The sequence below is a fragment of the Odocoileus virginianus genome, chromosome 24 (assembly GCF_023699985.2).
Source record: "Odocoileus virginianus isolate 20LAN1187 ecotype Illinois chromosome 24, Ovbor_1.2, whole genome shotgun sequence".
In the NCBI taxonomy this organism is placed as follows: domain Eukaryota; kingdom Metazoa; phylum Chordata; class Mammalia; order Artiodactyla; family Cervidae; genus Odocoileus; species Odocoileus virginianus.
Genome location: NC_069697.1, coordinates 21,919 through 93,541, shown reverse-complemented (window position 1 = coordinate 93,541; position 71,623 = coordinate 21,919). Strand labels below are relative to the sequence as shown.

General features: G+C 42.9%; 2 protein-coding genes, 1 long non-coding RNA gene and 1 pseudogene across 3 annotated transcripts in view; 1 reads left to right on the top strand and 3 right to left on the bottom strand.

Moving 5' to 3' along the window:
* Positions 1-4,066: 4,066 nt before the first annotated feature.
* On the bottom strand, positions 4,067-5,075 carry LOC110124454 (olfactory receptor 5D18-like). The gene has a single exon (XM_020872990.2). It carries the CDS (start codon positions 5,006-5,008, stop codon positions 4,067-4,069), a length of 942 nt encoding a protein of 313 aa, XP_020728649.2. The 5' UTR covers positions 5,009-5,075.
* A 3,817-nt stretch (positions 5,076-8,892) lies between these two features.
* LOC110124453 (olfactory receptor 5L1-like) lies at positions 8,893-12,272 on the bottom strand (annotated as a pseudogene).
* A 36,325-nt stretch (positions 12,273-48,597) lies between these two features.
* On the top strand, positions 48,598-55,231 carry LOC139030789 (ankyrin repeat domain-containing protein 26-like). The gene is made up of 5 exons (XM_070454194.1): positions 48,598-48,909; positions 49,504-49,706; positions 50,945-51,101; positions 53,838-53,883; positions 55,017-55,231. Exons 1-5 carry the CDS (start codon positions 48,898-48,900, stop codon positions 55,151-55,153), a joined length of 555 nt encoding a protein of 184 aa, XP_070310295.1. The 5' UTR covers positions 48,598-48,897; the 3' UTR covers positions 55,154-55,231.
* A 687-nt stretch (positions 55,232-55,918) lies between these two features.
* LOC110128172 (uncharacterized) overlaps positions 55,919-71,623 on the bottom strand; it is a 15,771-nt gene continuing 66 nt past the window's right edge. The window contains exons 1-3 of the long non-coding RNA XR_011483166.1: positions 71,594-71,623; positions 70,929-71,019; positions 55,919-56,989 (exon numbers count right to left, since the gene is read on the bottom strand). The exon at positions 71,594-71,623 is cut by the window's right edge and continues 66 nt beyond it. This is a non-coding gene — a long non-coding RNA (uncharacterized lncRNA). The remainder of the gene's footprint in view (positions 56,990-70,928; positions 71,020-71,593) is intronic.

Genomic DNA, 71,623 nt, shown 5'->3' with positions numbered 1-71,623 from the left:
TGAATGTGCTGTGTACTCTTCTGAATGCAACTACCCACACCTTTCATCTTTATAAAAATAAGTGAGATGATTACAGCTATGCAGCACCTAAGATGACTTAGACTCTGACATCTGTAACTTGCACAAAGTCATAAGTGGAATCACTGATAGAATGAGCTCATATGCTGCTGCTTGCTTTTTGCCATCTGGCCCTGTGTTAGGAAGAGCAGAGCCATTGACAGTGCTGGAAACCATGCTCCCTCCTCAACACAGAGACCGTTTAATAGGTCTGTATTCAAACATGTATTCAGTTCAGTTCAGTCCCTCAGTCGTGTCCGACTCTTTGTGACCCCATGAATCGCAGAACGCCAGGCCTCCCTGTCCAAGACCAACTCCCGGTGTTTACTCAAACTCATGTCCATGGAGTCGGTGATGCCATCCAGCCATCTCATCCTCTGTCATCCCCTTCTCCTTACCTGGTGAATCATCCCAATTATAAAAGCAGGAACAAACTCCCAAAATGTAAAAATTAAGAATGTTATGGAGTACTGCTTTCCAGATATCCTGACATTATCTATAATCAAGATTTTGCCAACCCTTGACATGACTTCTTGTTTCTCTCTGGTTTATATATCTTTTTTTTTTCCCCTCAAAAAATAAGGACTTTAGACAGGCATTTTAGACTATACAGTGATGTTTTGAAATTAGATATTAGTGGATTGATGATTATAACATATCTATTTAGTATCTATTTTTGTTGTTGTTGTTCTTAGTATACCCTGAAAGTATCGCCAGTTTTAAAATGCATCTCCCTGAGGGAGAGTTCCATTACAGGAAGAATAAAAAGATATCTGTAAAGAGCAACATTGGAAGTGATGTTTTATATTATCTGGGCAAAACACTTAGAGGAACTCATTGCTTATCTATTTATTTAAGTCCTAAAGGCAGGGAAGGTATTTTTTTAAAGTAATTTAAATATAAACTTATAATTGAATTCTATTTAATGATCATTTTAACAAAATGTATAATAAAAATATGAAGTTGTAAGTTTTTGGTGAACTACATTTATACAAACAACATACTATAATTTTATTAAAGTATTGTATCAGAAGATTCAATGACATCAACAAGTTAAATTGTCTAAACTTTTTGATTGCACATTTTAATCAAGTTGCATTTAAGAAAAGCTTATATACTTAGTTGCTATATGATAAGATTTGAGAAGGTCTTTGTGGTAACGTCAGAAATTAAGAAGGTCAGCGATTTTAAAGACAGCATAGCAAGCTACTCCAAAACACTGGCTAAAACATCAACAACAACAACAACAAAAAACAACAAACAGCTGCTTATTGCATGGATCACTATTACATCAGTCAGCAAGGTCAGTGCCCTCATCTGATTTTGACATGGCTGATCTTGGCTGCTGTACTTACATGTATTTTATCAGCTTTGCAGTCTAGGTGATCTAAGAAGGCCTCACACTCCGGTCGGGAGATTGCTAAATGCTAATTCGTAGAATAGGTGTGTAAGGCATATTGCTCATTATCCAATAGGCTGAAGTGAAGTCGCTCAGTCGTGTCCGACTCTTTGCGACCCTATGGACTGTAGCCCACCAGGCTCCTCCGTCCATGGAATTCTCCAGGCAAGAATACTGGAGTGGGTTGCCATTTCCTTCTCCAGGGGATCTTCCCGACTCAGGGATCAAACCCCGGTCTCCCGCACTGCAGGCAGACGCTTTAACCTCTGAGGCACCAGGGAAGCCAATAGGCTAGCCTGTGCTTATTCACATGGCAGCTTTTCTAAGAGACTATGCAAATTCCAAGAGATTATGAGAAAGCCACAGGGCCATCAGAGGCTTGAAGATGGCACAATCTCTCTTCAGCTACCTTTTATATTAGTCAAAACTAGTCACAAAGTAGTCTACATTCAGAACATGGAGAAATTGATTCCACCATTAATCAGAAGAGTAGAAAGGGGCGTGGATACCTGGATAACTGAAGAACTGGGATCATGTTGAAAACTACCATATTGGACAGAAAATCATCCTAAAAGATATAACACCCCAAAATTTAGTCTTCAGCAAAATTAGAAGGCAATCTAATTTTAATGCATTACTTTACAAAATTTGAGGAAAGATCATTGTGAGAAATTGGCTGAAATATTTGTGTCATTCCTATTCCAGCACAAATTCTGACAGATTCTATTCCCATTTACTTTTAATGCTCTCAAATATTATGAGTGTTTAGATCTTTTGAAAAGTAGACATTGCAGAATTTATCTAGACATATTGAGTAAGAGAATAGTGTACAAATTATTCAAGCAAAAGTGAGATATTAATGTTGGGTGAATTGAAAGTCACTCAGTCATGTCCGACTCTTTGCGACCCCATGGACTATACAGTCCATGGAATTCTCCAGAGCAGAACGCTGGAAGACCTGGTATTTCTGTTTTTCAATATTTCTTCATTTGGTTACACCAGATCTTATTTGCAGCACATAGAATCTTTCAGTTGCAGCATGAGAAATCTAGTTCCCTGACCAGAGATCAAAGCCAGGATCCCTGAATTGGGAGTGCAGACTCTTAGCCACAACACCACCAGGAAATTCCCATGATCTGGTATTTCTAATTTGCCAGATTGAATAGGTCTGGATGCTAGTGACTACCTTCTTCTTGTATGCTGAATATGGTCATACAGGCAATTGGTTTTCAACTCTTAGGGAAACTCCAAGTACTGTTTCTTTAAAGCTAGGAGTTTAGTTGAGAAGATTTCCCTTGTGGCTCAACTGGTAAAGAATCCTCATGCAATGCAGGAGACCTGGGTTTGATCCCTGGGTTAGGAAGATACCCTGGAGAAGGGAAAGGCTACCCACTGCAGTATTCTGGCCTGGAGAACTCTGTGAACTAGTCCATGGGGTCACAAAGAATCAGACACAACTGAGCAACTTTTATTTTCACTTTCTTTAGTTGAGAAGGATACAGACATTTTATTCAGGGGAAAAAAAAAGAATTGATAATGCTTTTAATGTCTCCATAGGCAGAATAATAGCTTGAAATGCAAGTTAGGCAGGTAGTCACCATGCTTCCTGTTTTTATGTAACATGTTCTGAGATATGGTCTACCACTTTTAAATCTCTGGTGGACTCTACCACTGGAGAAGGAAATGGCAACCCACTCCAGTATTCTTGCCTGGAAAATCCCATGGATAGAGGATCCTGGTGGACTAGAGTCCATGGGGTTGCGAAAGAATTGGACACAACTGAGTGACTCAACAATAATCATAGCTAGTTATGTTGCCACACTGGAGCTCTTTTGAAAACACATTTGAAATATAGACCATGTCTTATCCACTTTTATTCATGCCAAGTAACCTGTATATACAATATGCAAAAATATCCAAATATGCAAACACAGTATTTATTCAATTAAAAAAAATCATTGTTGTATCATTGACTCAGTATTGCACTCTGTTCCTTGTTCCTCAATCTTTAGTTTCCTGGATAAAACTCCTATGTTGAAATATGTCACCTAAAACCATCTCTTCTGTTATCCAAACCAGGGTACATAATACTTATTTTATAAAACTATCTCTCTTAAGGACTTGAAATTTTTCCTCTGAAACCTTCTATTATATGTACTGTTTTCTATCTTATACAGTTTCCACTTTTTAAAGTGCCCTACTATCATCACTGACTTTTCATTCCTTCAAGGATGAACACTATGTCAACTGCTATTTGTACTTTTTGTAAGAGGAATCCATGTTATTAGAGCCTAGTCTACCATAGGTATTAAAAAATGAGGATGAAATTAGCAAATAATTAAGATTACACAAGTATGCCACATGATATTATGCCTTTTAACCTTTGTAATCAGATTATTTTGTCTAAAATTTTAGATGAAAAAGATTTGAAAGATTGCTTTTTTTCCCAGTAATTAAGAGAGAATGTCAAGTTTAGTGCAGTTAAGCAAAATACCATGTACTTTATATTTTATGTATTAACAGGTCATTAATAATAAATTTCCTTTTATCAACCAACTTTTGCAGACACAGTTTATTTACATATCAAGGGCAAAATCTTCCAAATAATGTTTAGTATGAAAACACTTTAGAGTCCATGATCTTGGAGACTGTGTCCTTGACATCCTTATTTCTCAGACTGTAGATCAGGGGATTCAACATGGGGATGACCACCGTGTAAAACACAGAGGCCACTTTGACTGTGTGCCTGGAGGTTGTGGAGGTGGGCGCACAGTAGAGGAAGAGGATGGTGCCGTGGAAGATGCTGATGGCGGTCAGGTGGGAGACGCAGGTGGAGAAGGCTTTGCGGCGACCACAGGCTGAATGCATCTTGAGGATGGTGACAACAATGCATACATAAGACAGGAGAATGATGAAGACTGTGCTGACCTCATTAAAGGTGGCAAAAATGAAAAGCAGCAACTGGTTGAAGTAAGTATCAGAGCAAGAGAGGGAAAGCAGGGAGGAGAACTCACAGAAGAAGTGATCAATTGTGTTGAAACCTCGAAATGATAATTTGATAACAGTATAGGTGAGTATCAAGGAGCAAGCTACTCCCCAAGCATAAGATCCAACCACTAATGTGGTGCAGAATCTCGGGGATATGGCCACCATGTAGAGCAGAGGGTTGCAGATGGCCACAAAGTGGTCATAGGCCATCACAGCTAATAAAAAGGACTCAGTCACTACAAAGGTACAAAAGAAAAAGAATTGTATTACACAACCTACAAATGAAATGGTTCTGTCTTCTACCATGAGGTTCACCATGGTCTTGGGAGCAACGATGGAGGAATAACAAAAGTCCACGAAGGAGAGGTGGCTGAGGAAAAAGTACATGGGGGTGTGCAGTTTGGGGTTAATTTTGATGATTACAATCATCCCAAGATTCGCTACCACAGTGACAGTATAGATGGTGAAGAATATCAAGAAGAGGGGGACTTGAAACTCTGGGTAATCAGAGAAGCCCAGGAGAGTGAACACAGCCCCACTTTTATTTCTCTCTGATAGAAACATTGTTTCTGTTTGTCAGAATTGGAATCAATCCTAGAAAGAAAAATATTAAGGGAAGTAAGGATGTAAGACACTTGGTTAACAAGCAAAGTTTCTCTTTCAGAATCTGTATTTTCTATGCAGCAAAGTTTCTCTTTCAGAATCTGTATTTTCTATGCAAGCTACACTAAATGTCTAAAATTTTTAAAAATGACAAACATTTAAACTTTTTAAGTAAAATTATAATTATGGAAGTTTCTTAGTTCTTAATTTTAATTTTTGATATTCCAAAGTAAAAAGATGAGTTCAAGTCACCTGCGATTATTTTAAATGAAATCCTTCCCTAATACTTTCAGATTTTCTTGAACATTATAAGTTCATAAAGATTAATTTACCCTAGTACCAGAGCTACTTGTTTCAGTTCTATAACTAATAGCAAAAATGATAAACTTCTAAATAAATTAAATTTTGCATTGTATGTTCAGAATGTGACATTAAAAATGACACCCATAACACTTTACATTTGTCCCTTTACTATTAATTCTATGTAGCACTTTAATACTTATTTTGCTTCTGACTCAGTAAACTTGTCTTCAAAATAAATTATAATTTTTCACAGAGTGTGTTTCTTAACCTAGCGAGTCCAGGTTGTCAATCCCCCATCATTGTTTGAGGAATAATAATATTGAAAAAATAATAAAGATAATCTAGTCTAGCTATTTATTCTAGAGATGGCAAAGCAGAAGATGGAAATTTTTGACTTTCCCTGTATCATGCAAATAAGGCCCAATCTACGTATCTATGACATGAACCCTGATCCAGGCTTCCAGCAATTATTCATTTGTCTACAGTAATCCTGATCCATGTTCAAGGTCCAGATGCTATTTTCTTTATTTATTATCATACTTCTAATTTATGACAAACTGGAGACTTTGGGAATGTGCCTGATGAAAGTATTCGTATCACAGAGCTATACTAGAAAGCATCGAAGAAAGAAATTTGAGAAAAATATTCTCTCAGAAAGAATAGATATCCTTATTAAAGATTCTAATTTAGAAATATACTGTTCTTGGCCTTTTGCTCTCTTTTTTCTCCTTTCAAGGTGCATAGGATATTTATTCTGTCCCTATATTACCTGTAAAGAAGAAATATTAAATAGTTGAGGTAGCACTGTACTATGGAAACATTTCATGAGAAAATAGTAATATAAAATAATTCTATTTCTCTAATTGGTGACCAATACCTCTAAGGTCCAACTGAACCAGAACCAGGAGTTCTTTCTCTATCATTTCTGGTAGTTCTCTCTAGTTCCACAACTCAAGAAACAGATTTCAGATGGCCATCAATGAAGAGATCAGATCATATGCAAAACAAAGAACTCAAGGTCCCTATCTCTTCCTAAACTCATACATTTAAGTATTGAAAACAGCCTATCACAAAGCTGGATGTTCTAAATATAATTAATTTATCTAAGGTGCTTAAACATTCATTTTATTTTATTCATTTATTTATTTTTGATGTGGACAGTTTTTAAAGTCTCTATTGAATTTGTGACAATATTGCTTCTGTTTTATGTTTTGGTTTTTTGGCCGTGAGTCATGCGGGTCTACAATTCTCTGAACAGGGATCAAATCTGCACCCCTGCATTGGCAAAATTATAACCACTGAGTCACCAGGGAATTTCCTAAACACTCATTTTAAACTAATGTTACCTTTGATATAACTTCCCTACATTTTCCCCCTATTTCATTGTAATATTTAGTCTCAGATCCACTTTATAATCTTTAGTAAAAATAGTCCTTTTTCTTTTTTTCATTATAGAGTTTGTTTGATCTCTCTCTCTTTTTAAAAACACTTGTCCTTTCTACCTTGACTACAACTTCAAACGTTTGTAGTAGCAAGACAATGCACATTCCCCAGATTCTCAAAACTCTCCTGACCCCACATTCCAGGCATCTCTTGTTTAAGGGGTTGTTATTCAGGGGCTTGGACTTCCTAGGTTGCTACATGGCAAGGAAGCCTCCTGTCTGCGGATGCAGGAGTCACAGAAAACCCAGGTTTGATCCCTGGGTCAGGAAGATCCCCTGGAGGAGCAAATGGCAACCTGGTTCAGTAGTCTTCCCAGGATAATCCCATGGACAGAGCAGCCTGGCACAGCATCATACAGAACTGAAGCACTGAGCATCCACACACACTCTTTCAGGAGCTCAGCCGAGCCAGCTTTAACACAGGGCTCTGGAGGCAGAGTGCAGTTCCTCTTCCTTGAAACCTCAGAAAGGCAATTTTCAATGACTAGGTAATTCTCAAGAATGTCTATATTTAAATGATAAATTTCCCCTCCACACTTTTCCCCCTAGGTTCCCAACATTGAAATTAATATTAATCTGTCTTTAGAATCTAATGCAAACCTGCTGATGTTGAAAGCAGGATCTGTCCTGTTTGAAAGTGATGGATATATTCTTATATCCAGAGTCACAGCCTTTGGGGCATAAACCCTAGAGACTATCTGTTGCCTCATTCTCTTAAAACCATGAAACAAACATTTATAATGAATCACCATTCTCTGATGTAATTTCTGTGTCCCAGAAAAACTGGAGCAGTGTTAGGGGCATTTCATATGAAAATTTATATGTTAAAATTACCCTTTTCAGACTCTTCATCACTCCAATACTTCTTTACAGTTACCAAAATTATGTGATTATAGAAGTCAGCATTATCAAATATTAATTGAATGACTACAATATGCCAAGCATAACCCTCTTCTAAACTTTCATTCTAATCAAATGGGAGTAGAATGAAGAGTTCTTCATGATGTATTGACTTAAAGCAGAAATATTTACAAGCTTAAATATTAAGCTGGGAAAATGATCTAGTCCCTTTTAAATATCTCTTTTATTACATCACCACACCCACTCCATTAATTACTTTTAGATATTGAATTATTGAAATAACACATATTTCTTGAAGAAAACATGAACTATATAACTTAAATAAGCAAAAATAGTCTAAAAACAATTGTTGTCTACTCAACTACATTGGAAATCTTGCATTCAACTTTAGAGAAACATGACTGATATTACCTGACTACCTGAAGTAAAAGAAAAAAGTGACCATCACCATAGTGGTGTAATGTGGCTCTCTATCTATCCCCTGGTATGATGTGATGAGAAAAGCTTTACTTCTGTGATATTCTTTCCCTCAAACCAATGTGAGAAAATCATCAGGAAAGCCCACATTTGAAGGTATTCTACAGGATACCTCACCAGTATCCCTTAGAGTTGTAAGAGTCAAAAAAAAGAAAGAAAGAAAAAGAAAATTGAAAAAGCTTCACAGATCAGAGGAGATTTGGGAGACATGATGACTTAATGCAATGTGGTACCTGGACTGTATTCAAGACAAGAAAGGTGGCATTAACGGTGGGGGTGGGGTGGGGTGGGGGTGAGCAAGAAACTGATGAAATACAATAAAATTTACTTTTTAAAATAATAATGTACCTATACTTATTTTTCAATTTTTAAAAAATTTTATTGTGATAAGAAAACAACATGACCCATCCTTTTAGATTTTAAGGGTATCCATACAGCATTGGGACTTGGAAGAGGGGACATTGGAGAGATGTTTGTCAAGGGGACAAAGTTTCAGTTATGAAAGATGAATAAATTTTGAAACTCTACAACAATGTGACTGCAATTAACAGTACTACATTTTATACTTGAAACATGGTAAGTGAGTAGAACTTAACTATTTTCAACATAAAAAAAAATAAAAGAAAATTATAAGACATGAGGTAATTGATATGCTAATTATTTTGATTGTGGTGATTATTTCACTATATATATATATATATATATATACATATACACATATATATAAACATCAACTATACTCCTTAGATCTGTACAATTTGTTTTCGTCAATTATACCTCAATAAATCTAAAAAAAATAAAATTAAGAAGCGTACTTACAAAAGAGAAATATTTATTAAATAACTAAGATAAATTTTGCTGTGACTTTTTATATCCAAAATGTTTGTAGTCTATGGGAATGATTATGCAGCATGGGGAGAAGACATTTAAACTTTTAACTTTCATATATAAATATTTCTAAAGCTGCTATTAATTTTTTTCACCTTTCCAAGAAAATAGAATGACATGAGGAAGCAATAATTAATTATAATTGCTTGGTTTGAGGCCTCTGAAGAATAAGGCAAGTGATTTTCTCCAGGGCTCTTGTGCCACAAGGAGTGGAGAGACATGAGCCTCTACCTCTTCCCCAAATTACTGAGACCTCCAGAGGCTGGAAGGTGGGGTGTTTTTCCACCAGCAGGTCTGTCTGTAGGTCTGAGAAAATATGGATATTCTTTACCATGTAATGTATCTAAAAGATACCTTACATTCACATGTTCTTTCATGAGAAAAAAACATTTGAAGGAAATTTAGAGTCACTGCCAACATTAAGTATCAGGAACAGGAAGGGCATATTTTCTAGCAAGCTTTATAGAGGGGACCTGGCTTAGCTAAGCTCCTTTGTAGTAGTGTTCTGAACAAGTGTTTCCTGGGAGAGGGGGAGCAGAGGGTCCCTGAGAGCTTTCAGGTACCTGTCTCTCTCCTTCTGTGAGTTTTCGGAAGAACTGTGCAAGGGAACAGATGTAGGTATTTAAACAAAAATGAACTGAGGAGGATAAAATGAACATTCTGGAGACAAAGAATCAGCAGGTTCAGCTCCAAATCAGATCTTAGAGCATGGGAGAAACAAATGCTTACTCACAAGAGCAAAAAGAAAAAAAAAAAAAAAAAAGGAAGAAATTACAAGAATAAAGATTTTAGATACCAATGCATTCCAGATCCAAAAAATAATACAGATTATTTAAACTATACAATAGCATCATTTGGGAGATAAGAAACTAGATGTTTAACTTGGACATAATTCAGACAGAAGAACCTGACAATCTACAAGCAAGTGAGGCAATAGTTCTCAACTACAGATGGTTATGAATCTCCCCTCCCTTCCCACATGGACATTTGACAATATCTGGAGGCATTTTTGATTGACATAATGAATGTACCAGAGTGCTTGGACAGAGGTCAGAGATTCTGCTATACATGGTAGAATGCACAGGGTAGCTCCCTATAAAAATAAAAATCCAACACTAAATATCAATAGTACCAAGCTTGAGAAACTCTGAAAATTATAATCAATAAATAATTCATAATAATGAAAATTGACTTGGGAAGATTTCCTTTTGATTGATCCTTAAATCCTTGGATATCTGAACACACAGAGCCATCAACATTTCTCACTGTTACGTGGAACCTCTTGCCTTTAATGCTGAAACATCTAGAACCAGTTGGTTCTAGGTTTAAGAAGTAGAGCTGACCTTACCAGAAATGTTATTCTGAGAAAAAAGTCTTGTTTATAATGAATGATAATTAAAGGACATTAATTATCTGATATGTATGCCTTACAGTTCTTTTTTTTTTTTAATGGGTTGCCTTGAGAATTCATTTTATTTATTTATTTTTTATTTTTCCATTTATTTTTCTTAGTTGGAGGCTAATTACTTTACAATATTGTAGTGGTTTATCACTTACAGTTCTAAAGAAAGGACCGTTCCAGATGAACTGAGATGTGCCACATTGTTAATACCTTACACCATTGCCAGCATGTATTTGTCAAAACCTTCTGCACAGAAAAGGAAATAATCAACAGAAAGAAGAGGCAATAGAATGGGAGGAAATATTTGCAATGCATGTAACTGATAAAGCAAGGGTCCCCAAATTCCAGGATTTAATGCCTGACGATCTGAGGTGGGTCTGATAATAAAAGTTTTACAGCAAACTAAATATGTGTGGCTTAACAGCCCATTACCCAGACACACTTAAAACATTTTAGGTTGGATCAAAGCAAAGAAGTAGGCTGCAAACTTTGAAATATGTTCAATTCTATTCTTATAAGTTGACAAGGTACGAAGACTGTTGTTCAGTTGCTAAGTCATGTCCGACTCTTGTGACCCCATGGGTTGCAGCACGTCAGGTTTCCCTGTCCTTCCCTATCTCCTGCAATTTGCTCAGACTCATGTCCATTAAGTCAGGGATAAGTGAATCAAAAGGACTCACTCCAAGGTACCCTCTTCTTGACTATTCTTTAACTTCCAACATTGAGTCCACCATTTCACCCTTTGCCAGCATCTGATTTGGGACTTAGAGTCCCACTAGGAAAATATTTTGGAGCTCACCACTTTTCTGAGCACTTCCTTCACATCCTTTTTCCTCAAACTATAGATCAGGGGGTTCAGCATGGAGATCATTACAGTGTAGAACACTGTGGCCACTGTGTTAGTGTCTGTATTGTTCTTGTCATATTGAGGCCTGCAATAAATGAAAAGGATCATTCCCTGTAAGACAGTGATGGCAGTGAGGTGGGAAGCACAGGTGGAAAGAGCTTTGCACCTTTTGTCTGCAGAGCGCATACTTAGGATGGTGATGAGAATAAACAAGCAGGACGTGAGGATGACCACAATGGTGATAACCTCATTGAAAGTGGCCACAATGTATAGCACCAATTGAGTCACAGTGACATCAGAGCAAGCATGAGACAAGAGAGGGGGGAGATCACAAAAGAAATGGTTGATCACATTTGATTTGTAGGATGGGATCTGAAGAGCTAAACACAAGTGAAACAGAGAACATACAGCACCATTGAGATAGCAACAAAACACCAACTCCATGCAGAGATTCCGGGACATGGTGACCATGTAGAACAGTGGGTCACAGATGGCCACAAGGCGGTCATAGGCCATCACTGCCAGCAGAATGACCTCAGTTACCACAAATGTGCAAAACAGGTAGAATTGCACAGCACATTCCAGGAAGGAAATGGCCTTGTCATCATTTAAGATGTTAGCTAGCATCTTCGGCATGATGGTCATGGAGTAACAGAAATCCACAAAGGACAAGTGGCTGAGGAAAAAGTACATGGGGGTGTGGAGTCAAGAGCTGACCTGAATCAGCACAATCATGCCCAGGTTTCCCAAAACTGTGGCTCCATAGATGGAAAGAAACAGCAGGAAGAGGAAGACTCTGAGCTCAGGGGCATCTGAGAACCCGAGGAGGGTGGAGTTTGTCACAGCAGCGCAGGTTTCCTTTTCCATGTTCCTAATTTACTGGGTATGGAGTAAAATATTAATAGTTATTCTGCATTATATCATCCTTGATTCAGTTTCACCTCTCTTAAAAAAGACATGATAATGCATATTTCTCTATAAAGCTAGTGTAGTGATTTTGTACATTACATTATACAATTCACTATGCAAAGGTATGTGAGAGGGACCCTGAGTTTGCTGCCTCAAGTGGAATGGACACCGAGATGCCCTGACTCGAAAGAAGGCCGGATTTCCTTGCAGTGGCTTGAATGCAGGCTCGTCTTTCATCTCACAAGATGAAGGGATGTCTGAATCCCCTGTGGAGACCCTAGAGAAAGCCCTAGTTCCCCGCCTCATCTCGACAGGAGGCCTCACATCCCTTTGACAACTCGAGAGGAACACGGAGTTCAATGCTTCAAAAGGAGACGATGCCTGACTCCTCTTGAAAATTGATAGGAATCCCAATATCCCTGTGGCAACTGGAAAGGGACCCTGGGTCTCCCGCCTCACCTCGAGAGGCATCCCTATTGCCCTGCCAAGCCTCAAGGAGAATAATCCTGAGCTGTCCCTCGCAACTAGATAGGAGTCCTGACGTTGCTGAACAAACATGAGTTTTGAAGGGACATCTCCATCGTAACTCGAGAATATACCCCAAGTTCCCGCTGCAACTCGAGAAAAACCATGAGACTTACACCTCAACTTCGACATGAGGCCCAATTCCCCTGCATTGGGTGCAGAGCAATTCCTTGTTCCACATCAAACACGAAAGGAGCCTTGACTTCTTGATGGAACTCCAGAAAGTCCCCAAGAACACTGTAACAAGTCTAGAGGGACCCTGAGGTCATGACTCGAAAGAAGGCCAGATTTCCCTGCAGTGACTTGAATGTGTCGAGATGAGGCTTTTCTTGAGTTGCTGTGCTGAATTTTGTGTTCCCCTAGATTTGGGACGGTGTTCTCGAGGCAGCTCTGTAGTTGCCTAAAGTAAGTCAAGCCACTTGTCATGTTTGATGGGGAATGCGGGATGGCTCTGGAGCCAATGCAGGGGAATCGGGCCTCATCTCGAGTTGATTTGGGATACATGGAGCTCTTTCGTGTTGCTGCGGTGACCTCAGGGTCCCTCTAGACTTGTGACAGTGTTCTTAGGGATTCTCTGGGGTTCCATCAAGGAAGTCAAGGCTCCTTTCGTGTTTGATGTGGAACACGGAATTGCTGTGCACGAAATTCAGGGGAATCAGGCCTCATCTCGCAGCGAGGGGTAGTCTCACTATTTTTCTCGATTTGTGGTCGGAAACCTGGGGTATATTCTCGAGTTACGATGGGGATGGCCCTTCAAAACTCATGTTTTTCAGCGACGTCAGGACTCCTGTCTAGTTGTGAGGGACACATCGGGATTCTCCTCGAGGCTTGGCAGGGCAATAGGGACGCCTCTTGAGGTGAGGCGGGAGACCCAGGGTCCCTTTCCAGTTGCCACAGGGATATTGGGATTCCTATCAATTTTCAAGAGGAGTCAGGCATCGTCTCCTTTTGAAGCATTGAACTCCGCGTTCCTCTCAGTTTGTCAAAAGGATGTGAGGCCTCCTGTCCAGATGAGGCGGGGAACCAGGGCTTTCTCTAGGGTCTCCACAGGGGATTCATACATCCCTTCATCTTGTGAGATGAAAGACCAGCCTGAATTCAAGTCACTGCAGGGAAATCCGGCCTTATATCAAGTGAGGGCATCTCGGTGTGCATTCCACTTGAGGCAGCAAACTCAGGGTCCCTCTCACATATATACAGCTGAGAGAAGCCTCCTCTTGAGGGGCTTGTGGAAAGTTGGCATTCCTCTTGAGTCGAAGCCAGGGAATCAGCTCTCATCTCGAGATGATTTGTGGTACACGGAGCTTTTCTCGAGTTGCTGTGCTGAACTTGGTGTTCCTCTAGACTTGGGACGGTGTTCTCGGGGAATCTCTGTAGTTGCCTAAGTCTCATGGTTTTTCTTGAGTTGCGGTGGAAACCTGGGGTATTTTCTCGAGTTACGACGGGGATGGCCCTTCAAATCTCACGTTTGTTCAGCGATGTCAGGACTCCTGACTAGTTGCGAGGTACACCTCAGGATTCTCCACGAGGCTCGGCAGGGCAATAGGGACGCCCCTCGAAGTGAGGCTTGAGACCCAGGCTCCATTTCCAGTTGCCACAGGGATTTTGGGATTCCTATCCGGTTTCAAGAGGAGTCAGGCATCGTCTCCTTTTGAAACCTTGAACTCCGCGTTCCTCGCGAGTTGTCAAAGGGATGTGCGGCCTCCTGTAGAGATGAGGCAGGGAACTAGGGCTTTCTCTATGGTCTCTACAGGGGATTCAGACATCCCTTTATCTTGGGAGATGAAAGACGAGCCTGCATTCAAATCACTGCAGGGAAATCTGGCCTTATTTCGAGTCAGGGCATCTCGGTGTTCATTCCACTTGAGGCAGCAAACTCAGGGTCCCTCTCACATACCTATAGCTGAGAGAGGCCTCCTGTTGAGGTGCTTGTGGAAAGTTGCATTCCTCTTGAGTCGAAGCCAGGGAATCAGCTCTCATCTTGAGATGATTTGTGGTACACGGAGCTTTTCTCGAGTTGCTGTGCTGAACTTGGTGTTCCTCTAGACTTGGGACAGTGTTCTCCGGGAATCTCTGGAGTTGCCTAAAGGAAGTCAAGCCACTTGTCGTGTTTGATGGGGAATGTGGGATGGCTCTGGAGCCAATGCAGGGGAATTGGGCCTCATCTCGAGTTGATTTGGGGTACATGGAGCATGTTCGCGTTTCTTCAGTGACTTCAGGGTCCCTCTAGACGTGTGACACTGTTCTTCATGACTCTCTGGGGTTCCATCAAAGATGTCAAGACTCCTTTCGAGTTTGATATGGGACACGGAATTGCTTTGCACGCAATGAAGTGGAATCGTGCCTCATCTCGGGGCGAGGGGGAAGTCTCATGGTTCTTCTCGAGTTGCGGAGGGAACCTGTGGTATATTCTCGAGTTACGAACGGGGATGGCCCTTCAAATTCGTGTTTGTTCAGCAAACTCAGGATTCCTGTCTAGATGCGAGGGACACCATGGAATTTTCCTTGAGGCTTGGCAGGGCAATAGCAACGACTCTCGAGGTGAGGCTGGAGACCCAGGGTCCCTTTCCAGGTGCCACAGGGATATTGGGATTCCTATCAATTTTCAAGAGGAGTCAGGCATCATCTCCTTTTGAAGCATTGAACTCCAAGTTCCTCTCGAATTGTCAAAGGGATGTGAGGCCTCCTGTCGAGATGAGGCGGGGAACTAGGGCTTTCTCTAGGGTCTCCACAGGGGATTCAGACATCCCTTCATCTTGTGAGATGAAAGTCGAGCCTGCATTCAAGTCACTGCAGGGAAATCCGGCCATATTTCGAGTCAGGGCATCTCGGTGTCCATTCCACTCGAGGCAGCAAACTCCGGGTCCCTCTTACATACATATAGCTGATAGAAGCCTCTTCTTGAGGTGCGAGTGGAAAGTCGGCAGTCCTCTCAAGGCGAAGCAACGGCATCGGCCCTCATCTCGAGATCACTTGTGGTACACAGAGTTCTTTCGAGTTCGGCAGTGACTTCGGGTTTCCTCTAGACTTGTGAAGGTGTTCCTGGGGACTCTCTGGAGTTCCATAGAGGATGTCAAGCCTCCCTTCGTGTTTGATGTGGAACACGGAATTGCTCTGGAGGCAATGCAGGGGAATCGGGCATCATCTTGCATTGAAGGTGGAATCTTGTTGGTTTCCTCAAGTTGCGGTAGGAAACTCGTGGTTCCACTCGAGTAACTACGGGGACGGCAGTGAACCTGTGATGGTCTCTCAGGATGTCAGGCCTCCTTTCTCGTTGCCAGAGACACTTCGGGATCCTTCCCGAGTTGTGGCAGGGGAATCGAGACGCATCTGGAATTGAGGCGGAAATTCCAGCTTCCGTTTCCTGTTGTGACAAGGATCATGTGGCTTGTATAGATTTTCCAGGGGTGTCAGGCATCCTCTCGTTCTGAGGCATGGAAGCCCTCTTTGGTCTCAAGTTCGAAATGTGGTGTCAGGCCTCATTTCGAGATGGGGCGGGGAACTCGGGCTTTTTCGAGAAGTTCAACAAGGCAGTCAGACCTCCCTTAGTGTTTCGACAGGAAACTCAGTGTTCCACTCAAGTCTTTGCCATGGAATCAGTCCTTATGTCGAGTTGAGGGGGAACACAATGTCCTTTCGACTTACAGCAGGGACCTCGGGGTTCTTCTCGAGTTTCAACAGGTGAGATAAGGCAGCGCTTCCGGTGTGAGAGGAACATTGGCTTCCTCTCCAATCGAAGAATGAGAATCGGCCCTCATCTCGAGATGATTTGGGGTACACGGAGCTCTCTCGGGTTGCGGCAGTGACCTCGGGGTTCCTCTAGACTTGTGACGGTGTTCCTGGGGACTCTCTGGAGTTCCATAAAGGAAGTCAAGCTCTTGTCGTGTTTGATGGGGAACGCGGGATGGCTCTGGAGCCAATGCAGGGGAATTGGGCCTCATCTCGAGTTGATTTGGGGTACACGGAGCTCTTTCTTGTTGCTGCGGTGACATCAGGGTCCCTCTAGACTTGTGACAGTGTTCTTGGGGACTCTCTGAAGTTCCATCCAGGAAGTCCAGACTCCTTTCATGTTTGATGGGGAACACGGAATTGCTCTGCATGCAATGCAGGGGAATCGGGCCTCATCTGGCAGCGAGGGGGAAGGTCTCATGGTTTTTCTCGAGTTGCGGCGGGCACCAGGGGTATATTCTCGAGTTTTGACGGGGATGGCCCGTTAAAACTTGTGTTTGTTGAGTGACGTCAGGACTCCTGTCTAGTTGCTTGGGACACCTCGGTATTCTCCTTGACGCTTGGCAGGATTAGGGACGCCTCTCGAGGTGAGGCGGGAGACCCAGGGTCCCTTTCGAGTTTCTACTGTGATATTGGAATTCTTATCGATTTTCAAGAGGAGTCAGGCATCTTCTCTTGTTGAAGCATGCAACTCCGCATTCCTCTGGAGATGTCAAAGGAGTGTGAAGCCTCCTGTGGAGATGAGGCGGGGAACTAGGGCTCTTTCTAGGGTCTCAACAGGGCATTCAGACATCCCTTCATGTTGTGAGAGGAAACACGGGCTTGCATTTGAGTCACTGCAGGGAAATCAGGCCTTGCCTCGAGTGAGGGGAACTCGGTGTCCATTCCACTTGAGGCAGCAAACTCAGGGTCCCTCTCACATACCTATAGCTGAGAGAAGCCTCCTCTTGAGGTGCTTGTGGAAAGTTGGCATTCTCTTGAGTCGAAGCCAAGGAATCAGTGCTCATCTCGAGATGATTTGGGGTATACGGAGCTTTTCTCGAGTTGCTGTGCTGAACTTGGTGTTCTTCTAGACTTTGGTTGTTGTTTTCGGGGAATCTCTGGAGTTGTCTAAAGGAAGTTAAGCCCCTTGTCGTGTTTGATGGGGAATGTGGGATGGCTCTGGAGCCAATGCAGGGCAATCGGGCCTCATCTTGAGTTGATTTCGGGTACACGGAGCTCTCTCTGTTTGCGGCAATGACCTCGGGGTTCCTCTAGATTTGTGACGGTGTTCCTGAGGACTCTCTGGAGTTCCATAAAGGAAGTCAAGCCTCCTTTCCTGTTTGATGTGGAACACGGAATTGCTCTGGAGCAATGCAGGGGAATCGGGCCTCATCTCGCGGTGAGGGGGGAAATCTCATGGTTTTTCTCGAGTTGTGGTGGGAACCTGGGGTTTCCTCTCAAGTTACGATGGGGATGTTCTTGAAACACTCGTGTTTTCTCAGCGACGTCAGGACTCCTGTCTAGTTTCCAGGGACACCTCGGGATTCTCCTCGAGTCGTGGCAGGGCAGTAGGGACGCCTCTCGAGGTGAGGAGGGAGACCCAGGGTCCTTTTCCAGTAGCCACAGTGATATTGGGAATCCTATCAATTTTCAAGAGGAGTCAGGCATCGTCTACTTTTGAAGCATTGAACTCCGCGTGCCTCTCGAGTTGTCAAAGGGATGTGAGGCCTCCTGTCGAGATGAGGCGGGGAACTAGGGCTTTCTCTAGGATCTCCACAGGGGATTCACCCATCTCTTCATCTTGGGAGATGAAAGACTAGCGTGCATTCAAGTCACTGGAGGGAAATCCGGCCATATTTCGAGTCACGGCATCTCGGTGTTCATTCCACTTGAGGCAGGAAACTCAGGGTCCCTCTCAGATATCTATAGCATAAGAGAGGCCTCCTGTTCAGGTGCTTGTGGAAAGTTGCATTCCTCTTGAGTCAAAAATAGGGAATCAGCTCTCATCTCGAGACGATTTGGGGTACATGGAGCATTCCTCGAGTTGCTGTGCTGAATTTGGTGTTCCTCTAGACTTGGGACGGTGTTCTCGGGGAATCTCTGGAGTTGCCTAAAGGAAGTCAAGCCACTTGTCGTGTTTGATGGGGAACACGGGATTGCTCTGGAGCCAATGCAGGGGAATCGGGCCTCATCTGGCAGCGAGGGGGAAGTCTCGTGGTTTTTCTCGAGTTGTGGTGGGAACCTGGGGTATATTCTCGAGTTAGGACGTGGATGGCCCTTCAAAACTCGTGTTTGTTCAGCGATGTCAGGACTCATGTCTAGTTGCCAGGGACACCTCGGGATTCTCCTCGAGGCTTGGCAGGGCAATAGGGACACCTCTCGAGGTGAGGCGGGAGACCCAGAGTCCCTTTCCAGTTTCCACAGGGACATTGGGACTCCGATCAATTTTCAAGAGGAGTCAGGCATCATCTGCTTTTGAAGCACTGAACTCCTTGTTCCTCTCGAGTTTTAAAAGATTGTGAGGCCTATGTCTAGAAGAGGCGGGGAACTAGGGCTTTCTCTAGGGTCTCCACAGGGGATTCAGACATCCCTTCATCTTGTGAGATGAAAGATGAGCCTGCATTCAAGTCACTGCAGGGAAATCCGGCCTTATTTCGAGTCAGGGCATCTCGGTGTCCATTCCACTTGAGGCAGCAAACTCAGGGTCCCTCTCACATACCTATAGCTGAGAGAAGCCTCCTCTTGAGGTGCGAGTGGAATGTCGGCAGTCCTCTCGAGGTGAAGCAATGGCATCCGCTCTCATCTCGAGATGATTTGGGGTACACTGAGCTCTTTCAAGTTGTGGCAGTGACCTCGGGATTCCTCTAGACTTGTGACGGTGCTCCTGGGGACTCTCTGGAGTTACATAAAGGAAGTGAATCCTCCCTTCGTGTTTGATGTGGAACAGGGAATTACTCTGGAGGCAATTTTGGGGAATGGGGCATCATCTTGCATTGAAGGTGGAATCTTGTGTGGTTTCCTCAAGTTGCGGTAGGAAACTCGTGGTTCCACTCGAGTAACTACGGGGACAACAGTGAACCTCTGATGGTCTCTCAGGGATGTCAGGCCTCCTTTCTCGTTGCCAGAGATACTTTGGGATTTTTCTCGAGTTGTGGCAGGGGAATAGGGACGCATCTGGAGTTGAGGTGGAAATTCCAGCTTCCATTTCCTGTTGCGACAGGGATCTTGTGGTTTGTATAGATTTTCCAGGGGAGTCAGGCATCATCTCGTGTTGAGGCATGGAAGCTACCTCTACTGCCGAAAGTTCGAAATGTGGTGTCAGGCCTCATTTCAAGATGGGGCAGGGAACTCGGGCTTTTACTAGAAGTGCAACAAGTTAGTCAGACCTCCCTTTGTGTTGCAACAGGAAACTCGGAGTTCCATTCAAGTCGTTGCCATGGAATCAGTCCTTATGTCGAGCTGAGGGGGAACACGATGTCCTTTCAACTTACAGCAGGAACCTCGGGGCCCTTCTTCAGTTTCACCAGGTGAGACAAGGCAGTGCTTCCGGTATGAGTGGAACATCGGGATTCCTCTCCAATAGAAGAATGAGATTCAGCCCGCATCTCGAGATGATTTGGGGTACACGGAGCTCTCTATATTTGCAGCAGGGACCTCGGGGTTTCTCTAGACTTGTGACGGTGTTCCTGAGGACTCTCTGGAGTTCCATCCAGGAAGTCAAGGCTCCTTTCGTGTTTGATGTGGAACACGGAATTGCTCTGGAGGCAATGCAGGGGAATCGGACCTCATCTCGCCGCGAGGGGGAAGTCTCGCCGTTTTTCTCGAGTTGCGGTGGGAACCTGGGGTTTCTTCTCACGTTATGACGGGCATGTTCTTGAAACACTCGTGTTTTCTCAACGACGTCAGGACTCCTGTCTAGTTGTGAGGGACACCTCGGGATTCTCCTCGAGTCGTGACAGGGCAGTAGGGACGACTCTCCAGGTGAGGCAGGAGACCCAGGCTCCCTTCCCAGTTGCCACAGGGATATTGGGATTCCTATCAATTTTCAAGAGGAGTCAGGCATCGTCTCCTTTGAAGCATTGAACTCCAAGTTCCTCTTCGAATTTCAAAGGGATGTGAGGCCTCCTGTCGAGATGAGGCGGGGAACTAGTGCTTTCTCTAAAGTCTCCACAGGGGATTCAGACATCCCTTCACCTTGTGAAATGAAAGACGATCCTGCATTCAAATCACTGCAGGGAAATCCGGCCTTATTTCGAGTCAGGGCATCTCGGTGTCCATTCCAGGTGAATCAGGAAATTCAGGGTCCCTCTCACATACCTATAGCTGATAGAAGCCTCCTCTTGAGGTGCGAGTGGAAAGTCGGCATTCCTCTCTGAGGTGAAGCAAGGAATTGGCCCTCATCTCGAGATGATTTGGGGTACACGGAGCTCTTTTGAATTGCAGCAGTGAATTCGGGCTACCTCTAAACTTTTGACAGTGTTCCTGGGGACTCTCTGGAGTTCCATAAAGGAAGTCAAGCCTCCTTTCGTGTTTGATGTGGAACATGGAATTACTCTGGAGGCAATGCAGGGGATTTGGGCGTCATTTCGCACTGAGGGGGGTGAAATCTCATGGTTTTTCTCGAGTTGTGGTGGGAACCTGGGATTTCCTCTCGAGTTACGACGGGGATGGACTTTAAACACTCGTGTTTTCTCAGCAACATCAGGACTCCTGCCTAGTTTCCAGGGACACCTTGGGATTCTCCTCGAGTCATGGGAAGGCAGTAGGGATGTCTCTCGAGTTGAGTAGGGAGACCCAGGGTCCCATTCCAGTTGCCACTGGGATATTGGTATTCCTATCAATTTTCAAGAGGAGTCAGGCATCGTCTCCTGTTGAAGCATGCAACTCCGCATTCCTCTGGAGATGTCAAAGGGGTGTGAAGCCTCCTGTGGAGATGAGGCGGGGAACTAGGGCTCTTTCTAGGGTCTCAACAGGGCATTCAGACATCCCTTCATGTTGTGAGAGGAAACACGGGCTTGCATTTGAGTCACTGCAGGGAAATCAGGCCTTGCCTCGAGTGAGGGGAACTCAGTGTCCATTCCACTTGAGGCAGCAAACTCAGGGTCCATCTCACATACCTAGAGCTGAGAGAAGCCTCCTCTTGAGGTGCTTGTGGTAAGTTGGCATTCCTCTTGAGTCGAAGCCAGGGAATCAGCTCTCATCGTGAGATGATTTGGGGTAATTGGAGCTCTTCTCGAGTTGCTGTGCTGAACTCGGTGTTCCTCTAGACTTGGGATGGTGTTCTTGGGGAATCTCTGGAGTTGCCTAAAGGAAGTCAAGCCACTTGTCGTGTTTGATGGGGAATGTGGGATGGCTCTGGAGCCAATGCAGGGCAATCAGGCCTCATCTCGAGTTGATTTGGGGTACACGGATCTCTTTCATGTTGCTGCGGTGACCTCAGGGCCCCTTTAGACTTGTGACAGTGTCTTGGGGACTCTCTGGATTTCTATCAATGAAGTCAAGGCTCCTTTCATGTTTGATGGGAACACGGAATTTCTCTGCACGCAATGCAGGTGAATCGGGCCTCATCTCATGGAGAGGGGGAAGTCTCATGGTTTTTCTCGAGTTGCGGCAGGAACCTGGGGTATATTCTCGAGTTACGACTGGGGATGGCCCTTCAAAACTCGTGTTTGTTCAGCGACGTCAGGACTCCTGTCTAATGGTCAGGGATACCTCAGGATTCTCCTCGAAGCTTGGCAGGGCAATAGTGAGGCCTCTCGAGGTGAGGCAGGGGACGTAAGGTCCCTTTCCAGTTGCAACAGGGATACTGGGATTCCTGTCAATTTTCAAGAGGAGACAGTCATCGTGTCCTTTTGAAGCATTGAACTCCGTGTTCCTCTCGAATTGTCAAAGGGATGTGAGGCCTCCTGTCTAGATGAGGCGGGGAACTAGGGCTTTCTCTAAAGTCTCCACAGGGGATTCACTCATCCCTTCATCTTGGGAGATGAAAGACTAGCCTGCATTCAAGTCACTGGAGGGAAATCCGGCCTTATTTCGAGTCAGGGCATCTCGGTGTCCATTCCACTTGGGGCAGCAAACTCAGGGTCTCTCTTACATTCCTATAGCTGATAAATTCCTCGTCTTGAGGTGCGAGTGGAAAGTCGGCAGTCCTCTCGAGGTGAAGCAAGGGCATCGGCCCTCATCTCGAGATGATTTGGGGTACACGGAGCTCTTTTGAGTTGCGGCAGTGACTTCGGGGTTCCTCTAGACTTGTGACGGTGTTCCTGGGGACTCTCTGGAGTTCCATAAAGGAAGTCAAGCCTCCCTTCGTGTTTGATGTGGAACATGGAATTGCTCTGGAGGCAATGCAGGGGAATCGGGTATCATCTTGCATTGAAAGTGGAATCTTGTGGGTTTCCTCAAGTTGCGGTAGGAAATTTGTGGTTCCACTCGAGTAACTACGGGGATGGCAGTGAACCTGTGATGGTCTCTCTGGGATGTCAGGCCTCCTTTCTCGTTGCCAGAGATACTTTGTGACTTTTCTCGAGTTGTGGCAGGGGAATAGGGACGCATCTGGAGTTGAGGCGGAAATTCCAGCTTCCATTTCCTGTTGCGACAGGGATCTTGCGGTTTGTATAGATTTTCCAGGGGTGTCAGGCATCGTCTCGTGTTGAGGCATGGAAGCCCTCTTTGGTCTCAAGTTCGAAATGGGGTGTCAGGCCTCATTTCGAGATGGGGCAGGGAACTCGGGCTTTTACTAGAAGTGCAACAAGTTAGTCAGACCTCCCTTAGTGTTGCAACAGGAAACTCGGAGTTCCATTCAAGTCGTTGCCATGGAATCAGTCCTTATGTCGAGCTGAGGGGGAACACGATGTCCTTTCGACTTACAGCAGGGACCTCGGGGTTCTTCTCGAGTTTCAACAGGTGAGACAAGGCAGCGCTTCCAGTGTGAGTGGAACATCGGGATTCCTCTCCAATCGAAGAATGAGAATCGGCCCTCATCTCGAGATGATTTGGGGTACACGGAGCTCTCTCGGGTTGCGGCAGTGACCTCGGGGTTCCTCTAGACTTGTGACGGTGTTCCTGGGGACTCTCTGGAGTTCCATAAAGGAAGTCAAGCCTCCTTTCATGTTTGATGTGGAACACGGAATTGCTCTGGAGGCAATGCAGGGGAATCGGGCCTCATCTCGGGGTGAGGGGGGAAATCTCATGGTTTTCTCGAGTTGTGGTGGGAACCTGGGGTTTCCTCTCGAGGTACGACGGGGATGTTCTTTAAATACTCGTGTTTTCTCAGAGACATCAGGACGCCTGTCAAGTTTCCAGGGACAGTTTTTATTCCTGTCAGTTTATATATTTCTGTGAGGTGCTTTTCAGTTTTCAGGGATAATAATTGTTATTCTGAAAAAGACTGTGAGTGAATTTTAAACTTGCCTAGATGCCAGTTTTAAGAAGACTCTGAGCAAAGCAGACTGGCAGTGAACAGGTTGCAGTTAAGTGGGAATTAAGATAGAAGAACAAATAATTAACTGATATATTATCCTGTTCTGGCAGAACCAGAACCATCCCCTTAGATAAGAGTCTAGACTCTGCTCTCCCATCTAGAATGTCTTGATGGGAAGGAAGGGGTTTATAAATAATGAGATCAGGTTGCCTTTTGGGTTTACCAATCCCTGTTCTACTACTGTTTACCCAGGGAAATCTAAAAAATTACAGTTTTGATGACTCTTACCTCTTACACTTTTCTTTTATATTCAACCCCTCACGTAAGAGAAGGAATCGGCTCTGTGAGTAAGAGATGAGACTGGCCTGGTTGCTGCACTAAGTCTCAGCTATATTCTGCTGGCGAACCACAATCGTTTGGGAAAACTTATTTAAAAAATTTACAAGCCTAGGCTGTTCCCTGAAGATTTTGACTGAGTAAATCAAGGAACACTTGGACGTGTGTGTTTAGAACTATTCCCTTGAGATTCTGATCCAGCCCTTGATGAATAACTATGGAGTGAACACATGTAATTTCTAAATGCACCCTTCACAAAAGAAAGTAGTCTCTAGAAGCATTTCGAGTTTGATCAGTGCTAGCTACTTCCATCAGCTCCCTCCTTTCCAACAACATTAGCCTGACTTTTTCTCTGCCCCTGTGTTTGAGACATTAAAATGAGTACCTTTGGCAATATCTATGGGCTGGAACGATAACTCCGTTTCCTTCCAACCAGTCATCATTCAGTGACATTCCGAGAGTCTTTAGAGATTTGCTCATGACAAAGTCACTTCATCTGTAGAGTCTGACCCTTTAAGGATTTTACACCTTCTCTTATCATCCAGGTCATTAGGTCAACAGATGTTTGTTACCAACAGGGTTTTCCTGACTGCAGTAATAGTAACTTAATGAGCCTTTTTTTGGTGTCAGCTGCAGGACAGACTCTTGCAGTGTGTCTGTTAGAATTGCTGATCCCTGACATAAGCAGAGGAGAGCTTTAAAACCCGTAAAGTTAGTAAGAGTAGAGAGGGGAATTGTTTTAAGCATTTATTTTCAGCAGGCTTAGTAAGTCATTATATGTTTGATTAACAATACAGAAGAATTCTAGAGATAGCTTGTAGTTTCAACAGGCAGTGGAAACATTCTTGACTGTGATTTAGGAGTCTTTTTAAAAGAATTTATGTTTAATTGAATTATGAGTCTCAATAGGCTTATTTACTACCTATTGGGACCCACTTTTTGTGAAACATATGATACTAAAGAAAGGAAAGGTTTCACAAACAAATATTTGCTTTATATCCACCTGTTTGGAAACAGCAAACATAAAACCAAAAGTGGGCAATAGACCAAATATGGCCCTTGGGTATGTTTAGTTTACCTCCACACATTGAGTCAACATTTCAAATTGACAAGGCTCATACAGAAGTTCAGGCTTCTCCAAGGAGCAAATCTGGGCCCCCTTGAGCCCATCGTACTGTTTGGTCTGCATGCAGAGGCTACCCCTTCTGTATGGGACATGTGTTTTGGGGGTTACCGGTCTCATCTGGCTTTTTCACTTACTCAGGTCATCAGCTTTCCATCCATAAGCATTTGAGTTTCCAATTTTTGATTGATAGTTTATTTTGATAAATATTTGAAGGTTTTAAAGACAGTCTAATCTATAATTGATTTCATATTTTAAAACTATTAAGAATGGGATGAATTTTTCAAATTAGAATTTTTAAGTTCATTGTGGTGGTTTCGCACTCAATAACTCTCACAAGCACACCAGATTATAAGAGACAGTGCAGGGAGAGCTCGTGGAGGAGCAGCTCCTGGAGAAAATGGTGGGCATGTATTTATTGGTAATTTTATGTTGCAATCTTTAACTAAGAGCAGGAAAGCGAGAGAGACGCCAGAACTCTGGGGTTTTGGAAGCTTCCTCCTGGTCGTCTGGAGGTAATCACATGAGAGTCATCAAGAAGGGTCTTTGAAGATAAGGTGGGGAGGGCGCTCATTCTGCATGGAGTTAGCATCTAGCTAATGCTGACCTGTCACCCAGAACGTCTGACTTAAGGAAGGGCAGTGGAAAGAGCAAGCAAGGAAGAGAGAATGAGTAAGATTAAATTCCAGGTGACATTTCTGAGAAAGCAGTAAAACAGGGTTCCCACAGTTGATTTTTTGAAAAAAAGAAAAAAAGTTTCTCTCTTTGTATGTTCATGTAGGGAATAGTATTCCCATTGGCAAGTCTGAAAACCTTTTGAGTTTACTCATGGTCATCCTTGGATGGGTTATGCATGCTACAGATAGTATTATATATTTCTGCCTCAGCATTGTTCCTAAAATATGCAGTTGATACAGTAGCTAAATGATACTGGCACCCCCTGCATTGGGAGCTTGACTCTTAGCCACTGGACCACCAGGGAAGGCCCAGAGGAGGAGCATGTTAAAGGAAAGGAAGGTGCACAGGGCGATGAGGAGGAGGGGGCACTTTTTCATTTACTTTCTGCATTGTATTTTTAAGTTCCGAGAGCCTATTGCACGATTTTAATGTCAGCTTAGAAATAGGTTAACTGTGTACATTAGAAATGGTTTTCCCTGTTTCACAGGATGGCCTCACACCATTGTTACTTGCTGTACATGAAAGGAGAGGAGAAATGGTGGAGTTTTTAGTAGACAAAGAAGCGAGTCTACATGCGGTTGACAAGATGAAAAGGTACCATTGTTCTTTTTCTTTTTAAAACCCTCAGTGCTGTTCTAGGATGGTAATATCAAGATTAAATGAATAAGAGGATTCATTTGTAATCAGCACATCATCACATAGGTAGAAAATCAATTATTCTGACTGGGAGTCATGAACAATATATAGCAGGAATGTATAGCAGGATTCATATTCCTTTATAATATTGACTAATGTCATATGCAACCTGTTTTTTGTTTGTTTGTTTTGTCGATCTTGGAATAGCTGAGGGATTTCAAATTAGTTTTATTATCTTTATGAAATATGGATTCTGCTTTTTAGTTTACCTCATGGCAGTATCGAGTTTCTTAATTCTTTTAAAAGAATTCTTTAACCTCTACTTTGTATGTATATACTTTTAAAAGATGGATAGTAAACCTAAAAGACTCGATTTTGTCTTTTGGATAACTCTTTGCTTTAAATTACTTTCTTTGAAGAACACTGATGTTATTAGGTTGCAAAAGAGTCAGACACAACATAGCAACTAAATAACAACAGCCACAAAAAGGTGATTATTACTCACTGTCACCAGATCCTGTGGGCTCATGAATTTTTATCCTTTCTCATTTTAGTACATTTTGATATTTTCATTTTTAATGCAGGTAGAAGGAAGAAAGATAGCTTTGTTGGATAAAGAGTTCCTTTAACAAAGCCAAGTCAGAGGTGGATGATACAGATGAAAATGATGGGCTTTAGATTCAGACTAGGTTCAATTCCTAGGTTTCCTACTGATTATGGTTATTTATCATTAGCAAATAAGTTTCCTGATATGCAAGACAAATAGTAGTGTATCTTTCAAAGGTGCCTGTGTGTGAGAAAGATTTTATATTTAGTATTTCATTTTTAGTGCCTAGCACATGCTTGTCCACATCATTAACTGCCACCATGACTATTTTTATTCCCATTATTATCAATATTTTTGATTTAAGCCTGCAAGTAGCCTTTTCTTAATCCAACCTCTAGCTGACTTTGAAGCCAAATATATCAGACTAAGGAGAAAATGGGGAATTCACCCCTTAAATAGTCACCTGCCTCAGATAAGTGACTTCAGCATCGTTTCTTGTCCACTAAGGATTTTATTATTCTTCTAAAAATACATTTATTTATTTATTTGGCTGCGTGGGGTCCTAGTTGTGGGAACTCTTAGTTGCAGCATATGGGATCAAGTTTCCTGACCAGGGATAGAAGCTGGGCCCCCTGCATTGGGAGCCTGGAGTCTTTCCCCTGGCCCACCAGGGAAGTCCCCATCAGGGACTTTTGAAATAGTAAGTGCTGCTACCTGGCATCCCAATGGGACAGGAGACTTCTTTTCTGTCCCTTCATTTTAGCCTTGGAGGTGATTTACAAAGATGAACCCTTGAGCCTGTAAATGGTCAATTCTTCATGAATGGGCAAGGTGTTCACTTGTTAAAACATATCAAATTAACTGTTTAAGTAAATTAACTCAACTTCCTGAGGCTGAAGTCATCTGTCTGTTGTTTTAGAACAGCCCTCATGCTTGCTGTCAAGCATGAATTACCAGAAATAGTCAGACTTCTTCTTCAGCAAGGTGTTGACATCTTTTCTCAAGATGTTTTTGGATCGACCGCAGAAGAATATGCTGCTATTAGTGGTTTTAATATGTAAGTGTTCACATTAAAATGCCAGTTCTCACTAAACTACAGCCAAATATAATTTTAACTGTTACTTGTTACGTGACCAGTGAGAGTTCCAGTTTGGTGTAGGCAGTTTGGAGAATGGTGGTGAAATGTTCCCCCTCAAGAGCTGAAAGCCAAGCAAAGGCCAGTTAGTTTCTCTTGGCTGTGGGTTTGGGGTGCTTTATCTCAGGACATGTAGACCTTGATACTTAGAAAGCTTGACATTAGCCATTTCATTCCAAGTGTGACCTCTCGGTATGGGGTATGAACAGTGTCACAGTTGTGATATTTCTAACTAGTTCTTTGGGTCTTGATGTATTTACTTCAGCAGCAAATCCTGTGTTTTCCCTTGAGGACTTTCCTCTCTATACGCTTCCCCTTGAAATTTCCAAGACCCCGACGATTCCCTAAGATGAACGGACAGTCCTCTTTCACAAGTCACTTGGAGGGGAGGAAATAGTGCTTTCCCACCACCCTGTTGCTTGCCTTGATTCTGCTGCTGCAGCACTGCTGTTCCAGCTGGTCTTGACGGGGTCTGCTTGGCAGCTGGATCTGGAGTCTGGATGTGGCTCTATAAAGACCTATAATAAAACATTTTAAAAGGAAAAAAACAAACTCATCGTGCAGTGGGCTCACGATTGACCTTTGTTCCCAGGCCGCCCCCGTGGGTCCAGCCTCTGAGGTGACTCACACGTCGACTTCAGAGTGAGAGCGCCTTTGTTCTCATAGGTAAGCTTGTCACTCAGTCACAGTTGCAAACAGCACCAGCACCCAGTTCCGGCAGCTGGGCCTTCTAGCTTCCCCCCTCACTCAGAGACCTTATGTGGAGCCCACGTGTAAGCCTAGATCTTCATGATTAGGTGCTGTTGAGGCTCTTATTTATCTTTTCTGCTAGCAGATGTCAATGGGGACCATTTTAGGCTGTCAGCGAGGGTCAAGTGCTCCTGCAGGGATTGAGCAGACTTCCCTTTTTCCTTTGTATCTAGACTTGAATCTCAAGGTGGCTCTCTGTCCTGTGGGGCGCACCTTTTCTCAGGTCACAGGTTCCCTGTCATCCTTCCCAGAGTAGTGGGTGACAGCTTGCCTGAGATTCCCTAATTATGCTTGGCCCCTCATGGGATCTGTTTCCTGTAATAAAGAAAATCTTCCAACGGATTCCTATCCGCCTCCACCTTATATGTTTTCAGAATCTGCCCCATAAAGAACTCATTCAGCAGAAATCCCTAAATCTCAAGTAAGATAGTTCAATTAATTAAGAATCTCAAGTAAGAATTCAGAGAGGTAAGCCCGGTCTAGAACTTGCCAGTATCCACTGTAAGAGTAGGGATATGTCTACCAAGTGAATTGGAGAGGAACATGGAGATTAAACATTGTCAGAAAGATCTGCTGGCTCAGAGTTTGAGTAGGTAGAGAAAGAAGAGTAGTGGTCCAGGCCAGGTCTTGATTGTGATTAGTTTTCTGTTCATGGTGTAATTAGTTGCAGTAATAATGGGGGATAATTATGTTCTCTCATGTAGTTAGTTCATAAGTTATAAATAAATTTAGGTATACATTATATAAGAGCTGAGATTCCCTAATTATAGATCACGAAGAACAGCTAATCACCAGAATTAATAACAGCTTCATGCAGCACTTGAATGTTAAATATATGAAAAAACACACATTGGGTTTTACTTGGAATTCCAAAGTAGTTCAAGCACAAATTATTCCATTCTTTGACTGTTTCTACATGCATTTTGGGGGTCTGTTATCTCATTAAATCCTCTTGGTCCTCTTGTGAAATCAGGCAGTAAGATCCAAGTTGTGTAGAGGAAGACTTTGAACTGAAGAGAAGCAACTCCTCCAGGAACAAAGAGCAGTTGGTTATAGAGTTAGGATTTGCAAGCTCGAGAGATTTTCTGTATGCCAAGCTAAATCTAGTTAACTATTGGAGCTGTACATGCCCCGAGTTCATGACTACTTCATCTTCCTTTTTTTCTCCTTTCAGTTCAGTTCAGTCACTCAGTCTTGTCTGACTCTTTGGGACCCCATGAACCGCCGCACACCAGGCCTCCCTGTTCATCATCAACTCCCAGAGTTTACCCAAACTCATGTCCATTGAGTTGGTATGCCATCCAGCCATCTCATCCTCTGTCATCCCCTTCTCCTCCTGCCTTCAATCTTTCCCAACATCAGGGTCTTATCAAATGAGTCAGCTCTTCGCATCAGGTGGCCAAAATATTGGAGTTTCAGCTTCAACATCAGTCCTTCCAATGAACACCCTGGACTGATTTCCTCTAGGATGCACTGGTTGGATCTCCTTGCAGTCCAAGGGACTCTCAAGAGTCTTCTCCAACACCATGGTTCAAAAGCATCAATTCTTCGGTGCTCAGCTTTTTTTCTTTCTTTCTTTTTTCATTTATTTTTATTAGTTGGAGGCAAATTACTTTAAAATATTGTAGTGGTTTCTGCCATACATTGACATGAATCAGCCATGGATTTACATGTGTTCCCCATCCTGAACCCCTCTCCCACCTCCCCCCCCCCCCCCCATCCCATCCCTCTGGGTCATCCCAGTGCACTAGCCTCGAGCACTTGTCTCATGCATCCAACCTGGACTGGCGATCTGTTTCACACTTGATAATATACATGTTTCGATGCTGTTCTTTACAGCCAAACTCTCACATCCATACATGACCACTGGAAAATCCATAGTCTTGACTAGACGGACCTTTGTTGGCAAAGTAATGTCTCTGCTTTTTAATATACTGTCTAGGTTGGTCATAACTTTCCTTCCAAGGAGTAAGCATCTTTTAATTTCATGGCTGCAATCACCATCTGCAGTGATTTTGGAGCCCCCAAGAAAGCAAAGTCAGCCACTCTTTCCACTGTTTTCCCATCTATTTTCCATGAAGTCATGTGACCGGATGCCATGGTCTTTGTTTTCTGAATGTTGAGTTTTAAGCCGACTTTTTCACTCTCCTCTTTCACTTTCCTCAAGAGGCTCTTTGGTTCTTCCTCACTTTCTGCCATAAGGCTGGTGTCATCTGCATATCTGAGGTTATTGATATTTCTCCCAGCAATCTTGATTCCAGCTGTGCTTCATCCAGCCCAGCCTTTCTCATGATGTACTCTGCATAGAGCTTAAATAAACAGGGTGACAATATACCTTTACTTTCTCCTTTACTACATGCTAAATGAAAGTGTATAGATCTTAGAAACTTGAAATGTATGGGACAATTGAAGTTTTGATATTATCTCTGACATTGTCTGAAATGGTCTAAGAATTTGGTAGTTTTTCATATCAGTGTTAAAATATTACTTATCACATTTTTAATACATAGCATTCACCAACTGATTTCTGAATATAAAGAAAAGAGACCTAAAACTTCTCCTGAAAAGAGCAACCCAGGTACGTCATATGATACCGAATTACTTTTGGTGATTCTACCATAGATAAAGTAGGAGTGAAGAAGTTTCAATAATGAAAGAACTATGAAAAATTAGCATAAATTGCATGTGCATTTTATTTTTTAAATTAATTTCTTAATACTCTAGTATTCAGAAGTGATTAAGAAGTTAATTGTAGGTGATTTAACATCAAAGACGGTATTGTCTGAAAAGAAATCCATCTATTTAATATGGCCCCTAAAGTTCTATGCTAGATCTTTGTGTAAATCAGAAAAAAAAAAATTAAGTGAGTATGATGTATATTTCACCTATAGTCATATTATAGCAGATTGGACTTCTTATGAAAGTGAACTTTCATTTATAGAAATGGTTTAAAAAAAAAAAGAAAGAAATGGTTTGCATTTAGTGAATGAATAGTTAGTAGTTACTGTGTAGTGATTAGTCTCACTAAAATAGTTACCATCATTAAAACTGGGAACCTGAATAATCCCTTCCTGGTAGGATAAGAAATGATAAACAATAAGAACTGCAAAGCTGAGCCAGTGTGCAGCATAGTAGTGAGAGATTATTTCTGAAAGATACTTACCAATAGTACCGAAGGCAGAAAAGCAATGCCTGGTTGAGAACCAGTTATTTTGCCTATTTTTGTACCAAGCAGGTGTAGCTTACCAACTTCATTCCTTACAGATCCAAAGAGAGTGAGATAGATTGACTTTATTAGGACCAGATGTTTTCTTTTGTGTGTTGCCCAATTGTCATGACAGTATAGTTTTGTAAGAACAAGATGCTCTCTTGCCATCAGTTAAAAAAGTATCATAATAGATCTCCAAACAGATGGACTTGGGACTCTGCAGGTTCTAATAAAAGCACAGAAATACTTTGCATTAACAAAAACTGCATTAGGTCCACTGTATGTGGCATCTAGCACATTGTACAGGGTATCTGAGGATACCGTTGACTGAGTAGACCTCTATCTAATCAAATGGGGCTTCCCAGGTGGCTCAGTAGTAAAGAATCCACCCGCCAATGCAGGAGATATGGTTTGATTCCTGTGTCGGGAAGATTCCATGGAGAAGGAAATGGCAATGCACTCCAGTACGCCTGCCTGGGAAATTCCATGGACAGAAGGGCCTGGTGAGCTGTAGTCCATGGGGTCACAAGAGTCAGACAGGACTTGGTGACTGAACAACAAAAACATCTATCAAAGAACTGTAGGTTGGTTTAATACATTAGTCAGAGGAGATACAGAGATGAGAGTGTCTTGGTCTTCAGTACGCTCAGAATAGAATAGAGTTTTCTCTGGTTAATTTCTGCATTTTTCTTTTTTTTCTTTTTTAATTTCTGTATTTTTCTAAACAAAATTTTCAAAAAAACATGCTTATTTATTTGCTCATTTGTTCACTAAACAGATAGCTTTCAAGTGTATTTTGTGTACTAAGCATTGTTCTGATGTCACAGAGTGAAACAGTTAAAATTCACTGCCCCTGCTCTCCAGGCTCAAGCTCGCAGTGCTCCTCTCCCCGTGGAGTCACTGCATGTGAGTCGTCCCTCCAGCATCAGATCATGACGACCCCTGGGAAATGTTTAGCAGAACCAGAGTCCGTGGCTCCCTCCATTCTTCCCTCCCTCCCCTTGTTCATCAGCTTAGGATGTGATGACGTATGCCTTCCAAGCTGGAAAAGCATGATTTCTATAAACATTTACCATATAATGGGAAGGATTGATATAATGCTAGCCCTCACTAGTACACAGCACTCTTTGGACCATCCTGCTCTATGTGGTGCAGATACTCTTGAGCAATGGAAGGAGACAGTCTCAAGAGATTCTTTTTAGACATATTAGTGTCTCTGTGTGTGTGTGGGTCTGTGTGTGTATGTGGGTCTGTGTGTGTATATATATATGGAACTTTTTTAAAAAGTTCAGCTTCTGTGTAACCTACTGCAATCTCACCACTACAAGTCTACAAGAAGAGTCCCCACTCTCAGCACCGAGTTGATCCCCTTTACCCGTTTGCCCTCCCCCACCTCCCTTTCAAGAGATTATCCTTTCTAAGTCTGGAATGACTACTTCTTTCATACTTCTCTTGTCTTTGGAAAGAGGGCCAGGAAGAGAAGACTTTGTTTCCTATGCTTTACCACACTCTGGAGTTCAGTGCCTGTGGACCAAGCTTCCCTGTGATAGGGTGTTTTCATTCTGAACTGAAGAGCCAGAGGAGTTGTCATGTCCCAGCAAGACACCTATAGTCTCTGTTCAGTGCTCCAGGCAATGGAAGTCCAGAAATACTGTGCTATTTAAGTGTGCTATTTTCAGCTTATAGTACTGATTCTATTAATGGCATAGTATCATTGTCTGTCAGTCTCCTAGAGTTTGGTTAGGATTATGGTCATTGTAAACAGCAGTTCTTTCTTTGTTTCTTTGTTTTGCATGTGATGACTATAAAGGGGAGGAGTGGTTCTTAGGCATTCTTAGGTGAGCCTTTGGAATAAAAAAAACTAATTTTTGGGTTGGTGTTTAACCCGGGGTTGGGAAACTGATTAGGGGTGTTTAAAACTTTTTGGGGACCTCATGAGTCAGCAAAAAAGCAGCTTCGCAAGAAAGTGGGGTCCATTTTAAACTTAATTGGGGCAACTGGGGTTTTTTCAGGGGGGTTTAATGATTGACCCTGGAAAAAAAGAGTTGACCGGGTGTTTTGGGAAAACTGGCTTTCCGGGCCCCCCACGTCCACTCCAGGGCCCCTTAGGCAGAGACTGAAAGTACCCGTGTAGCATATAATTTAAAAGGGATAAAAATTTTCCCCTTTTAAATTGGTAAAATTTTTTAATTTTTTGACATTGTGGTTAAAAACTCCCTGTACTCCCTCTTAGAGTAAAGGAGAGAAGTGGTGCCATCTCAATGAGTGGCACCCTGCTGATGGACCAAGACTCCCCTTTTGGACCAACTCAGATTCGTCTCTGAGCCTTGAACAGACAATGGAGAAGGCAAAGCCTATTCTTCCGCTTTGTTTTAAAACATCAGGTTTATTCCAGTTTGGGCAAGCAAGAATAATTTCAGTCCATCAATTGGATTTTCAGTTCAGCTATTAGAACTTTTTGGTGAAAACAAATTATTTTTAGGCTCTGCCAATATATTGGCTGTCACTCTCTGTTATGGAAACTAAGAATGATTGTTAAGTAGATATTTCATAGATTGGGAGACAAGGAAGCAGAAATAGGTAATGAAAAACATTTTTGGAGACTTCCCTGGGGGTGCAGTGGTTAAGATGGTTACTAAGACATCTTCTAGTGTAGGCAGTGTGGGTTCGATTCTCAGTCAGGGAAGCTAAGATCTCACATGCCTCGGGGTCAGACAGCCAAAACATAAAATAGAAGCACCATGGCACTAATTCAGTAAAGACTTTAAAAGTGGTCCACATCAAAAAATCTTTAAAAATTTTTAAAAAAGCTGTTTTAAAACAGGCCAAATTTTATTCATGTCAAGAAAGTTTATTTAATATATAGAGAGACTTTCACTTGTTTTTTTTTCTTTTTTCTTTTGTTCAAGGAAATGAGCTCACTCATTTTTTTTGTATGTTTCTGCTTTAAAGGTTTCCCAATGAACCTGGCGTTGATTTAAGGCCTACATCAAACAATGAAGTCTTAGATTTTAAAACCAAGGCAAAGTGTTCTGTTGTGAAATTTGTGTTCATGCTCTGAATTTAGTTTCATGTAGTATTTACTCTTATGATTAGACACTGCAAGTGACAAATAGATTCAAGAGATCAGATCTGATAATCAGAGTGCCTGAAGAACTATGGATGGAGATTCATGACATTGTACAGGAAGCAGTGATCAAGACCATCTTGGAGAGAAAGAAATGCAAAATGGCAAAATGGTTTTCTGAGGAGGCCTTCCAAATAACTGAGAAAAGAAGAGAAGCAAAAGGCAAAGGAGAAAAGGAAAGATATACCCGTTTGAATGCAGAGTTCCAAAGAATAGCAAGGAGAGATAAGAAAGCCTTTCTCAGGGATGAATGCAAAGAAATAGAGGAAACAATGGAATGGGAAAGACTAAACATCTCTTCAAGAAAATTAGAGATACCATGGGAACGTTTCATGCAAAGATGGGCACCATAAAGGACAAAATGGTATGGACCTAACAGAAGCAGAATACATTAAGATGAGGTGTATAAGAATACACAGAACTCTACAAAAAAGGTCTTCATGACCCAGATAACCAAGATGGTGTGATCACTCACCTAGACCCAAACATTCTGGAATGTGAAGTCAAGTGGGCCTTAGGAAGCATCACTACGAACAAAGCTAGTGCAGGTGATGGAATTGGAGTTGAGCTATTTGAAATCCTAAAAGATGATGCTGTGAAAGTGCTGTACTCAATATGCCAGCAAATCTGAAAATTCAGCAGTGGCCATGGGACTGGAAAAGTTCAGTTTTCCTTCCAATCCCAAAGAGAGGCAATGCCAAAGAATGTTCAAACTACCACATAATTGCACTCATCTCACACACTAGGAAAGTAATGCTCAAAATTCTCCAAGCCAGGCTTCAAGATTACATGAACCACGAACTTCATATCTTTAAGCTGGATTGAGAAAAGGCAGAGGAACCAGAGATCAAATTGTCAACATCCTCTGGATCATAAAAAAAGCAAGTGAGTTCCAGAAATGCATCTACTTATTGTTTATTGATTGTGCCAAATCATTTGACTCTGTGGATCACAACAAAGTGCAAAAAATTCTTCAAGTGATGGGAATACCAGACCACCTGACCTGCCTCCTAAGAAATCTGTATGCAGGACAAGAAGCAACAGTTAGGACTGGATATGGAACTATAGACTGGTTCCAAATGGGGAAAGGAGTACATCAAGGATGTAAATTGCCACCCTGCTTATTTAACTTACATGCAGAGTACATCATAAAATGCTGGGCTGGATGAAGCACAAGCTGGAATCAAGATAGCCAGAAGAAATATCAATAACCTCAGATACGCAGATGACACCACCATGATGGCAGAAATTAAAGAACTAAAGAGCCTCTTGATGAAAGTGAAAGAGGAGAGTGAAAATGTTGACTTACAACTCAACATTCAGAAAGCTGAAACTCCAATACTTTGGCCATCCAATGTGAAGAACCGACTCATTGGAAGATACCAATTCTGGGAAAGTTTGAAAGCGGGAGGAGAAGGGGACAGCAGAGGATGAGATGGTTGGATGGCAGCACCGACTCGATGGACATGAGTTTGTAAAACCTCCGGGAATTGGTGATGGACAGGGAAGCCTGGTGTGCTGCTGTCCATGGGATTACAAAGAGTCGCACACAGCTGAGCAACTGACCTGAACTGATGTTGATATCTTCATAAAATTTGAAGAACAGTGTAGATGCATATAATTAGATTAATAAAATCATATGAAAAAGAGGCTTTGCTCATAGTACATCCTTAAGAATACTGCTATATTACTGATCTTTTGTATATAAATTCTAAATATATGTGTTCCTCCACATACCTTATTATACTTTTTTTTCCCCCTGTGAAGTTTGTTCTTGATTAAGAATGTCTCACCTTTTCCTTTCTTCTTTCTCCTCTACCTTTTTAATTTCTTTTTAAAAATATTTACTGTTAATTTTTCCTCACAGAGCAAATTTCTTCAGTGTCTGTTCTTTCAGTCCATCTCTCTCTTCCCCTATTGTGCACGTGTTTTCTTATGGCTGTCTATTTAGAGTGTTTGTGGCTTTCATTCATGATCATTGCCCTATGGGTTTAACCTTGCTCTTTCGCTGTTTCATAGAAGCAGCTGATTCTTTTCCCCCTGTTTTATATCTCTAGCTGTTTGACAAACAGAATAGAAGTAGCTTATCCTGTTTGCAGTTCTAGCCCATCTAAATAAGGTTCTGCTAAAACCTAAACTTTCATATTTCCCTTCCCAAGTGATAATTCATGTGTATATTAATCATGGAAGCAGATTTAAAAATATAGCAATTAATTTAAATATCTTAGTTTTTCAATAGTGCTCTGAACTCCTAGGAATAAGTTATTACTCTCGAACATTTTGGTAGAGAAATTAATCTAGTGGGTGTCATCGTATTTGTATAGCTGTCAATTAGGGGTAAGGAGAGGAACATCCAGGGCTTCTGATGTCATCTGTCATAATTCTTTCCCCATGAGCAGGTCAGTCAGTGACAGAACTGGGATTTGAATCCACATCTGAATGACCACAGAGCCTGTGCTCTTTGTGTTAGATCATAGAGGAGTGAAGGATGTTATAAATTTATTCAGGTTGATACTTGTTATATTCTTCAAGCTCTTATTTTCTTCTCCAGCATGTCGTGAAACCAAAGTTAACAAAGCTCATGAAGCCTTCTCAGCAGTCGGACAGAAACAGTAAGTTATTCGAAAACTGTCCTTCTGGTGTTATTCCCTGATTTGAAATGACACATGTTCTCATGTACTCTCTCCTGTTTTCACTGTAGTAGAAGCAAAGTGTGGCATTTTGAGACCAGAGAGTACCACTTTCTCTGAGGACAATAATTCTGATAGTAACATTGAAGATGTGGTTGAAACATTTCCCAAACCATCACCCTGGTTTGAGGGCATCTGTCAGCCTGTCTTCCCATCACCTGAGCCTGTTCCAAAACTTCCCAAGTCTGTAGCAGGCCTTGGTCCTACAAAGGTAAGTGGTTCTGTTTGTAACTCTTCTTTCCCTGTACTTGTTTACATACCATTCCCCTGATCCTTATGAAGACAGAAAGAATCCCACCAGAGAAATAGAAGCCCTCAAAGTCACAATACGAAATGGTGTGATAATAAGAGTCATACATGTGCATGATTCAGATTTATAAATATTGGCATACTAAGTATACCATTATGAAAGTACTGAATTACAAAGCACTGAGGAAAAACAACTAGATGAATATGAAGATGGGGAGGAGGATGAAGGGGAAGAATTCCTTTAAGAAGGACAAGATGAATATAAGATGGAATGAGGGTGAAGATGAGACAGATTATTTTACACACACAACAGAAATAGTGGGGGTAAGTCAGACCAGGAACTCTTATGTTATATTTCTGCGAGACATTATTTCAAATTCAACGTAAGAAGAGAAAGTGAGGTCATGAAAAATCAATGCTCATACTCTTTTGAATGGCATATAGCTGATTTTTATGAAGAACTGAAAGAAAATGTGTTCCTTATTGTTTTTGGTGGTGGTTTTCGAGGTTGGTGGTGGTTCTTGCTTTTTCGTTCAATTGAAGTGTAGTCAGTTTAAAATACCGTGTAAGTTTCAGGTGTACAGTAACGTGATTTGTTCATACTTGTGTATGTACATATGTTTTTTGAATATAGTTCCCTTTGGAAGTCCATTTAAATTTGAAGTGTTTTCTCTTTAAAATTTTCTCTTTTAAAAATCTCACTTTGAAATTAATGAAGCAATGTCTTCTATTTAACCTAGCAAAACTTTTGTTTAGCGACAATTCAAGATGAGCCCTGTTTTAGGCCTTAGGAGATGTATTGTGAATTAAGAATTTTTGGCCCTTCTGTTTCTTGTGGTTTCTAACTTCAGTTCAGTTCAGTCGCTCATTCGTGTCTGACACTATATACTTAAATGTACTCACCTAATTTATCTTAAACTGTTTGCTATAACCTTGGTGGGTGTTTTAGATCTTTCTGAAAATAAAGAGGAAATAAAGAAGCATTCTATTTATCCTTTTTACTAAAATTATAATTTATAATTTTATAAATGAGATTCTTAATCTCTTTTCATTAAATGAGAAAATTTTCAGCTGCAACAACTTGAAAGAAAAACTGGAGAACTATATTTTTTCCTCTGGAGAAATTCTGATTTCTTTTTCTGAATGTCAGCAAATAATGGGTAATTACATACATTAAGTGAATGAAATCACGACTTATGCTTTTTTCTTATTTAGACTACTTGTTATTATAAAATCATAAGGAAAGAAAAAATACCACCAGAGTTTATAAAATTATCTATGGAAGATATTTTTTCTTTTAAAAATATCTCTAGCAACATGTACATTCTTTGTGATTTTTATTTATTTATTTTTTATTTTAATTGGAGGCTAATTATAGTATCATAGTGGTCTTGCCATATGTTGACATGGATCAGCCATGGATGTACAATGTGTTCCCCATCCTCAACCCCCCTCCCACCTCCCTCCCCATCCCATCCCTCAGGGTCATGCCAGTGCACCAGCCCTGAGCACCCTGTCTCATGCATCAAACCTGGACTGGCAATCGGTTTCACATATGATAATATATATGTTTCAATGCTATTCTCTCAAATCATCCCACCCTCGCCTTCTCCCATAGAGTCCAAAAGACTGTTCTATACATCTGTGTCTCTTTTACAGTCTCACATATAGGGTCATCATTACCATCTTTCTAAATTCCCTATATATGTGTTAATATACTGAGTTGGTGTTTTTTACTTTCTGACTTACTTCACTCTGTATAATGGGCTCCAGTTTCATCCACCGCATTAGAACTGATTCAAATGCATTCTTTTTAATGGCTGTGTAATATTCCATTGTGTATTTGTACCATGGCTTTCTCATCCATTTGTCTGCTGATGGACATCTAGGTTGCTTCCACGTCCTGACTATTGTAAACAATGCTGTGATGAACACTAGGGTACATGTGTCTCTTTCACTTCTGGTTTCCTCAGTGTGTATGCCCAGGAGTGGGATTGCTGGGTCATATGGCAGTTCTATTTCCGGATTTTTAAGGAATCTCCACACTGTTCTCCATAGTGGCTGTACTAGTTTGCATTCCCACGAACAGTGTAAGAAGGTTCCCTTTTCTCCACACTCTCTCCAGCATTTACTGTTTGTATCCATTCTGACTGGAGTTAAAATTGGGAATCTTTTTGGTTTTTATTTGCAAATTTCCCCTGATAATGATGGGTGTTGAAACATCTTTTAAAGTGTTTTTTTAGCCATCTGTAAAGTCTTCTTTGGAGAAAAAGTCTGTTTTTTTCTTTGGCCCCTTTTCTGATTGGGTCGTTTATTTTTTTGGAAAATTTAGCTGCAAGAGCCCGCTTATATATAAACTGGATTAATTTTTTCTCAGCTGCTTCATTTGCCTTTTTTTTTCTTTCCCCTTCCCAAGGCTGTCCCTTTTTACTTTTTTTTATAGTTTCGCTTGTTGTGCAGGAGGGTTTTAAATTTAATTAAAGGGCCCATTTTTTACTTTTGGGTTTTTATTTTTATTACTTGGGAGGTGGGTTTATAGAGGATCCCGCTATTTTTATGTCGGGGGAAATCTTTTTGCCTATATTTTTTCCTCTAGGAGTTTTGTAGTTTCTGGTCTTACATTTAGATCTTGAAGCCATTTTGAGTTTATTTATGTGTATGGTGTTAGGAAGTGTTGTAGTTTCATTCTTTTACAAGTGGTTGACCAGTTTTCCCAGCACCAATTTTTAAAGAGATTGTCTTTTCTCCATTGTATATTCTTGCCTCCTTTGTCATCGATAAGGTGTCCATAGCTGCATGGATTTACCTCTGGGCTTTCTATTTTCTTCCATTGATCTATTCTGTCTTTGTGCCAGTACCATACTGTCTTGATGACTGTAACTTTGTAGTATAGCCTGAAGTCAGGCAGGTTGACTCCTCCAGTTCCATTCTTCTTTCTCAAGATTGCTTTGGCTATTCGAGGTTTCTTGCATTTGCATACAAATTGTGATATTATTTGTTCTAGTTCTGTGAAAAATACTGTTGGTGGCTTGATAGAGATTGCATTTAATCGATAAATTTCTTTGGATCGTATGCTCATTTTCACTATATTGATTCTTCAAGTCCATGAATAAGGTATATTTCCCCATCTATTTGTGCAGTCTTTGATTTTTTTTAACACTGTTTCATAGTTTTCCATAGATAGGTTTTTGTTTCTTTAGGTAGGTATATTCCTAAGTATTTTATTTTCATTGCAATGGTGAATGGAATTGTTTCCTTAATTTCTTTTTCTCTTTTCTCATTGTTAGTGTATAGGAATGAAAGGGATTTCTTTCTTTTTTTTCTTCCCCAATTATTTTTATTATTTGGAGGCTACTTACTTTACAATATTGTAGTTTTTTTTTTTTTGCCATACATTGACACGAATCAGCCATGGATTTACATGTGTTCCCCATCCTGAACCTACCTCCCACCTCCCTTCCCATCCCATCCCTCCGTGTCATCCCAGTGCACCAACCTAAGCACTTGTCTCATGCATCCAACCTGGACTGGCAATCTGTTTCACACTTGATAATATACACGTTTTGATGCTGTTTTCTCAGATCATCCCCTCGCCTTCTCCCATAGAGACCAAAAGTCTGTTCTATACATCTGTGTCTCTTTTTCTGTCTTGCATATAGGGTTATCGTTACCATCATTCTAAATTCCATATATATGCGTTAGTATACTGTATTGGTGTTTTTCATTCTGGCTCACTTCACTCTGTATAATGGGCTCCAGTTTCATCCACCTTATTAGAACTGATTCAAATGCATTCCTTTTCATGGCTGAGTAATATTCCATTCTGTATATATACCACAGCTTTCTTATCCATTCGTCTGCTGATGGGCATCTAGGTTGCTTCCATGTCCTGGCTATTATAAACAGTGCTGTGATGAACATTGGGGTACACGTGTCTCTTTCACTTCTGGTTTCCTTGGTGTGTATGCCCAGGAGTGGGATTACTGGGTCATATGGCAGTTCTGTTTCCGGATTTTTAAGGAATCTCCACACTGTTCTCCATACTGGCTGTACTGGTTTGCATGCCCACCAACAATATAAGAGTGTTCCCTTTTCTCCACACCTTCTCCAGCATTTATTGCTTGTAGAGTTTTGGATAGCAGCCATTCTGACTGGCGTGTAATAGTACCTCATTGAGTTTTTGATTTGCATTTCTCTGATAATGAGTGATGTTGAGCATCTTTTCATGTGTTTGTTATCCATCTGTATCTCTTCTTTGGAGAAAAAACTGTTTAGATCTTTGGCCCATTTATTGCTTGCGTCATTTATTTTTCTGGAATTGAGCTGCAGGAGTTGCTTTTATATTTTTGAGATTACTCCTTTGTCTGTTTCTTCATTTGCTATTATTTTCTCCCATTCTGAAGGCTGTCTTTTCACCTTGCTTATAGCTTCTTTTGTTGTGCAAAAACTTTTTTTCCCATTTATTTTTATGAGTTGGAGGCTAATTACTTTACAGTATTGTAGTGGTTTTTGCCATACATTGTCATGAATCCGCCATGGATTAACATGTATTCCCCATTCCGATCCTCTCTCCCACCTCCCTCTTCACCGTGGAATATTACTCAGCCATTAAAAAGTATTCATTTGAATCAGTTCTAATGAGATGGATGAAACTGGAGCCCATTATACAGAGTGAAGTAAGCCATAAAGATAAAGACCAATACAGTATACTAATGCATATATATGGAATTTAGAAAGATGGTAACGATAACTCTATATGCAAAACAGAAAAAGAGACACAGATGTGCAAAAGCTTTTAAGTTTAATTAGGTCCCATTTGTTTATTTTTGCTTTCAGTTCCAATATTCTGGGAGGTGGGTCATAGAGGATCTTGCTGTGATTTATGTCGGAGAGTGTTTTGCCTATATTTTCCTCTAGGAAGTTTTGTAGTTTCTGGTCTTACGTTTAGATCTTGAAGCCACTTTGAGTTTATTTTTGTGTATGGTGTTAGGAAGTGTTGTAGTTTCATTCTTTTACAAGTGATTGACCAGTTTTCCCAGCACCACTTGTTAAAGAGATTGTCTTTTCTCCTGTATATTCTTGCCTCCTTTGTCATCGATAAGGTGTCCATAGGTGCATGGATTTACCTCTGGACTTTCTATTTTCTTCCATTGATCTGTATTTTTGTCTTTGTGCCAGTACCATACTGTCTTGATGACTGTTACTTTGTAGTATAGCCTGAAGTCAGGCAGGTTGACTCCTCCAGTTCCATTCTTCTTTCTCAAGATTGCCTTGGCTATTCGAGGTTTCTTGTATTTGCATACAAATTGTGATATTATTTGTTCTAGTTCTGTGAAAAATACCATTGGTAGCTTGATAGGGATTGCATTGAATCGATAGATTGCTTTGGCTCGTATGCTCATTTTCACTATATTGATTCTTCCAGTCCATGAACATGGTATATGTCTCCATCTATTTGTGTCCTCTCTGATTTCTTTCATCAGTGTTTTATTGTTTTCTATATACAGGTCTTTTGTTTCTTTAGGTAAGTAGATTCATAAGTATTTTATTTTTTTCGTTGCAATGCTGAATGGAATTGTTTCCTTAATTTCTCTCTCTGTTTTCTCCTTGTTAGTATATAGGAATGCAAGGGATTTCTGTGTGTTAATTTTATATCCTGCAACTTTTCTATATGCATTGGTTAGCTCTAGGAATTTTCTGGTAGAGCCTTTAGGGTTTTCTATGTAGAGGATCATGTCATCTGCAAACAGTGAGAGTTTTACTTCCTCTTTTCCTATCTGGATTCCTTTTATTTCTTTTTCTGCTCTGATTGCTGTGGCCAAGACTTCCAAAAGTATGTTGAATAGTAGTGGTGAGAGTGGGCACCCTTGTCTTGTTCCTGACTTTAGGCGAAATGATTCCAGTTTCTCACCATTGAGGATAGTGTTTCCTGTGGGTTTGTCATATACAACTTTTATTGTGTTGAGGTATGTTCTTTCTATTCCTGATTTCTTGAGTTTTTTTTTTAATTATAAATGAATGTTGAATTTTGTCAAAGGCTTTTTCTGCATCTATTGAGATATTCATATGGGTTTTATCTTTCAATTTGTTAATGTGGTGTATTACATTGGTTGATTTGTAGATATTGAAGAATCCTTGCATCCCTGGGATAAAGCCCATTTGGCCATGATGTATGATCTTTTTAATATGTTGTTGGATTCTGTTTGCTAGAATTTTGTTAAGGATTTTCGCATCTACGTTCCTCAATGATATTGGCCTGTAGTTTTCTTTTCCTGTGGCATCTTTGTCAGGTTTTCATATGAGGGTGATGGTGGCCTCATAGAATGAGTTTGGATGTTTACATTCTTCTGCAATTTTCTGGAAGAGTTTGAGTAGGATAGGTGTTAGCACTTCACTAAATTTTTGGTAGAATTCAGCTGTGAAGTCGTCTGGTCCTGGGCTTTTGTTTGCTGGAAGAGTTCTGATTACAGTTTCAATTTCTGTGCTTGTGATGGGTCTGGAATGATTTTCTATTTCTTCTTGGTTTAGTTTGGGAAAGATACTTTTCTAAGAATTTGTTCATTTCTTCCAAGTTGTTCACTTTATTGGCATATAGTGGCTGATATTCGCCTCTTATGATCCATTGTATTTCTGTGTTGTCTTTTGTGATCTCTCCATTTTCATTTCTAATTTCGTTGATTTGATTTTTCTCCCTTTGTTTCTTGAGGAGTCTGACTAATGGTTTGTCAATTTTTTTTTAAATCTTCTCAAAGAACCAGCTTTTAGCTCTGTTGACTTCTGCTATGGTCTCTTTTGTTTCTTTTGCATTTATTTCTGCCCCAATTTTTAAGATTTATTTCCTTCTACTAACCCACGGTTCTTCATTTCTTCCTTTTCTAGTTGCTCTAGGTGTAGAGTTAGGTTATGTATTTGACTTTTTTCTTGTTTCTTGATATAAGCCTGTATTGCTATGAACCTTCCCCTTAGCATTGCTTTTACAATGTCCCATAGGTTTTAGATTGTTGCGTTTTTGTTTTCATTCATGTCTATGCATATTTTCATTTCTTTTTTTATTTCTTCTGTGATTTATTGGTTTTTCAGGAGCGTGATGTTCAGCCTCCATTTGTTGGAATTTTTAATAAGTTTTCTCCTTTAATGGACCTCTAATCTTCCTGCATTGTGGTCAGGAAAGATGCTTGGAATGATTTCAGCTTTTTAAAATTTACCAAGGCTAGATGTATGGCCCAGGATGTGATTTGTCTTGGAGAACGTTCCATGTGCACTTGAGAGAAAGGTGAAATTCATTGTTTTGGAGTGAAATGTCCTATAGATATCAATTGGGTCTAGCTGATGCATTGTGTCATTTAAAGTTTGTGTTTCCTTGTTAATTTTCTGTTTAGTTGAAATATCCATAGGTGTGAGTGCACGTATTAAAGTCTCCTACTATTATTGTGTTATTGTTAATTTCCCCTTTCATACTTGTTAGCATTTGCCTTACATAATGTGGTGCTCCTATGTTGGGTGCATATATATTTATAATTGTTATGTCTTCTTCCTGGATTGATCCTTTGATCATTATGTAGTGTCCTTTGTCTCTTTTCACAGCCTTTATTTTAAGTCTATTTCATCTGATATGAGTATTGCTACTCCTGCTTTCTTTTGGTCTCTATCTGCATGGAAAATGTTTTTTGAGGGAAGCATCATACCTTGGGCTTCCTATGAAGCTTTGCAGGATGATGCCTTTAAAATTCTTAGGCTCTTAAGATCCTTAAAGGAATCTGAGGCACCACCTTAAGTCTTTCCAGGGTCAACATTCAGAATACTGAGATCATGGCATCTGGTCTCATCAGTTCTTGGAAAATAGATGGGGAAAATGTGGAAACAGTAGTTGACTTTATTTTTCTGGGCTCCAAAATCACTGTAGATAGTGACTGCAGCAATGAAATTAAAAGACGCTTACTCCTTGGAAGGAACGTTACGACCAACCTAGATAGCATATTAAAAAGCAGAGACATTACTCTGCCAACAAAGGTCCGTCTAGTCAAGGCTATGGTTTTTCCAGTGGTCATGTATGGATGTGAGAGCTGGACTATAAAGAAAGCTGAGCACTGAAGAATTGATGCTTTTGAACCGTGGTGTTGGAGAAGAATCCTGAGAGTCCCTTGGACTGCAAGGAGATCCAACCAGTCCATCTTAAAGGAGATCAGTCCTGAGTGCTCATTGGAAGGACTGCTGCTGAAGCTGAAACTCGAATACTTTGGCCACCTTATGTGAAGAGCTGACTCATTTGAAAAGACCCTTGATTCTGGGAAAGATTGAGGACAGGAGGCGAAGGGGATGACAGAGGATGAAATGGTTAGATGGCATCACAGACTTGATGGACATGTTTGGGTGGACTCCGAGAGTTGGTGATGGACAGGGAGGCCTGGCATACTACGGTTCATGGGGTCGCAAAGAGGTGGACAAGACTGAGCATCTGAATGTGGGGTTTTACAGTCTACAGGTTTTACGTTTACACCATGATTTCCTTGCTAGCACCCTAGATTTGACCTTAGCCAAGAAGCCATTTCTGTCTTTTTGTGTCATGTGACAATTGGACAGGTAGAGATGCTGTAAGGGGATACAGATATTGAACCAAGTGAGTCCTGGTTCCTGTATATTTAATAGTGCTTTTTTTGGGTCTCATAGCTTATGCTTCTCACTGATTTTACTTTCAGCTAGTTCATAGCAAGAGTCTCCGTTCCCCCATGTTTCATGTCATTTTCTTCTCTTGCCTAGAAGCTGTCACTGGCAGCCTCTTCAAGGGCCATCAGGCTTCTGTTTACAAACTCATGAAGCCCTCTGGGTTTCCATTTCTTTCTATGTATCCATTCGGGTCCCACCTACATCCAGGTTCAAAAGCATTCTCACATGTTTTAGTTCTTTTTTAATGGCAATACCTCATTTTTGGGCATCACTGACTTGATGGACATGAGTTTGAGCAAGCTCGAGGAGTTGGTGATGGACAGGGAATCCTGGTGTGATGCAGTCCATGGGGTCACAAAGAGTCAGGCATGACTGAGTGAACTGCACTGAACCCCATTTTTAATATCCGTATCTGTGCCAGTAACTTATTGCTAACAAATTGTATTAGAGATCACCCAAAGCCTAGTGGCTCAAAACAGCATTTCCTTTGTTCACAAGTCTGTGTTGGGGCAAGGCTCAGCGAGTGAGCCCAGCTCATTTCTTCTCCAGTCGTCATCAGCTGGGATGTCGTGAAGGTGGGGACCAGAGTCATCTGAAGACCTGTCCATGCACATGTCCGGCAGTTGGAGCTGGCTTTTAGATGGGTCATTAGGTGGGGGCAGTCAGTGGGGACACTGACATGTGCTCAGTATGTGGCCTGGGCTTCTTCAAAGCCTGGTGACTGATGCTAAGAGTGGGCTTCCCCACGGAGCCAGTCAGAAGCTATTTAGTTTGAGAAATCACATAGCAGTTCCCCTAGACTCTGTCCACTAGGATCAGTTACTGAGGCCAGCACATGTTTAAGGAGAGGGAATTTCACAAGAAAATTGTCAAAGAACTTGTAGACATGTTTGAAAACCACCGCCTCCACTCACCTCAACTTACCAAGTAATCATTCTGTCTAAATGAAAGTTCTTTCCAACTCTGTGTCACTGAAATTCCAGCAAATATTTTTTGTGTGTTTTCTTTGGTATATTCTCCTATTCTGTGGAAAGTAACAAAGGAGGCATTTTTCTCTTGTTCAGAAAAATGTATGGATCATCTCACTAAACTCTTAGGAGACGGGATATCTTTAGCCTTGCAAATCATTTCTCTCTGGAATGCAATTCAAATTAGCAAAAACTATTTCTAGTTCAGAAAAAGGCTTATTGGATTAAAATCCATACTTAAAAGATTTATTAATTAGAGCCTTATTCTTACAATCTTCTTTTGGGAGGCATTTATTAACTCAGCCTTAGATAACTCAATACAGTATACCTCAAACTTCTTGAAAAACCATGGGATATGTTGGGGGGGACGGAGTAAGAGACGTTCTACTAAGGGGTGACTTGTAGTCATTCCATGGAAGAATGATAGAAAAGTACTATTATAGAACAACAAAAGAGTGTAAAATCAAGTGCAAATGTTGTGTGACAAAGATGATGACAGTGAAGAATATATCTTGTGACTCTTGGTGGTTTGAACTTCTTTCTTGATTCTCTGAGTAATTCCTGGTCCTACATTCAACAATACAGATACCATCATATTTATTTGAGCCTTGGTTTGTGTTAGGCTGGGTTCAGTCCACTTCCCTCATTAACAAATGGTATTTGTTTTATTCTTGCAGATTGATGATCTTCCAGCAGAGCTGGAAACTGTATGTTCACAGTGTCTGCACATGAATGCAAAAATTCAAGTTCTTCGAGAGGAGCTATTATGCATGACAGGAATGCAAAAGAAATGTGCAAAACTAGAGAAGAATAACAAGAAGCTGGAGCAAAAGATAGTGAACCTCAAAAGTCATATAGAAATGAATATGACAGAACAGTCAAGTAGAGCAGTATAAACAGGAGATTGAAGATAGAGCGAGACAGAATCTACTAGAGAACATAAAAGAAGTCAACATGGTTTTACAGGTTAATTTGTTGATCTGTCATATCCTTGAATTCACCTCACTGTAAATTACATTGGACGTATACAGCTTATGTGTTTCCTCTGCTTCCCTTAGAGCAGTTTGTTTGGTAGATTTCTGGAAGGAAGGGGGCACTTGTCTCTCTCTGAAGAGAGAAATATTTCAATTTCCATCACAGTTTTCACTCAATTGATCTTTCAGAATGATTCTGACTAGAGGATCCTTTTACTTATAAGACCAATTGGTATAAAACAGGACCATGAGAAGGAAACAAAGTATTGTGGTTTAGAACGGGTACCATCCTCTTGAATTATTCTCAAGTTGTCTTGTTCAGTTTTTAAAATTTTAAGTTGATCCTCTTATTATTTGAATTATCAGGTTACATAAATACTACTATAACATTGATTCCACTTTAATTTTATAATTCAGATTTAATTCATTTCATATTGACCATGATTATTTTTAAAGTTTCACTTTTCTTTTTTTCACACTTAAAATCGCTCTCTGAATTACTGACTCAAAACTAAAGGGAACAAATTTAATTATTTCAGGTTATAATCATTAACCAAAGAAATATATCTTTTAAAATTTGACTTAGATACAAGCAGCGTCTCAAAAAAACTTAGAGCAGGCACGAGAGGAGCATATTGCTTCCTTAAGAAGTCAGATGGAAGTGAGAATTAAAGAGCTGGAATCTGAACTCTTCAAGATGGAAACTTATCAAGCAGAATTGGAAAAATATAAGAAACTCTACCTAGAAGAACTAAAAGTTAGAAAGTCTTTGGAAAACAAGCTAAACAAGTAAGTCAAAACCCAGAATCACAAACTAAATTTAGTCCATTAATTTGTCTCTGAAGCCTAGTTTTTAGAGAGCCAGGTTCTTGAGATTAGTAGGCAGTGAAAGCTAACTAGACAGTCACTGCTAAGGGGGTGCCCTAAGACAAATTAGTGACACTACATCCTGGTACGTTTTCCTACACTGTGTAAAAGCATGCTTGTGAAATCGGGGAATATTCACACAGGGGTGAAAGGCAGGGTAATTCACAGAGTGGCTGACGCTGGCATGGTGACCTGACTGAGTGGGGGGTGTGGAGGCTGGAAGGGGCAGATCCCACCTGCAGTGCCGTCTGAAAGCAGAGCACTCCTAGGACACCTTTCCTTAGCTCAGAGAGCATACAGCAAAGGAGCAGGGACCCGAGGACGCATTCTGCTAGTCATGCGTACAATAAGTACACACAAGGGAAGCACAGGTGCTCCCAGAGAGGGTTCAGGGCTGTGGGACTTGATGCTGGGATGTGGGCTGTGGCTTCCAGGGAAGGAGCTTGGTGGGGCCAGTCGCCCTGTTTGTGGAGCGCGATGCCTCTCGCTGTAAAAACATGCACTGAACGCCGTTTCAGCTTTTTGCCTTTTTAAATGAAACCAAAAATCCTCTTCAGAATTTTTTTTTTCTTTTTCTTTTTTTAATGAAAAACAGGTGCCTATGTAGGCCCCTCGTAGAAGTGAAGTAACATAAAATGAACTTTGGAAAAGCAGGGGATACTTGTAATTGTTCCTGGGGCTGTTTTAGTCCTTTTCAGTCTCACCCACTGACTTTCTCATCCTCCCTCGAGATTGTGGCTCTAGGTGATTCCTCAGAGCAACGTGGTTAATTTTTCCGAGGTCATGAGTGAAACATTTATACAAGGGTGGTGAAAGCAAATGCTTGAAAGTGGCTTTGTGGGAGGTGTTTTTCTTCATCCCTGAACGGTTTCCTGAGGGCAGGCGTGTCCCAGAGGCAGCAGGTGTCACTGTGAGCCCACCTCCCTTTCTCTCTGACGCCCGTTCTCTCCTCCCCCAGCTGTGACTTGTTACCTGAGGAGCCCAGACACACGTGTGCTTCTTTACAACAAGGTCACAGCTGTCACTGTTTACAGCAGGTCTGCTGTGTGCTTTCAGCGTTCACATGGTGTGATGGGAATTCCATTTACTGTGTGGCAACTTACAAAATGCAAATCCTTTAGGGACTCGTGAACAAAACTGGTGCTTTCCATCTTCCCCAGGACTAATTGGAGGCTGGCAGAGATGAGCACCGAACTTGAGGTGGAGAAACAGCAGAACAGATCTTTACTGAGCACTCTCACCACGAGGCCAGTCCTGGAGCCGCCCTTGCATTGGAAATTTCAGCACTTCAATATGACTCTTTCTCCAGAATCAAATGTAGGATTTTCTGCCTCAATTCCATTCCCTTCAAATAACAGCATGGTGACTGACTTGATCAAGTTTAGTTCTACTAACATTTTTCCCTTGGGTTTAGGATTTCTGATATGAATGATTCTTATTTTCAACTTCTGAGCTGTTTATTTGACTTATGTGCACTAAGTAAAAGCCATAATTAACTGTGCTAACAAGGAGACAAAAATTTTATGGCTTTTTTTGTCCTAGATCTCTATTTTTAAGAGATACTTGTTAACTTCTTGAATTTCTTGAAAAGCTATATTTAAATTCTACTTTAGAAATGAAATCTTGTTGCCTAGTAACCGAATATATACTTTCAGATATTTGACCTCCTTTCTAATTGATTTCACCTTGGCAAGTGTTCATAATCATCTCCAAGCTCCGCTGAACCCACTGCAGTTTTTCTACCCCTAAGCCTAAGTAAATGACTGGCATCTAAACACTAACCACATATGGATGTTTTAGTATTTGAAGGAATCCTAGATAAATCCTTTTTATGAATTAAAAAACTTGTAGCACTATATCAGCAGATTAATTTCTAGTTTTCAGTCAACATTTTGGTCATTTTCTTACACAAGAATGCATCTTTAATCGCTATTTTACTTATAGCCTTGTTACTTAAATTTCTAAGAAATATTTTCTGAGCAATTGTAGAACATTTCTAAGTTTGTAGTTAAAGCAAACATTAAAAAATTTTAAATGAAGCTCACTTTTGTCTCTATCTCAACAGCACCTGGATGATTGATGACTAAGAGCAATGATGGGGAGTCTAAATTGCAGCTAGTTTTCATTGTGTATTCGTTGTGATTAAAATATCCATTTTAGTCAGAGCACACGGGTTTATGGTTTTGATGGTGTTTTCATGATGTTTATGGTGCAGATAAAAATAGCCCTTGTGAAATGCAGTCTCAACCTGTTTTCCCATTTGGCTCCTTGCCACCATAGAGCAATCTAAGGTTTCTTCGACAGCACTGCGGCTATGTTGGGTCTTAGTACTTGAGAGCCATGAACCTGGAGGACGTGCTTTAGCTGTGCAGTCACAGTGGGCCTCCAGACACTTCATCCCAAGTCAGACACTGCCCCACGCAGGCCTAAGAGGAGGAAGCAAAGGCTCAATCCCCACCCCAGGGGCTGGCTGCCTACCGCAGACCCAAGTTCACGGTGCTGTGAGCACACATATCTTTTCAAAGAAGAGATTGGGAACCAAGCAAGCACTTCCTAGTTCCTTCTCCCAAACTCACCCGTTGGGTAAATCTCTCTTCTCATGAGGAGGGTAGGAGTATAAGTGCTCCCCTTGAAACTTCAGGCTGAGGAAATGAAGTTCAACTGCAATTTCTGACCAGATTTAGATTATAGTTGAGATTACACTCATGCTTTTTGTATATACCAATTAATTATGACAGCTTGAATAGAAGTATGCTAAGTAGTAGAGAGAGATCTTATTTGTGTTTTAAATTGTGTCTTAAATAACTCAAAATGTGGATAATTCATTTTGCTGATTCATTTTAATAAACCAGGTTTTATCTGGAGGAAATGAACATCCTTTTAAGATGAATCTCTTCAGTTTTGGCCTGCTTGATTCAACTAAAGATTTTCTCTTTCAAGTTTCCTGTCCTGTGTTTAAAAAATATTTATGCTTTACAAATTAACTATATCGACTGGTACAAATAGGAGTTTGATATTGATTTATTTTTGTTCATGCATTTAAGACATATAATTTAAAACATTTATTAAATGCCACAAGCATTATTGAACTATGTAACAAGGTTTTACATATTCATTTTCTCTACGTTACAGTTAAAAATCTATATGTGTTTTCTTAATCTGAGGAAGGAGCTGGCATAGGACTCTAGACTCAGTAAGAAGTCCATTGGCCTTATTACTTCTTTTGTAGAATTAGGAAGTTTGACTAAATCAATGACTCTCATGCCTTTAAAAAAAGTTTGTTTTTTTTTTTTTCCCAAAGAAAACAACCTTTCTTTTAAAAAAAACTTCTGAGTGGAATGGTATTATATGAAAGAGACAAATATAGAGCCATTTAAAAGGAGTGGCCAGAGACCGTGCAGCTGTGGCTTCTCTGTTCCTCACCCCTGCAGTGACCCCCGTGGGACCTTCCCCTTCTATGGGACATAGATCGCAAACTAACACTTATGACAGAATGCTTCTAGCTAAACTCCTTTAGAATTAAAACTTGCCAATACATTGTTTTCTTGTGTATAATTTTCTCACCTTTCTATGTTTTCGCTAAATGGAAAAGTTTAAAGAAAACTGCAGATGTGTTCTCCTTATTAACATTCGACTTCAGACTACTTCCTCCATATGACATGATCCTCACCTAGAAATCAAAATAAAGGTCTCGGAAGTACATATTTAGGGCAGGACCTGTTAAAGGAGAAGATAGTGATCTTGTGGGTCATTACTAGGATTATGGGTCATTTCCTAATTCTCTGAAATTATGTGTACTCAGTAGACTGGTATTTATTATACTTTTTATCAGATTAATCTAAATAGCATTCCATATATATGTTCTCTGTTATCTAAAAGCAAAATAAGTAGGAATTCATTTTCTTCTATTTATGTGATGATTTTTCTACTTAAGTAATCTTCAAGTTAGGTCTAGTCTCTAAAAGTATTTAAATATCACATGTAAATTATATGTAATTCCTATGATAATTCTCCTGTTTATCTTAAACATAAATAATATTTGACGTATTTCAGATGCTGCAGGAGTTGGACAGGCGTCTTACTAGAGAACTAGAAGAAGGTATGTTGCCAAAACGTACGAATTAAATTTAGACATTGATTTCTGAAACACATGGTAGTCAGTGGCATCTCTTTCCATTGTTTGGATGACAGTTGCTATCTTAAATACTTTTTCTTACATATAGCTAATGAAGAATGTGAAAGCATGAGCAGTCATAGTGAAAAATATCCTTCTTCCTCATTGATTCATCATGTTCCATAGCTTGAAAAACAATCCCTAAAGGTCTATGTATTTCTTTTATTTCTGGCTATTTCCTTCTTCTACTGCCTCCATCCCTGTGGAACGACCTGCCTGCACCTGACAGTATTCTCAGGAAATGTGGCGTTCACCCGCTTCTCAGGCGCTGGTAGCAGTTAAGGCTGGAAACCCAGACTCAAGCAGTCACGTGTGTGTAGCAGTCACTTGGTGGGTGACTAAAATTTCTCTGTCACTGACTTTGCCACCAGTTTATCTTTCACCCTCAGGAAAAGCTCCAAACACCCACATCGGTTTGGGTCCTGCCAAAGTAGGCGGCCTTATCTCCTTACCACCCTCCTCTGCCCTCAGCTCTGCATCTAACCAGCCAGACTACAGGATCCCACAGCTGTGCGTCCTCACCTGCGGGCTTTGTACATGCTCCTCCCCTCCGTCTCCTGTACTTTTTCCTGTCCTCCAGGCATCTGCTTCCATAGCACCTCCACCAGAAAGCTGGCAGTACTGACACGAAGCTGGCTGTCCCTTCTGAGTGTCCCAGTGCCATCTTTTATATCTGTTTTGTATTTATGAGTCTGTGTGGAAGTTGCCTGTTTGTCTGTTTTTCCAGTTGAGGGCATATCATTTTCCAGGGTGGACCTGGGTCACCTTCATCTTATAATTGCAGTCCTTGTCCCAGCACCTTTGCACACAGTTACTGAGTAAACCAGTGAAGAATGAGGAAACCAGGAATCTGATGCTCAGCCACACGTGCGACCATGAGCAGGTTATAGAATTGTAATCTTGTATTTCCCGTCATGCCACCTATAGATAGCTTTCATTTTTCTGAAAACTAGGAAAGCTCTCAGGTTTTTTCATTCTCTTGTTGGTTTGTTGTAACTAATACTTACTTAACTCAAGTATTTCAGGTGAAGAATATAATTCTTTCCTTTTCTTTCCAGTTGAGGCTGAATTGGCATCTGATGCCTTTCAAGTGCCTTCTCGAAGACCGTCAGATGGGTCAAATGTGTATGATGACCAACTTTTGAAAGCAAAAGCAGAGTATCAACAGATTTTGTTTGAAAAATATAAGATTTAGAAAGATAAATAGTAAACATTTCCCTACTGGACTGTTTCCATGACATTTCGTTGTTTCCCATTAAAGATGATGAGAAAATCTTTTTGAAAAGAAAATATTTTTGTGTTACGTGTGTAAGATGAAAATTTACATAGTATTTTAAGTGGTGTTTCTCTGCATCTAACTTACCTTTAAGCAGATTTAAAAGCCAGCACTGTTGAGTTTTCCATATTCTAAGCGATAGTGTTAGTCACTTAATCGTGTCCAACTGTTTGCGACCCCATGGACTGTAGCCCACCAATCTCCTCTGTCCATGGAATTCTCCAGGCAGGAATACTGGAGTGGGGAGCCATTCCCTTCTCCAGGGCATCTTCCAGACCCTGGGATCACACTCGGGTCACGTGCGTTGCAGGTGGATTCTTTACCAGCTGTTTAAACAGCACCCAAAGAGCCAGACTTGTCATTAATATTTAGTGGTGTTGATTGACAGCTTTTTGGTATATTCCACTTTTTATCACTATATATAGACCCAAAGATTTAGATACTGCTGTTATGGCTACCATCAATGTTTTGACGTGTTACAATTGTTAATAGTGGCATAAAACTTACTATATGTAACTTTAAACAGATTCATAAGTCCTTTCTCATGGAGAAGTAAGGTTTGGCTAAGTTTTCGCTTTTTAAATGAACTTTTATAAATTAAATTTTTATTTTTATTTAGAGGATAATTACTTTACAATATTGTGATGGTTTCTGCCATACATTGACGAATCGGCCATAGGAATGCATTTGTCCCCTCCCTCTTGACCCTCCTTCCCACCTCCCTCCCCTTTCCACCCCTCTAGGTTGTCTGAAAGTACCAGCTTTGGGTTCCCTGCATCATACAGCAAATTCCAAAAAGACACATATACCTCAGTGTTCATTGCAGCATTATTTACAATACCTAGGACATGGAAGTAACCTAGATGACCTGCAACAGAGGAATGGATCAGGAAGCTGTGTATTAATCAGCTCTAAAAAGGAGTGCATTTGAGTCCGTTTAAATTGACTTCTGATTTACTCCTGGAGACAGTGTTAAAATTAGAGAAAGGTCTTCCTTTCTCATAGCAGTGGCTTCCCCTGTTGCAGAGCCCTGGCTCGAGAGTGCAGGCTCAGCAGTTGTGGTGGTTGGGCTTAGTTGCTCCGCAGCCTGAGGGATCCACCCAGACTAGGGATCGAACCCCATGTCCCTTCAATTGGCAGCGGATTCTTAACCACTAGACCACCAGGGAGGTACACGTTCATTTTAAAACAGGGCCTGGGAATTCCCTGCTGGGCCAGTCATTAGGAATCTGGGCTTTCACTGCCAGGGGCCCGAGTTCAACCCTGGTTTGGAAATTAAGATCCCACAGAATGCAAAACAAACAAACAAACAAACAGAAACTTAGAAAACAGTGCCTATAATTGTGTTGGTCATCTTACCGTTGAAGGAAGAGTATTTTTCCCCCCACAGAGCTCAATAAAAGTGGTCTCATTTTGAATGAGAAAAAAAAAACCTAGCTTGGAAAGATTCCTGAGTTGGTTCGTGGGCAGAAACAAATGAAGAACCACCGTAAACCCGTCCCTGCTGGCCCCGGGGGAGCTTCGAGGCGCATCGGCCCCCTGTCCCTTCCCCCAGAGCCCGTGTGGCCGGCGCTGCCAGCATAGCTGCTCCTGGGCCGAGGAGGGCCCCGCCTCACACACCCAGCCCACGGGCTCGGGCGCTTTGCCGCTGCTGCCTTTCCTTGTGGACTTCAGACTCAGGTGTGGCAACTCCCCTCGTGGTCCAGTGGTGAAGACTCCGTGCTTCCACTGCAGGGGAACTTGTTCCGTACCTGGCTGGTGACTAAGATGCCTCATGCCATTCGTGGTGTGGCCAGAAAGAAAAAAACAAACAAACAAAAAAAACGGGTATAATTTTGATCGCTGATGTCCTAGCCCCTCTTGATATCACCTGGAATTGTATTCGAGGGCTACGTGAGCAAAAGGCACATTTGCGAAAATCAGCACTGGTTAAAACAGCATAAACAAGGTTATCTGGTTTCCTTGATGTTTTTTTATCCTGGCCCTTCGTCCTTTTGTGAGCTGTGATGGGAGAGGACACAGAAACACAGTCAAATGGTATCAGTTAAAACAGCAGCACACTCAGCCATCAGATTCCCTCCTGTTTTTGTTTTTTGTTTTTTAATTTTTGCTAACGCTACACAGCTCATGCGGTCTTAGTGCTCCAACCAAGATTGAACCTGGGCTCTTGGCTGTGAGAGTGCATTGTCCTAACCACTGAGCCACCAGAGAATTTCCAAATCCCCTCCCGTTTGATGGCTCAGAAGAAAGCTGATGAGTATTATCAAAGACACAAAAGAAATCTGAGATTGAATCAAACAAAATGGCCATTTTATTGTGCTCCCATGTAGTCAAGAAGTTTTTTTTTTTTTTTAATATTTATTTATTTAGCTGTACCAGTCTTCCCTGCAACATGTGGGATATTTAGTTGGGGGATTAAACTCTTACCTGCATCATGTGAGATCTAGTTCCGTGACCAGCATTGGAGCTGGGTCCCCTGCATTGGAAGCTTGGAGACTTAGCCACTGGCCTACCAGGGAAGTCCCTCAACAAGTATTTTTGAGCACTTATTATGTGCTAGGCAACATCTAGAAGCTAGAAATGTAAAATGAAAGTAATACAATATCTCTGTGAAATGAAAGCTGTGCAAGAATATTCTTTCTAGTATTGATCCACATGGCAAAAGTCTGGACACAGCCTTTTCAATATGAGATTAGTTAGGTCCATATAGTCAAAGCAGTGGTTTTTCCAGCAGTGTTGTATGGATGTGAGAGTTGGATCATAAAGAAGACTGAGTGCCAAAGAATTGACGCCTTTGAATTGTGGTGCTGGAGAATATTTTTGAGTTATAAGGAGATCAACCAGTCAATCCTAAAGGCAATCAACCTGGAATATTCATTGGAAGGACTGATGCTGAAGCTGAAGCTCCAATACTCTGGCCACTGATGGGAAGAGCCAACTCATTGGAAAAGACTCTGATGCTGGGAAAGATTAAGGGTAGGGAGGAGAAGGGGACAACAGAGAATGAGATGGTTGGATGGCATCACCGACATGACATGAACTTTGGGAAACTCTGGGAGATGGTGAGGGACAGGGGAAGCCTGGTGTGTTGCAGTCCATGGGGTCGCCAAAAGTTGGACATGATTTATGACTGAACAACAATAAATTAGTAGATCCACTTGATGAAATTGATGCATCCTCGTAAATATGAGGGAAGAAGTTTCAGACATCATCATATTAGCAGTTTAGCAAATTCACGCCCACCTTCCAGTGAGGGCTACTAAAATGGTAAGCCCATACAGCACAAGGAAGAGTAGTCCGCACTCGCCACAAATAGAGAAAGGCTGCATGCAGCAATGAAGACCCAGCACAGCCAAAAATAAATAAGCATTTTTTTTAAAAGAAGAAAGGTGAAAGAATGTCTCCTTGAGAAGGTGAATTCTGCTCAGTTTTGAAAGGATATAGAGACTAACACATCCAATAGACATTTGTTGAGTATTTACAATGTGTCAGCCGTGAGACCACATGCTAGTTGGGGAGCCAGAAGATAAACACAGGTATAAGTAGTCCACCTTCAAGTCTGATAGTGTATAACCCAGGCAGAGACATTCCACATCCAACAGCTGCATTTAGTGCTCAGAGGCAGCAGCAGAAATGTGCTCATTCAAGTTCTGTGCCACGTTTGGGAAGCATGCTTGCAACAGGAGCCCCAGGCCTGCTTCTCTAGCACATATCGGTGACATTTTGACCTACAAGTATCTCTTGCATTGATTTCTTTCTGTGTGACTTCAGGTGAAGCACAGGCAGAGAAAAGAGTTGGGAAGTGTGCAGGTCAGTGAACATCCATTCCAAGCACACCTGGGCCCCCAGCATCCTGCATCCCTCCTCAGGTGCCCCTGAGGTCCCTCTGGCTCCAACAGTTGCCACTATCTTGATGAGAACAGCAGAGATTTGTTTGCCTATTTCTGAATTTCATACAGGTCGACATATATACAGCACATGCTCAGTGCATACTCTGGTTCTTTTACTCAGTATTATGTCTGCAGTCTGTATTCAGAGAGTGTAGGTCAGTGTCCATTTATTGTCTCTGTCAGTATTCTTGTTTCCACTGTTGTCATCTTTCATTGTCTGACTGAATCACAGTCTATTTACCCATTTTGTTTAGGTACATCTGGATCATTTCCAATATTCTTTACATAAATTATGTTTTTGCTGAAAAAAGAATCAAAGTGAAATGAAAACATTTCAGACAATCACACTGAAAGAGCTTAGCACCAGCATCCTTAAGCAAAATGTAAGTCTCAAAGATCTACTTCAGATAGATGGAAAACTATCCCAGGCAGAAGGTCGGAAATGAAGGAAGAAAGGAAAAACAAAGTGGCAAATATTTGAATAATTCTAAATGAACATTGGCTATAAAAAACAAAAATATCTTGTAAGCAGTTAAAATAAATGATAACAAAGGCACAAATTATCAGACAGGCTTTGTGTTGTCCCTGAAGAGGGTGAAACTGGTTGGTATGAAACTTTTAAGCTCTATAAGAAAGCTAGTCTCTAGGGGAAACAGCACTACTGAACTGAAGAGGGTCAGCATTGTATAGTGACAAAACATTCATTTTACCAAGAGGATATAAATGTATATTCTGTGACCCAGCAATCCCATTCTTAGGTGCATATACTCCAGAGAAACTCGTAAGACATATGTGTGACTGTTCAGAGCTTTTTCTTCCCCCCCAGTGTAGGGGCGTGGGATTTAATCAGGAAAGGAACCTTGGTGGAGGACTAGCCTAGGTGCTGGCATGTTCTCTTTCTTGGTGGGTAGTGAAGGCATTGGATGTTTCTTTATGTGCTAATGTTTGTGGTCATCAGACTCCTCTTTTCTACACTGGTTTCTAACTATATTATCTAATTTCCTTTTATGGAGTTAATAGTGTTTTTTGGTGAATGGCTTATGATTCACTCTTAATTGCCTCACTGTATCTTCAGGTTTTTAAAACCTTAAGTAAATATTTGAAAAAATAAATGTCCTCAGTGCTGAAGGCAACATAAGAATCTTCCATCTGAGAAAACCCCAAAGGCCAGTGTGTTATGTATGTGGCCTGTCGAAAGCAGTGTTGACCACTTTTCTAAAATTCACAGGTTAACTTCAAGAAATGTAAGGACGGTTTAGTGGCTGTGTTGTCATTACAGGCTGGTCTTGCCTCCTCAGATGAAGACAGTGGGTCTTTGGAGTCAGGTAAGAGGCCTTTCTGGTCTTCTTTCCGTCTCTTTCCATCACTCTGTGACTTCTGGAGTATGACGTTTTAGCTGAACGCAGCAGGTCTATGTTCCCCAGCTACATGGAATGGGACCATGGGCTGCAGCACCTGGGTTTTTTTCTTCTTTGGCTCCCTTATTTGTGAAATGGTTCTGCAAGGGGAAAACTCTTCTGTTTTCGTCTGCACTGCACAAAATCCTCTGAATACCCTGGCACTTCTGGCCACCAGATCTGTGTAATTTCCCCTGCACCAGGCCATTTTGCAACACCAGCTGGGTGTCCTGCAGTTGAACTCCATTCTGACACCATCCCCCTGGACACAGCTGCAGACACCACAGGCTAAGACAGCAATGCCTTCAGACAACAATCTCAAGTCCAGCTTGTCACCAGTGCCTCTGACCCACTGGCTAAAGATCAGAGGTGCCCACGGCCTCCTCAGATTCAATTAGTTTGCTAGAGCAGCTCAGGAAAACCCATTAGTAGATCAGCGGTTTATTCCAAAAGGATGTAACTCAGGGTGAGAGGTGCATGGGCTGTGGGAAGAGGCTCAGAGCCCCCACACCCTCTCCAGGCCTCATTCATCCCCAGGCCTCTCCATGTTTCACCAACCCAGAAGGTCTCTGAATGCTGTCCTTTTGGGGTTTATGGAGGTTTTGTTACAAAGCCATGACTGATCCAGTGATGGGGCATCAGTGATTGAATTCAACATCCAGCCTCTGAGCTCCCTAGAAGTCAGGGGTAGGGCTGAAAGTTCCAACCTCTAATCACATCCTTGGTTTCCCTGGCAACCAGCCCATCTCAAGGTGTGGTTCTCAAAGTCACCTTATCAGCATAAACTTGGGTGTGGTTGCTGTTATCACTTAGGAAATTCGAGGGTTTTAGAAGCTGTGCAAGGGACGGGAGGAAGACCAATTCATATTTATTCCAAGTCACAATCTCAGGAATGTCAAGCAATATCTAATGTGGTCCTTACAGGGTAAGGTGTAGACAAGATGGAGTGGGTGTGGACAGGTGGAAGAATTTGATCATCCCAAGCGCAGTGCGGCTGTAAGGAGCTGGACAGGCTGGGAGGCTGGTGGAGCTGGCAGGATGCCGCCAGCTGAGGCAGCCCTCCGCCTGTCTTCTGTCTCAGACAGTAGTGCTCTGCTCCTCCGACTTCTTAGAATCCTGGTTTCCAGTGGGACCCGTGGAACAAAGGTAATATTTCAAAACAAGTGAAGAGGGGCTTTGATACTTGTGAGGAGGTGGAGGGAGAATTCTGGAGGGAGGCCCGCTTGGAGGTGTGGCCTGTGGGTCCAGTGGGAAGGTGATGGCGGACGTGCTCCTTAGAAGATGGGCCAACTCCTTGGCTGGCAGCGCCTGCCGTGCTCTGGCCAGATGACCGGTGGAGGCTGCATCTGAGGAGTGCTGGGAGGGAGAGTGCAGTGGCCAGCGGGTCCCTCCCTCCCCCACGGGGCAAGGATTCGAGGCGTCTGCCCCACACAGGCCCCTGTCGGCTCCCAGACCCCAGATGGGTTCTTGGTCGGGAGCAGGTGCATGACTGGGGCAGCGGGTGTCATTGGGAAGTTTGGGGCTTATGTACCTTCATGCAGATTCCAGTGAGCCCCCCAGAAGCCCCCCAACTCCCAAAATCCTGTGGCTGATCATACCCATTACTCAGGAGGGATTTTCTAGTCTGGAGCTAGGCCCTTGGGGAAGCACTTGTGGCCTCCCCTGGGGCCGAAGTCGGTTGGTGTCCCACCGCCCCCTGCTGGAGCCAAGTGGAGACCCTGACTTGGGGTAGAGGAGCCTGACGGAGGAGGAGTCTGATAAGCGGGGAAGAGTCTGACCAGGGGAGGAGTCTGACAAGGGGTTGGAGTTTGATAAGGGGGTGGGGCCTGACTGGGGGTGGTGGGGCGTGGGGGCAGAGGGAGTCTGACCAGGGAAGGAGTCTGACCAGGGGGAGGAGCCATCTTGTCAGGGGCCACCCTGGGACCTGAAGGGTCCGGTCATTGGTTGGTTTGTCTCATGTTTCTCTTCCATGAGGTGGGAAGAAGGCCCCTTGCCTTTCTGGACTTGGGGTGTGATCGTGTGACCCTGGGCATGAAGTGCCCGAGAAAGGCCTCGCCCGTGTCATCAATCCCTTTTCTGTGCTGGAACTCCTGTGAGTCGGCAACTTCTGTCGATTTGGTACAGCTTTTGTGTACCAACCCCGGTTTTGTTTTTTGTTGATTTTCTCCTCTTTCAATTTTCAGAGCTTTCCACAATTACCCAGTGAGTTGGTGGGTCAGTCATAGGCCTGCCTGAGGTGGCTCAGCCAGGGTTGGTGCACACGGGCAGGCCCTGTTCTGAGTGCCCGGCGAGCCCTGCCCCCGCCCTCCGGGGCTGTGTGCTTCCCACAAGGGCCACCCTCGCGGTCTCCCCCATGGGCCTCATCCCTGCTTCCCTGGCCAGTCCACAGCATCCCTCTCTCCAGCTTTCTAATCTATCTGGTGGTCCTTCCCAGTGACTCATGCCAGGATTGGAAACATGTGCTTTGATGCTCCAGGAATGTGCGTGGCACCCTGGGGCCAAATGGCGGGGGCTTTGAAGAACATTCTGCTTCTCAGTCGTTCTGCTCTTTCAGTGAAGGCCATCACAGAACACACAACCAAAAAAACTTTTTTTTTTTTTTGTTTAGTCTTTTGGTTCCCCCACTGGGGATTGATCCTCTGTCCCCAGCATCAGCATCACAGAGTCCTAATCAGAGGGGTCCACCAGGGAGTTCCTAAACCAAGGCATTTTTCACTTGTAGAGTTTGGCATTCTGCTCCTATGAATAAATATGCACACACAGGAGGCACAAGGGTCGGCTGACCCTGTGGTCTGCTGACGGGGGAAGTGTGTGGGGGCTGGCCGTGACCCCCAGAGGTTCCCACTGAGAGGCCACAGCTCTGTGCTCTGTGTGTGGTGAGACGCTGACCCCTCCTGGCCTGATTTGCTGCGTGGACACGTTCCTGGAGACCCATTTCCCCCTGGTGGAGGGAGGAGGTGACACTTTCGGAGAACATTTATGAACAGGTCGTGCGGCTCCCCAGGACCCCGTGGTCTATACAACACTTGATTTGACACAGAGAAAGCCCTTCTCCAGCCTCCCTCTCAGTCCCCCGAAGTCCTCGGCTTGCATATGCCCCCTTCTCTGTCTGTCCCTTTGTCCAAGAAGGGGGATCTGTCCAGCCCGAGTCATGCCCACCTCCGAGGCAGGGACAGTGAGGGGAAGAGCTGTATGTTGACAGTGGGAGGGGGACCTCAGTGTTGACATGGACCTGGGGAGAGGGACCCCAGAGGGATGGGTGCAGGGGAGAGGGTCCACTCAAGATGTGGAGACTTTGCAGACAGAAAAGGAAGGTACTGGGACAGTGAAGTGTGGCTTGTGGGAGCCACAGGTGTCCGGAGGTCCACTCATCCTGCCTGACGATGGGCCTTGCTGTTTTCAGAGCCTTGACTTCAGTGTGGACGAGAAGGTGAACCATTTCGAGCTGACCTGGGATCTGGAGAAGGAGGTCATGATGGTGGGCGGGGTCACCCAGCAGGCAGCCTTGGCCTGCTACCCCCAGGAGCTGAGCTTCTGCCAGTAAGAGCCCCGCTGGGGGGTGGCGTGGGGTGACATTGGCCAAGTTGGCCTCCCCGCCCAGGGCGCGGGCAGCCAGCAGGACGAGAAACCATGCTTCCAGCATGGTCAGAAAGCACTACGTAGCGATTGGTCCAAGAATGCGTTCCATTTTAATTGGGTTTGGCTCCAGTTGAACAGGATATTCAGGCCATCCATCTACTGAGCCAGTTGGCATAGGGATTGTTATTGTGTTTTTATTGATGCCCTGAAGCTACAGAAAAGCTTGGCACTAATTCCAATCTCCATCCTCAAGACTTTGCATCTCCTTAGGTACCAACAGATGAGACCTCTGACATCAGGCAACTCTGCAGAGGGGCCCAGAGGAAGACTGCTTTGGGAGGATGAGGAAGGGAGACAAGCTTGCTGCTTCTCCAGTGGGAGAAACAGACACCAGGATAGCCGGTGCACTGAGCCTCGGGCAGGGCCTGGGGTGATTGGACAGAGACAGGCGTCTCCTCTGCTCTGGGCAACTCCCTGGCGCTAACTCAGGTGACTGGCTACAGGTGGCAAGGCTGTGACCAGGCAGGATAATGGGTGTCCAGCCTTCTACCCTTCATGTGTCCAGTCCCATGTTAGGTTCTAAGGATGCCTGTGGCCGGAGACCCAGCTGCAGGCATGAGGGAGCATGGATAATTTCCCACCTGTTCTAAGGTCATCTGCAGGGGCGAACGCTGCATGCCCCAGGCTCGAAACTCCTGGTTCAGAAATCTGCTGGAAACACATTGCAAGCCAGTTAGCTTCTTGCTGTATGTACTTCTGTGAAACAGACTCAATAACTACAGAAATCATACTGGTAGGAGGAGGGTCAGGCTTCCCAGGTGGCGCTAGTGGTAAACAACCCACTTGCCAATGGTAGTGCAACCTGCTTGCCAATGCAAGAGGCATGAGAGATGCGAGTTCGATCCCTGTGTCAGGAAGATCCCCTGGAGGAGGCCATGACAGCCCACTCTAGTATTCTTGCCTGGAAAATCTCTTGGACAGAGGAGACTGGAGGGCTACAGTCCATAGGATTGCACAGTCAGACACAACTCCAGCGACTTGGCACACATGCACAGGAGGTGGGTGAGAGCCCAATACTGGCCACTGCTCAGCACTCTTAGGCCAGCTGAGTTTGCTCCTTCAGACTGGCGCTCTAGGCCCAGAGCGGTGTCCCCAGTGATCCTTCCCTGCTTCTGCCAGGCAGCAGGTGGAGCAGATGGCCAGGGAGTGAGATAAGGCAAGGCAAGACCTGGAGAAAGCTGAGCAGAGGAACCTGGAGTTTGTGAAGGAGGTGGACAACCTGCACTCCGCCCTGGAGCAGCTCGTGGAGGAGAAGGTCAGGTAGGTCCTGCCAGGGTCCTGGGCCAGGGCGGATGGTGGACACAGGCTGCTGCCAACTGAGGCCCTGCTGTCTCACCCTGAGCCCACAGCAGGGAGCCCGCAGACCAGGCATCACCCATGCAGTGGGCTGAGCAGATTCCCGCAGAGTCAGCCCAGCTGGTGGCGAACAGGCCAGAGGAAAGCATTTCTGACCTTCATGAAAGTCTTTCCCCTCTCTTGATGTGCCACCTGTCTCCCTGTGGTCCTTTGCCGTGGCTCTGTTCGGCCCTGTCCCAGACAAGAGAGTCACCGGGTCTGCATGGACGCACACAGAGTTGTGCCTTGTGGGGCCTCGTGGGGCTCCCCACTGGGGGGCAGCCTGACTGTACACGCCCTTCTTCTGCGGCTAGCTCTACCCTCCCCAAGTGCCCACAAGCCAACAGCAACTGATTTTAGGCCATCATTCGGGGAGCCGAGAATGGATTTGCGTTGGTCTCAGCCAGCCTGACCTGATTCTCCCAACCACCCCGAAGGGACTCGGTGAAGTTCTTTCTGCATCAGAGAACCGGATACTCATTATCTCCATCCCAGAATCTGGCTGGGGGACACAAGGCCTCGAGGGCCATGTAGGTGTTTGGATTTTGCTCCATGAGTAACACGGTATCACCGGTACATGTTTAGAAACAGCGTTTGTAGTTGTGTTAGGTTACTCTAATAGAAAAGTATTAAGGGATACATGTTCATTGTAGAAAACTTAGAAAATACACTTACAAGGCAACATAAAAGCAAACATTTCACGTCCACAGAGGTTATCACTCCTAACATTTTCCTGAGTGCCTTGCATCTTCCTGTGCAGGAGGTCGCGTTCATAGAGGTGTCATTGGTGTCGTGTTGCATATACTTTCTGATGGCCACTGAGCATCCGTCATGAGGCTCTGCCATATGTTACTGAACCTTCCCTTTTAAAGAGGGAAGTGATATGATCAAGTGTGTGAAACTCGCCCCAAGATCTGCAGGCTGTTAGGTTAATCAGGCTCATCAAACTGTTTCCCTGAGTGACAGCTGCCCTTGTGCCCCAAAGCTCTGCAGTGAGTCTGAGGGAGGTCGAGCCAATCATTTCTGGCTCTGACCATAATCAGTTGATTGTGGACCCAGCCAGGCTCTGTGAAATAAGAGTTCCCACTCGTCTTCAGTCTGGATACACTGGGTTGGAGAATCCTGTTAAACACCTGTTTTAGTGACGCTGTTGTTCACTCACTCAGTCATGTCCAAGTCTTTGTGACCCCACGGACTGCAGCACACAAGGCTGCCCTGTCCTCCACCATCTCCTGGAGTTTTGTCAAACTCATGTCCATTGAGTTAGTGATGCCATCCAACCATCTTGTCCTCTGTCATGCCCTTCTCCTCCTGCCTTCCATCTTTCCCAGCATCAGGGTCTTTTCCAGTGAGTTGGCTCTTGGCATCAGGTGGCCAAAGTGTTGGGAACTTCAGCTTTAGCATCAGTCCTTCCAGTGAATGTTCAGGACTGATTTCCTTTAGGATGGACTGGTTGCATCTCCTTGCTGACCAAGGGACTCTCAAATATCTTCTCCAACACCACACTTCAAAAGCATTAATTCTTTCACACTCAGCTTTCTTTATGGTCCAGCTCTCGCATCTATGCATGACTACTAGAAAAGCCATAGCATTGACTAGATGGACCTTTGTCAGCAAGGTGATGTCTCTGCTTTTAATATGCTGTCTAGGTTGGTCATAGCTTTTCTTACAAAGATCAAGCATCATTTAATTTCATGGCTGCATTCACCATCTGCAGTGATTTTGGAGCCCAAGGAAATAAAGTCTGTCACTGTTTCCATTGTTGCCCTATCTGTTTGCCATGAAGTGATGGCACTGGATGCCATGATATTAGTTTTCTGAATGTTGAGTTTTAAGCCAGCTTTTTCAATGTCTTCTTTCACTTTCATCAAGAGGTTCTTTAGATTCTCTTTACTTTCTGCCATAAAGTTTGTGTCATCCGCATATCTGAGGTTATTGATATTTCTCCTGGCAATCCTGATTCCATCTTGTGCTTCATCCAGCCTGGCATTTCACATGATGTACTCTTCATATAAGTTAAAGAAGCAGGGTGACAATATACAGCGTTGACATACTCCTTTCCCAATTGCAAACCAGTCTGTTGTTCCATGTCTAGTTCTCACTGTTGCTTCTTGAAACCTGCATACAGGCTTCACAGGAGGCAGGTAAGCTGGCTTGGTATTCCCATCTCTCTAAGAATTTTGCACAGTTTGTTGTGGTCTCCACAGTCAGAGGGTTTAGTAGAGTCAATGAACCGGAAGTATATGTTTTTTTGTGGAATTCTCTAGCTTTTTCTTTGACCCAGTGGATGTTGGCAATTTGATCTCTGGTTCCTCTGCCTTTTCTAAATCCAGCTTGTACATACTGTTGAAGGCTAGCTTGAAGGATTTTGAGCATTACTTTGTTAGCACATGAAATGAATGCCATTGTGTGGTAGTTCGAACATTCTTTCGGATTGAAATACAGGGAAATAGAATCTGTCAGTACTTCCACCTTTTCTCCTTCTTTTTGCCATGAAGTGATGGGACCGGATGCTGTGATCTTAGTTTTTTGAATGTTGAGTTTCAAGCCCAGTTTTCACTCTCCTCTTTCACCATCATCAAGAGGCTCTTTGGTTCCTCTTTGCTTTCTGCTGTTAGAGTGGTAACATCTGTATATCTGAGGTTGTTGGTATTTCTCCCGGGATTTTGCATGAAATACTCTACGTATAAGTTAAATAAGCAAGGTGACAATATACAGCCTTGATGTACTCTGTTCTCAATTTGGAACTAGTCCATTGTTCCATATCCAGTTCTGTTGCTTCTTCACCCACATACAGGTTTCTCAGGAGGCAGGTGAGGTGGTCTGATATTCCTAGCTCTTGAAGAATTTTCCACAGTTTATTGTGATCCACATAGTCAAAGACTTTTAACATAGTCAATGAAGCAGAAGTAGATGTTTTTCTGGAATTCTCTGGCTTTTTCGATGATCCAGTGGATGTTGGCAACTTGATTTCTAGGTCCTCTGCCTTTTCTAAATCCAGTGTGGACATGTGGCAGTTCTTGGTTTATGTATTGTTGAAGCCTAGCTTGAAGGATTTTGAGCATTACCTTGCTAAAATGTGGAATAAGTGCAACGGTGCAGTCGTGTGAACTTTCTTTAACATTGCCCTCCTTTGGGATTAAAATGAAAATTGACCTTTTCCAGTCCTGTGGCCATTGCTGAGTTTTCCAAATTTGCTGGCATACTGAGTGCAGCACTTTAACAGCATCATCTTTTAGGATTTTAAATAGCTCAGCTCCACTAGCTTTAGTGATAAAGCTAAGGTTTGGCACCGTTTTCCCTGCTGATAGGCATGGTTGTTGCAAAAGATCACTGCAGAGTCTGAGGGGAATGGGCCCCGCTCCATCCTCTCTCTGCCTTGGGATTCGCTGTGTGCTGGGCTTCCAATGCTTGTGGTGGAGGCTGGCGTCTCTGCGCCTTCATTCACCAAGGGCCCCGATGCTGCCTTTATTAACTGGTGCATTTTTTGATGACATGGAGAAGGTTGAATGGCCAAGGGGTGCCAGATACACACGCAGAGGTCACCTCCTAACTCACCCCATGGGCTGAGGGACCCGCTGGCTCCCTCGTCTGAGTGGGGTCACCTCCGCCAACCCCGAGGGGCGCAGTTCATGAGGCCTCTGCTGCCCCACAACACTGCAACTCACCTGTCTCTCTGGCGGGAACAAACGCGTCCCCAAAGCACAGGCCAAGTGCACTGACGGCATACCCGTGGCGCCCCCAGGGAGCCTGATGCACCGTGAGCCGTGTGCCTTGCAGACGCCTGGAACAGGGCTACCAGGGGAGGCTGAACCTCCTGCGGTCCGAGGTGGAGGTGGAACGCGAGCTGTTCTGGGAGCAAGCCCAGCGGCAGAGGACCTGCAGCGCCTGCAGGAGGAGGAGACCGGCCTCTGCGAGAAGCTGACCCCGGCCCTGAAGGTAGGGGTTTCAGGGTGCTGCGGGGCACCTCCTCAGGGCCCCCACATGAAAAGAGGGAGGCCACATTACCTGAGGGTCCCTCTTCCACACCCACCCATTCCTGGGCCAGGACTGAACCCTCCCCGCGGCCCTGGGGGCTTGACACTAAAGAACGGTTTCTGCAGCCACAGAGAGCCCATTTCTCAGCCGAAGCAGAAGCGTCCTGGCTTCTCCAGGAGAGTCCAGGCCTCCTCTGCAGCCGTGTGGGCAGCACAATGGGGGCCCCGGGGCTCTCAGGCTCTGGGCCAGCGGCTGCTGCCTCGCCTGCCCCCCCCCGGGACTGGAGCCCTGGACCAAAGACAAAAGGGCCACCCGCCCCCAGTGCTGGCTGTGTGACCCAGATCAGGGGCACACTTCCGGCCTGTGGAGAGTGTCCCTGACCTACTCCCCGCCTGCGTTCACTTCCGGGGAGGTGGCCCCGGCTCCCCTGCTTCTTCCCTGACTCATTACTGTGGGTTCTTCCACACCTGCCCTGCCTCCCTCGCCTCCCTCCCCAAGAGGAGAAGCCAGGCCTGCCTTCTGATTGTTTCCTGTGTCTGCGGACACCGCTTTCCTTCCGGTGGACTCCTAGAGTGTTGCAGTGCAGCTTCAAATCCATCCTTTCAAAGATGGCTCGGGACGGGTTGTCACCGCCTTCCACTCCTGCTGCTTATGACCTTGTCGAGAGCTCAGGCGGGCGGGAGAGTCTCCCCCAGGGCTCCTGCTCCAGAGCCCTGCCTCTGGCTCCCTCCTCCATCCCCAGAGCTGGCCAACCACTGACCTGTGTCTCGTAGGAAAATAGTCGATTGCAGAAGGAGATGATTGAAGTCATGGAGAAGCTCTCAGACTCAGAGAAGCTAGTCCTGAAGCTGCAGAATGACCTGGAGTTTGTGTGGAAGGACAAGGCAAGTCCTCTACCAGACTCTGAGTCCCCAGAGAAGCGCCTGTGCATGCTGGGTAAAGGGCATCAGGGTCTTGATGGAGAATACACAGGAGACGGAATTGGGTTTTTCTGCTAAACTTCCATGTGCTGCTCAGTCACTCAGGCATGTCTCAATGTTTGTGACCCCATGGAGTGGGTTGCCAAGCTCTCCTCCAGGGGATCTTCGCGACCCAGGGATCAAACTCACATCAACTTACATCTCCTGCATTGGCAGGCAAGTTGTTTACCACAGGTGCCACCTGGGAAGCCCCAAGCAAAGCATGTACCCACACACATTTTATGAAAAACCTCCAAATAATAATGCCCCTACTGATGGATCTCTAGCAACTAACATAACAAGACCCTTTATTTTGTTAAGAGTAGTTTTCCATACAGCATTTAGAATTACCCCTACCATTCTCAAACAGACCAAAAACTACTGAAAAGCAAAGGTTAAAACAAAAAGACAAATACTATAAATACTATTACAGAAGCTGAGCCACAAGCTCAGTCAGTTTCCAAATTAACAAATTTGAAAAAGAGTGCTAACTTACCTCTTCAGCAGACATGTGAAATTGTAAAGCACTTGGCAAGACACTGCCATAATCCCACCTGAGGGCGCTAATCCGAAGCAGCCGGTCATGCCTAGAACATTAATACAGCATTGGATCAGAAGTTGTCTTGATCAGGAGAGGCTTACAACTGAAGCACCAGAAGGTAACACGTGGATTTGATTTGGTTCCGGAGGCAAACAAACCACTGTAAGAGGACACCTTCGGGACAGCAGGGAAAAGAGGAACAGACTGGATGGATGCTGTGAAGGGATGGTCACTGCTCTAGACAGGAGAATTACACAGTGGTCACAGGTCAACTATACAGTGAGAAAAGGCCCCAGAGGTCCTTATTTCTTAAAGATGCACACAAAACTATTCAGTGGAAAATGCCCAGTGTTTAGCCTAGACACATAAAACAAGAAGCAGCAAGGATGGCAAAATGTTAAGAACTGTTTGACGTATATGATGGCTCCACGGGGGGCTGTAATATTATTCCCTAGTTTTAAGAATACTGCAATTTTCCATGACAAAAAATGTTTAAGGGGAAACAAAGAGAAAATTCAGAATGCTCATAGAAGAGAGACATCTCCAAGAATTTCTGACACCCACTGGGACGGGAACCCCCCACTGCTCCCTGCCACCCCTGCAAACACAGAGAAGCTCACAGGCAGTCTCCGGCGCAGCGCTGACTTCTT

Bases quoted from the DNA above. Each gene is read 5' to 3' on its own strand.
- LOC110124454 (XM_020872990.2), bottom strand. From the start codon at position 5,008: ATGTTTCTATCAGAGAGAAATAAAAGTGGGGCTGTGTTCACTCTCCTG.
- LOC139030789 (XM_070454194.1), top strand. The intron at 49,707-50,944 runs GTAAGTCAAAAC...CATCTTCCCCAG, and splicing joins TTGGAAAACAAGCTAAACAA to GACTAATTGGAGGCTGGCAG. The intron at 51,102-53,837 runs GTAGGATTTTCT...GACGTATTTCAG, and splicing joins CTCTTTCTCCAGAATCAAAT to ATGCTGCAGGAGTTGGACAG.